General features: G+C 38.0%; 3 protein-coding genes, 2 long non-coding RNA genes and 2 pseudogenes across 5 annotated transcripts; 3 read left to right on the top strand and 4 right to left on the bottom strand.

Annotated features, from left to right (window-relative positions):
- Window positions 1–3,291: 3,291 nt before the first annotated feature.
- Window positions 3,292–4,861, top strand: LOC137717105 (flavonol synthase/flavanone 3-hydroxylase-like; annotated as a pseudogene).
- Window positions 4,862–7,150: 2,289 nt separating this feature from the next.
- Window positions 7,151–11,909, top strand: LOC137717705 (flavonol synthase/flavanone 3-hydroxylase). Its single transcript, XM_068457156.1, has 3 exons — window positions 7,151–7,702; window positions 10,236–10,563; window positions 11,564–11,909. Exons 1-3 carry the CDS (start codon window positions 7,230–7,232, stop codon window positions 11,774–11,776), a joined length of 1,014 nt encoding a protein of 337 aa, XP_068313257.1. The 5' UTR covers window positions 7,151–7,229; the 3' UTR covers window positions 11,777–11,909.
- Window positions 11,910–28,177: 16,268 nt separating this feature from the next.
- Window positions 28,178–30,030, bottom strand: LOC137718769 (uncharacterized). The gene is made up of 3 exons (XR_011065928.1): window positions 29,534–30,030; window positions 28,938–29,338; window positions 28,178–28,611 (listed from the first exon to the last, which is right to left on the bottom strand). It is a non-coding gene; the product is annotated as an uncharacterized lncRNA (long non-coding RNA).
- A 2,192-nt stretch (window positions 30,031–32,222) lies between these two features.
- On the bottom strand, window positions 32,223–33,576 carry LOC137717106 (uncharacterized; annotated as a pseudogene).
- Window positions 33,577–33,630: 54 nt separating this feature from the next.
- Window positions 33,631–36,083, bottom strand: LOC137718711 (uncharacterized). Its single transcript, XR_011065916.1, has 3 exons — window positions 35,966–36,083; window positions 34,990–35,825; window positions 33,631–34,805 (listed from the first exon to the last, which is right to left on the bottom strand). It is a non-coding gene; the product is annotated as an uncharacterized lncRNA (long non-coding RNA).
- A 952-nt stretch (window positions 36,084–37,035) lies between these two features.
- LOC137717107 (uncharacterized) lies at window positions 37,036–37,479 on the top strand. Its single transcript, XM_068456414.1, has one exon. The coding sequence runs from the start codon at window positions 37,036–37,038 to the stop codon at window positions 37,477–37,479; it is 444 nt and encodes a 147-aa protein (XP_068312515.1).
- Window positions 37,480–63,114: 25,635 nt separating this feature from the next.
- LOC137717109 (uncharacterized) lies at window positions 63,115–63,474 on the bottom strand. Its single transcript, XM_068456415.1, has one exon. It carries the CDS (start codon window positions 63,472–63,474, stop codon window positions 63,115–63,117), a length of 360 nt encoding a protein of 119 aa, XP_068312516.1.
- Window positions 63,475–72,089: the final 8,615 nt, after the last annotated feature.

Here is a 72,089-nt window from a genome sequence, read left to right on the forward strand (position 1 = left end):
CACGGCAAGCTCCACTACAATGATCGAACGAGCCAATGCCTCAGCCTTGATCTACATTATTTCTTCTCTCAAGGGTAGCCCATCTTTTCCCAGTGAAGAAGACTAAGCAGCCGACGCCATTCATAGTACTCAAAAGGGATACTTAGAGCAACATGCACCTTCTTCATATCTAGAGAAGAAGAAGAGGAAATATGTGAACAAGATGCATGTTGCTCTAGGTATGAAGCAGCCTAGAGACTAAGCAGTCTACTTATCTGTAATGAAAATCGTTAGTACATGCTGCTAAGGGGAAGAATCAGACTTCCACTCTCCACTTATCTCTAAAATCTCCTTGGCCTAGTCATGATCTCCCTTGCTCAAATGATCGAAGAGCCTATGGCGGGATCGCAGCAGCCCAACTCCTTCAATGTGGCCTATGTTAAAGAAGTACCAAAATTCGTTGATGGTCAAATCCAAGTCGAATAATAGGCTTAGATTGAGGAATCCCACCACCACATATATCGCATTTGGAGAACATTGAGCAGAGGCACACTTCATGGAGCAAGGCACTTCTTGGAAGAAACGCAGTATGGGAAAAATAAATCCCAACATGAAGTAGTAGGGGTGAAACTTGATGGCTCTTCGAGCCCTACTACATGGCTCACAACTGTTACCATCCTTGACACACTTCACACACACCCCAGATGGAATTGCATGCCTATATGCTTCAAGAAAATCTTTGAACGAGTCATCAAAGCTAGTTTTGAAGTGAGCATCCTTGAAGTAGCCCACCTTACTCAAAGACCCGTCTTGATGATATAACGGCAATACACCATCATTAGCCTTGTAGCTTGAAGAAGACATGCTTGAGAAAATTCTACAAAGATGTAAAGAAAATTAGTTAGACGGCTAAAAAAAAAAAAAGAAGCAATCAGGGCATCAAGCCCCATGGACAAAAGAACAAGTCACGGCCCAGACCGCAGGATCCTAGCAGCCACACTAGGCCCCATGGCTTAGTCCATTTTTCCTAGGCTCAAAGGCCTCGAGGCCCAATCCAAACCGTCGGGGGGGGGGGGGGGGGGGCTGTGCCCCCATGCCTCCCTCTCTCTCATCTCTCGTCTCACCAACACTGGCCCAAGCCCAGTGGTCCAAAATCCAGTGCCTCTCAATCTTGGCCCAAGCTGAGAGGTTCTTGACCCAAGCCAAGCCCTAGCTTACCTTCGTGGCCCATGCCGCTGCACCCAGATGTCGGCCCGTATCGAGACACTGCCGCAATAAGCAACCCCATGACAACAGCCATGCCATGGCTCCTTAACTCTTTTTTGACACATTCTCGACCCCTCGTTAAGCCAAATTTCAAGCCCCAAGGCTCCCAAAAATTAAGAAGACAAGGAAAATTAAATTTTTCTTACCTTGGTGCAGCATGAAGATGAAGAAAGCAACGAAAGACGGTCCTTTGCATGGGAAAGTGTAGAAGATTGCTAGGGGAGGGGGAACAAATATCATCTAGCTTTCTCTCTCTTGTAGGGTAGAATAAATTGCTCTCTGAAGTTGATTTGATCATCTATTTAAGGTAGACTTAAATAGACTTTAGAAGTAATTTATTTCCCTTTCCTAGAAGGATCTAATTTTCAATTAATAAGGAAATCTTCATCAAAATAGGAAACAATATTATGTTTCCTAAACCAAGGGAAGATCTTTACACCTACTGCCCTTTCCTGCCAGCAACCCAGCAGGTGTGGGGGAATTTGTGGAGTACAAAATAATCAAGAAAATTACGGAGGTGGCACGTGGACTTTTGGATAAAAAGTACAAAATTATCCTCAAGGCACGCCGGGATTCCCACGCGCATGCAATGGACAATAATGACTGAATCAAGGAAGAGTCAAAGGTGATCAAAATGGTATTTATTCAAATCCCTCTAATCACTCCTCATCAAATCCCCACTCAAAAGGTAACTGCCAATTATCCTAGTTAAATTAGGATTGATTGCCAAGTTAATTGCAAGATATTATTTCACATAATATCTTGCAATTAAACTCATAATTCTACCAATAATCGCCAATCCCTATTTCTCCAAAGTGGGCCAGCCACACCCTTATATATAGCCTTATTCTCCCACTAAAATGCTAATTCATTCTATCCCCAAAAATTCCTAATCACTTTCTCCCTCAAATTCTAAATAAGAAGCCGGAGGAAATTTGCATCCACAATCTAGCTTTAGAGTTTTAGGTTATATTAGGAATGTTGATTAAGATAGTTTTGATTTTCTTTCCTTTTAAAGAGAAGGCACCTATATTTGACCTCTAAATAAAATAAAATAAAATAAAAAAGAAAAGAAAAGAAGGAGGCAGCACCCATAAAAATAAGGGGCTTTTAGATCCAGGTCAAAAAACATAGATGGTTTTTAGGAGTGAGTCCAATTACCTAATTATATGTATTTATTTTTTTAATGCTCATTTTATATTTTCTAAAAATATTAAAAATCAATTAAAATCTTCTAATATTATGAGTTTTCAACCCCAAAAAATATAATTAATATCTTATAACAAAAAAAAAAAAATATTGATATAAATCTATCTGCAAATCATTCTACCCTAACTCAAGTAACCAATATATGAATGTATATCATACCTATAACTAAGATATGAAACTTAACTAAAAGGTATAAAAAACATAATATATCTACAAGCAAGACACATGAATCTTACTTGATTATAAAAAAGAATCTGTAATATAGGTAGATAAATATAATTAACCTGTGATATAGGTTGATTATAAAAATAGAAAATAAAATCTGTAAATGGGACTTAAAATAGGATAAAGAACAAGAAAGAACAAAAATAAATAAATAATCAAAGAGATAATTAGGAAGAAATTTGATTCTTATAAGAAATCTTATCATTTAAGAGATAATTATTGATAATAAAATAATAAGATTTAAGGAATTGGACTTATTTTAATAAATTGGACTATTCCTACTATTGGCTCAAAAAATTGGATCTATATCAAGCTTCCCCTAAAAATAACATCATTTATATTTTTATTTGACCGTGTGAAAGGGGGTAGTGTCTAATTATGCTAGTGAAAGGCAATGAGCCACGTCCCCCACCCGCCCCGCCCGAATCATGCATTTACCACCTTTCTGAAATTCTGCTTGAGAGGTTTGTTGCCATAATTCGCGCTTCGTGGCAAGCTTATGACTTTGTGATCCTGAGAAAAAAAACACCAAAAAAAAAAAAAAAAAAAAAAAAAAAAAAAAAAAAAAAAAAAAACAACAACGGCTTTCAAATTTGTAATTTGTTCAGGCAATCCATCGAAATATATACAAAAATGCATCCGCAGGTTGAGAGAGTGCAAGACATTGCTTCAATATCCAAGGACGAAATCCCGGAGGAGTTCATTAGGTCAGAGAACGGGCAACCAGGAATCACGACTGTTCATGGGAAAACATTGGAGTGCCCTACCATTGATTTTAGCATCCAGGACGAGAAAAGAACCTCAACCAAATCATCGAGGCGAGCCGTGAGTGGGGCATGTACCAGATTGTGAACCATGACATTCCCAATGAGGCCGTAAAAAAGTTGCAAGAAGTGGGGAGGACATTTTTTGAGCTTCCACAAGAGGAAAAAGAGGTTTATGCTAAGCCTCCAGATTCCAAGTCCGTGGAAGGTAACGGGACACAGCTTCAGAAGGAATTGGAAGGTAACAAAGGGTGAGTGGACCATTTGTTTCATAGGGTTTGGCGTCCTTCTGCCATTAACTACCAGTTCTGGCCTAAATTTAAGCAATATTTTAAGCAATGATATTGCATGCTAGGTTTTCTATTTTTATTAAGAAAACGGACGGCATTCAGTTGATGAGTTAAATGAATAAGTATAAAGAAGAATAGGGTGACATGCTACAATGATCTATTTTTAACAAAGGATAATATCTACACTAAGGGGGTGGGGGAGTGGGTTAAGCCTTAAAATGGGCTTGTCACAATAATGTGATTCAGATTTTCCTTTAGCGAGAATCGAATTTAAGACCGCTCACTTACAAATGAAGAGGAATACCACTACCATAGTATTAAGTGGCATTACAATGATCTATTACGTCAAAGTATTAACTATAATTTTTATTTTTATTATAATATAATACACAACGATATTAAATTTTGAGTGATAAATTACAATGTAGGGTTTAGGATACCTACACATGGTCGCATTTATAAATCACATAATTAATTGACTCAGCCAAAACATAAATTTCTCCGTCATATGGACCACAAATAAGGCCCCACTCTAACATTACTGCCATTAAAATATGATAGTACGCAGCCAATCACTCCTCTTTGACATTCTATATATTTCTCATACCACCAATTTTATCATAATTTTAGTCTCTTTATTAACGTTTATCCCATAAATTTAAGCAATATGGCTCCATAGCTTGTATGACTAATTTAAAAGATTAGTTTTACAAAAGGGCACTAATGTGAATTAGAAATAGCTGTCTTAATCAATTTTGATGGGTGTAGGGAGGCCAATAAGGAGTATGCAAATCATCTCCACAAGGTGGTGGACAAGTTGTTCCAGATGCTATCTTTAGGGTTGCGCCTTGAAGAACACGAGTTAAAGAAGGCTGCTGGTGGCGATGACTTGGTTTACCTTCTGAAAATTAATTATTACCCACATGTCCCCGCCATGACCTTGCTCTTTGGGTGGTGGCTCACACTAACATGTCAGCACTCACCATTCTTGTTCCCAATGATGTTCAAGGCCTCCAAGCATGCAGAGATGGGGATTGGTAGGATGTTACGTACATCCCTAATGCCCTTGTTATCCACATTGGTGATCAGATGGAGGTATACATTTCTAGCTTGCCCATCTCTCTCTGATTAAATATTTACCGAAGAAAATTCATCCTGCTTGAGATTTTTATGTGTTATGTTTCCCAACATTCTATAAATGATGATGCATACTTGTGCAAACAATCTACTTAGGTAATGTATTTGTTAAACCTACTTGTCATCAACATTACTGCAAAGTACCACGTGTTATGTCGCTGGACAACAACAGAACCAAATTGAAGGGTTAGATTCGTGTTACTTAATTACTGTTATTTTACACTTATTCCCATTTTACAAAACAATTTGTCAAACTTAGTAAGAAACTGATTAGTGTTACTCTACCAACATGTCCCAGAATTTACGAAACGGAGGGGCTTTTTGGTACTTTTACTTGGGTTTGGACAAGATATTTGTGAAATGTGCTTTAAACCTTAATTGGTGTGCCGAAGGGGCCCACCTTCTGTTTTTGTCTCCCTCGGTTCCCTTCTTCCCCCTGCCACATGGCAGTTTCCCTTCCCCTAAATCTTTCGGATCCCTCTTCTCTCTTCACTCTCTCAGCTCACTCTCATCCCTCTTTCTGCAAACACAAAGAAGCCGTGAACCCTCCCCTCTCTCACTGTCCCGGCAAGCTCCTTCGCCATCATCGTCACAGTCTCACCACTTCCACTGGTTTTACCAACCCAGAAATAAGGAAGGTCCCAACTCCATTCACCCACCTTATTGCACCGAGACCACCCAGCAAACCCTTACGCTGAGTTTGACTTCGAGATTGACATTTCGAGGTAAACTCTTCCTAAATTGGACCTATTTCAGTCTCTCGTTATCTTCCTTAGCTTTTTGGGTTATTTTCGAACCAAGAATCAACAAACTTAACCTTGTCGTTCAATCTTTAGTTTTTCCGGCGAGAACCGTGTTTTTCAAGTCACTTTCCGACCAGCTCCAGCCACGACAAGGGACCACGAAGGTATGATCTTATTCTTTACCTCTCTACCTTCTTTTTGGTGTTTCAAGCTTGGAAAATGGTTGAGGTTTCGAAGTTGACTGGAGCTTGGGAAGCTCTGGCTTTCCTCTCCTTGAAGCTTGGTAGGCGTCCGTCTCCCAGGATTCAATAATCTATAATCCAGAGTTGAAGCACTTCAATCTTCAAACTCTAGTAAACTTTATACATTCCGTACTCTTAAGACACGACTCAGAATTTGACAAACAGAGAACAAGAGAAATAGTACGGAATGTATAAAGTTCCGAGTCCGTCTCCTCTATTTCTCTTGTTCTTCATTTGTCAAATTCCGAGTCGTGTCTTGATAGTACGGAATGTATAAAATTCGCTAGAGTTCGAAGATTGAAGTACTTCAACTCCGGATTATAGATTGTTAAATCTTGTGAGACGGACGCCTACCGAACTACAAGCACAAGAGTCGGAGCGAAATTCTGTTTTTAGGACATTGCATTTATGCAAACCTCAATCTCCAAGTTTGTCAGTCTTTCTTACTTTATCTCTAGTTGTTTATATTAATCTTGCATACTATTGATGTTGTGATTTTCTTTATGATTATTATCATTGAAATTCTTTTATTATTTTCATATTTTCTAATATTGCTCCAACATTCTAAAGATAGAAAATTATTATTTGGAACAATCAGAAATATGAATGTATGCAATTTAATAGGGTAGAGATGCAGCGTTAACCCTATAGAGAGATTCTCTTAAAACTGCGGTAATGATATTTACCTCTCGCTCTTGTCTGGATAGACATGAAGCGGTGCATAGGGTTTGCTTGACTGTGATTTCCTAATGTTATTTGTTTTGTGTTTGATACAAAGAACAAGAGAAACAGAGTGGGAAAACCCTATTTCTCAAGAGTAAGAATTAACTCTAATTTTCTATCATCTAATACCAATGGTTTCATGAGTTTATATAGAACCAAAGTGCTTCTTTCTAAAGAGATGTAACTTTTCATCTATAAGTATACATCATTTATCAAGGGACCACACCTAAACAATATGACCTTTCTACGAAATATAGTTAACATTATTTTTTATTCAATTATTATAATTATATTTTACAATAATTTATATTATAATATATAATTTCCAACAAATATATTGAGCGCAAGGACAAGTTTTAAAGAAACTCAACTTATTGTGTAGAGAGATGATAGCGGTGGAAATGGAGACAACGTCACTCCCCTTTTATGGGTATTGTGAGGGAGGACGGTTGAACTATCTAGCGAAAAGGAATGAGCCACGTCCTCTTCATGAATGCATCTTACCTTCTTCTGCCACATATGTAAGTTTATATATACAACACTTCACGTAAAGGGAGTGTGACCATAATATCAGATACACAGAAGTCCAAAGCCCTTCATATAGATTGTTCACCACCTTTCTTTTTCTGTTTGTTTTTGGAGTTTCAGAAAATGGGAGTGGAGTCTGTGGAGAGAGAACGCGAAAGCAATCAGGGTACAATCCCAGCTGAGTTCATTAGGTCGGAGAACGAGCAACCGGGAATCACAACCGTTCATGGGAAAGTCTTGGAAGTACCAACAATTGATTTCAGTGACCCTGATGAGGAAAAGCTCATCGTCCAAATTACTGAGGCCAGCTCCAACTGGGGCATGTACCAGATAGTGAACCACGACATTCCCAGCGAGGTCATAAGCAAATTGCAGGTTGTTGGGAAGGAGTTTTTTGAGCTTCCACAGGAGGAAAAGGAGGCTTATGCTAAGCCTCCGGACTCCGGCTCAATAGAAGGCTATGGGACAAAGCTCTTCAAGGAAATTTCTGAAGGTGACATTACGAAGAAAGGGTGGGTGGACAATCTGTTCAATAAGATTTGGCCTCCATCTGTTATTAATTACCAGTTCTGGCCTAAGAACCCACCTTCTTACAGGTTAGTCACACTTTGTTTTGAGTGCCAATTACCTCTCCTGAGTTTAGGAGGCTAAATCTCCTAAGCAAATCACATAGGCCGTTGAATTAAAATCCAACGGCTACAAACAAGAATCTTCTCTAAAAATTATAATAATTGTAACATCCAACGTATCCGTGTGATTTGCTCAGAAGACTCTCCTAATTTCAGAAGAGGATCCTGATCCCTATTTAAATGAGGTTTACATATATTTTATTCTTTTAGTTTGGGTTTTATATATTTTTTCTGTGATAATTTTTTCCTCGATGTTCCTTTTTCCAACGTTATTTTTTTTTTTTTTTTTTGACAAATTTTCCAAGGTTATTATATATGAAAACTTATACATATAATTAAAAATAATATTACAAGTGGCCCACTATTATAGTGATGAAAAGTATTGTTTGCTCTTACATTACAGTGCTTGTTCGAATCCTATCAGTTTCTTAATCTAACATTAATCTAATAAATATATCGTTTGACAAAAAAAATAAAGAATAAAATCTTGGTGTCAAATATGTAATATTAGTGTCACTTAGTTCTCCAGTTTAATGATATTTTTCTACACTTGTAAATGAGAGGTCTTACAATTAGCACTCTAAATTCTCATTTGACATTCCAAACATTTTATAATTAAAAAGAAAAATATATTTGTCAGAAGTGTATAATGAGACATTTTTTCCTTTTTTTTCTTTTTTTTTTTTTTTTTGTCAAAGTAGAATGAGATTTTTTATATTCTAATAACAATTCTAATATATATATATATATATATATATATAATATATATATATAATATATATATATAATATAATTTAGGACTCGTTTGAAAATGCTTTTAAAATGATTTAAGCGTTTTCCTTGAAATTGATTTTGGGTTATAAGTGCTTTTTGATAGTATCATCAGATATGTGCTTCTTTCAAGAAGTGCATAAAATTGTTTTTTGGAGATCCACTTGGATTTTTATTAAGGATTGATTTCAAAAATTATTTTCACAAAAAATACTTTAATTATTTTAAAAACACTTTCATACAAACCCTTATTACTATATTTGAATTGTGATTATATAAATTAAGCAACAAGAAACTTTCAATTAAGCAAGAGGTCATTGTTCACTGAAATACACCGTGGTCGTCGTCAAAATAATGTATGTATTGTTAATTGTTAGGATAAATTACATTTTATCCCCTTAAGTTCAAAATTATAATTTCGTACAATATCTTTAAAACATTTCAATTTCATATAATAAAAATTATTTTATTTCAATTTCATATGTCTGTCATAATTTCTGCTAAGTTCTCAGTTATCTGCCCATAGAATTTATCACAAGCATAAAAGTTAAGAAAAAAAAAAAAAAGAAGAAGAAAATAATATGGTAAAAATATTTTTTTAAACTTAAAAAAACGAAAAAAAGCAAAATTTCATCTTCTTGAGCAAGTTTCCGGCGCTCATCCTCACCCTCCTTCTCTCTCCTCTCCCCACTCCCTCCGTCTGTCCCCCTCCCTTCACCTTCACCACCAAAACCACAATTGAGAACCCAACTTGAGTCCAAAAACCCCAATCGAAAAGCTTGCCCGAGGTCGACGAAATTACACAGCCTGCAAATCCAGAGCTCCTCCAAAACCTTGAAACCCACCCCACACAAATCAAAATTCCAAATTTCCAATGGAAATTACGAAATTAAGAAAGAAATATGGTGATTCTGATTTCTGAATTTCTGATTAATGAGTTGATGGCGATTTCTAAGCCGACAAGCGAGTCAACTCAGTGAGCAAAGCGAAGACGCGAGCAAGCCAACTGTGAACGAGTCGACCATCAAAGGCTACGTGCACGTCATGATTAGCAGTAGTAGTAGATCCATCTGTGGCGTCTTCAATTTTTTTTTTCCTTCGAACTCCTGCCTGCCCACATCCCGCTCCAGATCCGTCGATCTCCATCCCAGAAGCCAAAAACTGAAAAATTCCCAAAATTTCCCACACTCAAAACAAAAACAGAGAATCCCACATTTTCTCTCATTTTTCCTCCAACCAAACACGTCATATTATCTTTCCCAAACAATATCTAGAGCCTAATCCACCCATTCCACTTCAAATATAATGTGCATATAGCATCAAAATTATGATATAAAAAAATTTAATCAAATCACTAAAAGGTATAGATGTTTGATCTAAAAAATTCAAAACTGAAGTGCCTACGTCAAAAGATTCCTTAAATATTTTTGTAGTTGTTTGGCCATCTGGTTTAAGTTTGGTAGTCACATCAACACAAATGTGAAATTTATTTTTACTATGTTATCACCTAATGGTTAACTTACTTAACAAAGTTTTTAACAATTGTATGAAATTAAAATGAAATAATAGTATATGTATGATGTTGAAAAATTATAAAGATGTTGTATGAGATTACAATTGCATCCAAACCCGAGATGTCCTTCAATAATTCTAACAAATATTCTTTCAACAGTAATAGAGCAAATGGAAATAATTAATAATTAACTATTTAAAATTTGATGGGGTGCAGGGAAGCTAATGAGGAGTATGCTAAGCATATGCACAAGGTGGTGGAAAAGCTATTTAGGCTGCTATCTTTAGGGTTAGGACTTGAAGGACAAGAGTTAAAGAAGGCTGCCGGTGGTGATAACTTGGAGTACCTTCTCAAAATTAACTACTACCCACCATGTCCTCGCCCTGATCTTGCCCTTGGAGTGGTGGCTCACACCGACATGTCCACCGTCACCATTCTCGTCCCCAACGATGTTCAGGGCCTCCAGGCTTGCAAAGATGGCCGTTGGTACGACGTTAAGTACATCCCTAATGCCCTTGTCATCCACATTGGTGATCAGATGGAGGTACGTATTTATAAACTACTTACGGTAACCCACCTAATCATAATATGCATGTTGCTCATTAATACAAAATAAAAAAAAATAAAAAAAAAGAACCAAACCTTTAATTAACACTTTTAGCGCGTCATTTAATACTACACTTTAGGATTATTCATTCACTTATAAGTAAGATGTTTTAAATTTAAAAGTCGTAAATGACGAGTTTAGTACCGATTTATTCCTCCACTTTTAATGTATAAATATACCTTGTCATCCACATTGGTGATCAGATGGAGGTACGTATTTATAAACTACTTACAGTGACCCACCTAATCATAATATGCACGTTGCTCCTTAATACAAAAAAAAATAAAAATAAAAAAAAAACCAAACCTCTAATGAACACTTTTAGCCCGTCATTTAATACTACACTTTAGGATTATTCATTAACTTATAAGTAAGAGGTCTTAAATTTAAATATCGTAAATAACGAATTTAATACCAATTTATTCCTCCACTTTTAATGTATAAATATATCATTGTATAAAAAATACACCTTCAATCCATAATCTAAAGAAGTTTTAGGCTGTTTCCCCCCCCCCCCCAAAAAAAAAAAAAAAAAAGGTAAGTTTTAGGCTTCTAATTTTAAAACCCAAATAAAATTCATATGCAGAAAACTGCAAGATAAAATATTTAGAGTTCCGCAACACCTTTTATAAATACAAGTTAGAAGACCATCACGTGTTACGGTGCGCCTACATTATTGTAGTTAATGGTCTCAAATTTTTGTCATATCCATACATTTACGAATGACTCATCAAACTTGAGAAATTTTTCTGTGTGTTCAGAAGACGATTTGGTATACCAAATATTATAATATAAATGGTTAGAATTTTTTTTCTTCTAAGTATCGAACCACTTATTTCTTGATATTTTGTATACTGAGCCTTGTTTTCGGTACAATGAATACTCTCCATCTAACCTCCTTTTCTAATCATTAAGTCAATTAATTGTGGTGACGTAGATAATGAGCAATGGAAAGTACAAGAGTGTCCTGCACAGGACCACTGTGAACAAGGATAAGACAAGAATCTCATGGCCTGTGTTCTTTGAGCCGCCGGCAGACCACGTCGTCGGTCCTCATCCACAGCTTGTGAACGCCGTTAATCAACCAAAGTACAAGACCAAGAAGTACGGCGACTATGTTTACTGTAAGATTAATAAGCTTCCCCAATAAACAAACACTTAGCACCAGAATAAATAAATATTATGAAGTGGGTGGTTTTGTTTATTTTTCTTTTCCTTTTTTTTTTTGTTAGTGAAGTTGTGAGTGGTGTGTACCTTTTTAATATGAAATAATTGTTTGAATTTGTGTTCGGGTTCAAATTATTTCTTGACCTTTTAGTGTTAATCAATGTAAGATTTCATTTGTGCTAAAAAAAAAATTATTCGAATCTTGATGAGCGAAATCGTACGTAGTTGTATTTGATTGAGGAAGATGAGATTCGGTTTCAACATTCTTATTCCTCTAATTCAAAATATGTTTTTTTTTATTAAAACCTCATTTGGTGTCTATGATTAGATTAGAATGAATAACCACTATATTGAATAAATGTTTATCAAACAATGAAAAATTTGTATCCAACTTAAAACTAGAAGATGAATTAATTCATTTAGGAAACTTATCCATTCCAATTTCCTCTCAAATGGTTAGATTAGAAGGATAAGTTTCATTAATATCTAATCCCGTTTTAATGTACTCTAAATGAAAAATCATTTACCTCTACCTCTAGTATTTCCTAGGATTATATGAATTCTCCAATCTATTACAGTTCTAGACACAACGAAGGTTACTGACTTTCGATGGACGCGGAGCCAACAAGTTCAATCGAACAGTATAACGAGTTTAACGTTACAAAAACGTTCGCTAACTTTGTCAAACAAGACCTAAGAAATAAAGAACATAAAAAGATTTAAACTCAAAACTTCAAATACAAAAATATATATTTTAATTAATTGAATTACAAGTTGTTTGTAAAATATTTATAGTTTAGAATGCGTAATCTATTAAAAAAAGTTATACTTACAAAAGAAAAGAAAGAAAATGAGGAGACGAGTTTGATTGTACTAGACAATATTGTAGTGGAAGTCATATCCCAGAACCACATTTGGAGGAGGTAATCACGTGGTGGTTGGTTGGGGGAAAAGACTAAATATTTCGACAACCAAACTACTTTTAAGGAAATGGTGTAATTATAAATTTCCGGGTTGATGTGTGGGGCTTTTTTTCTTTTCATTTTTGATACAGACGTTTGAGGGTTATCAAAAAGAGTATTTATCAAATATAACTAAAAATTAACTTTTAATTGAAAAAATGTTACTTTTTATAAAAATTTTCAAATATATCTAAAATTTCACTTAAATAGACACAAATACCCTTAAATTTAGCAATTAAATAAATTAAAGATTTTTTAGCTATTGTTGCCTGAAGCTCCGGTCCAACTTCACCTTCGCTTCTACACTCCACCACCACAACCCTATCCCCTTCGACCCCCTCATCATCGACATTGAGCGCTGTCGCAGTTACTGATGCGTGATTTATACGCACACAAATTAAACCCTCTTTTTGACAATTGTAGTATAAGTATAAGTAGGGATCGTTCTGGACCGGGGATTAGGAGGGATTGTTAATCACTTGGATTTGACTCAAAAACATAAAAACAAAGTTAAAAACGTTCACAAAGACTCAAATGACTCAAAACAAGTTCAACAGACTCAAAACTGCCTAAAAACACTAACTAGGCAGTTTCTGACCTTAAACCCAATGTTGGACGAATTTAAGATTATGGCTTGATTCAAACGTAAAATAACAATATAAAACACTATACTAGACTCAAAGAATGCAAAACTAAACTTTAAAACACTAAAACAAACCAAAAGACTCAAAACAACACAAACACACTCAAATCTGCCTAAAAACCACTTTCTGGGCAGATTTGAGCAGAAACACAAATTTGGACGAATTTGTGTAACAAAATGACTCAAAACTCTTATAAACACAAACTAAGACACTTTCTAACTAAATTGGACATTAAAGTAAAGGGGGATTGAGGTTTATACGAAATTAAATTAAATGAACAAATTAAACTTAAAACAGAATGTAACTATGAAATTGATGAAATGGAATGAATGGATGATAGAATAGCTAAGGGGTTCATCTCCACATATGTTATACTTGCATAATAAAATGATTTCCAATTGCATTTCAATAAATCATTAATTCTCAACACCCCAAGTTAACCGTGATGCACTAATTAACCTTCAAATCTTCCTAACGTTATTGAATTGGATGATTGCATACGACAACCCAAAACATTCCCCACAAGTCCCCTACATGATTGCATAATAGAGATACAAGCAAGAATCATTACGCTCTATGAAAATTATAAGTGTTGACGGGGCATTCGTTACTATGATTGCATGAAACTTATGCCAAGAATTCGTTTAACGCGATTGTTTATAAGCAACCTCCACTACTTGTGAATATAAGTTTGTAACTATTAGGTGAAACTCACTTATATTCTAGCGTCAAATTCATGCATGAAAATTAAGTGTGCACTCTCAATAAACATACATAAATAAGTTATCAATCAAATAGTTAAACAAATTGAATCCACAACTTATGAAACGCAATTAGAAGTAATCAAATCAAAATGCAAGCATAAACATTTATTTCGAATCCCCCCCTAGCCAAGGGGGGTTTAGTTCCTCATAACTTTAAAATCAAAGAAACACCTAAACATTCCAACAACTCAAACTTGAATTGTATGAACGTTTAGGCACTCTTCTCTTCCATTCCTCATACGTACAAAACAAAGAGAATTGAATTTAAACATTGAAATCAAAGAAACACCTAAACATTCCAACAACTCAAACTTGAATTGTATGAACGTTTAGGCACTCTTCTCTTCCTCGTTGTTGTATCACAAGGTCTAAGGTGAGTTTTGGGATAGTGTGAAGTGTTTTGGAGGGATGGGGAGTGGTTGGAGTGGTGTTTGGATTAGTAGGGAAACTCACGGATGATTTCTGGTGGTGTTTTGGATGATTTTCTGAATATGGACGAATTTATGGAAGAGTGTTTGGAATGGGTGAATTTCTGGCACAAAGGCCTTATTTCTGTGGTGAATGGATTGTGTATGAATGAGAATGAATGAATGAGTATTTATAGGTGAAATGGGGGGAACATGACAGCTAGGAACTTGGTGGAAATCTGAAATGGTGATGGGAGATGCATGTGGCTGTTTGTGCATGTGATTAAAGGGTGGAAATGCATGTGTTTTGACAGAAATGAAAGGGAATGCACGGTTTTGGTTGATTTCTGGTGGTTGTGAGGTGGAAATCTAGGTGGAAATGCATGTGGATTAAAGCTATGTGAATGATTAAGGTGAATGTGCATGAGTGCATGTGAAATCTGCCAAGATGCATGTGTTATGAAGTGGATTTTCTGCAAATGCAAGGTGAATATGCATGTGATTAAATTAAAAGATGGAATGCATGTGAATGACAGCTAGATATGTTGATGAATGCATGTGACTTGTTTGTGGTGAGTGAATGCATGTGCAAAGCTTTTTGGGAGAAAGGTGGATGAATGTACATGTGACTTAGGTTGTGAAATCTGATGGAATGATGAAGTGGCTGAAATGATGAAAGAATGAGGGTATGCACGGCACAAGGGAAGTGTTGGGTGATGGATGCATGTGGGTTAATTAATTAAGTGTATGATATGATAAGTGATTGATAAGATAAGTGAATGATATGATAAGTGGTTGATAAGATAAGTGGTGAATGATATGTGGTGAATGATAAGTGATAAGTGATAAGTGATAAGTGATAAGTGATGATGATAAGTGGTTATGATAAGTGATAAGTGGTGATGATAAGTAATGGAAGCATGTGAGGGAATGAATAATGAATGCATTTGATAAGGGAATTGGAAAGGTTTAAATGTCCTAAAACTAAAGGGAACAAGGTTCCAACACTTTGGTCTTCAATTTCGTCCAACATTTTGGCGCCAAGCATAAGCTATCCATCCTTAGCCCAAAAGTGCTCCAAAAGTCTCCAAAATGCATCTTTTTGCTCCTTTAGCCCTTTGGACCTACAAACACACGAAAATAGCTTAAAGGACTAAAATAACTAAAGAAACATAACGTAAATGCACGAGAACAAGCCATTTAAGTCGCATGAATATGCTCCTATCAAATACCCCCACACTTATCTTTTGCTAGTCCTCGAGGAAAACAAAACAACAAAAGAACACGAAACTAGACAAAACGAACAAAACACAACCTACACCTTCCAACAATCGTCTCACGGATTTCCAATGCACATGACAAGTTAAAAATCATTAGTCCCATAGATTTTTGTCATCTTCACACTTAAGTACATTCTTACTCATAGTCACCACATATTATTTCACAATTAAGCATTTAAAACTATGTTTTGAATGTAGTAACATGCTTTAGAGAATTTGCTCAAACCCTTACAAGATATGCACTCGTTTTTCACACAGATTTTCTGACTACACACCCTACACTAGGTATATGTGAGAAGATTGATGTAAACATGTAGACGAACACTCACATATGTTATAACAAGGAAAGCATTTTCTGGAATTATTAACATGTATATATATGATCTCATGAATGGAATGCTACTACTTAGAACGAGAACCAGTGATTCCATAAGCTCATATCAATTCCAAACTCCACATTATTGAACACATAACGATCAAGGTAGAAGTCAAAGGTTGTAACGGGGCTTGGGGAGTTGGCTAACAATGAAAGGATAGGGAAAACAAACGTTCTTTAAGCAATAGTGAGCAAAGTATTGAATCAGGCACTTAGAATTCCCTTTAGAACACAGAAGTCAACTTTGAACACCCAAGGGGAAGTCACACAAAACTTAGGGCCATATTCAAACTTTTTGGGCCCTTTCTTCAACAATCACACTTGTGAGTCCATTCTCACTTATTTTCACTCTTTTTCTTTCTTTTCTTCTTTTTTTTTCTCACATTTTTTTTTCTTTTTCCCGTGCCTCCTTTAAGACTTAGGCACATACATACACACAAAAATCCCTTCCCCCACACTTATTTTCTGCAACAAATTAATCAAAAGGAATTCATTTAAGTCATGCTCACTATACTTCAAGAACAAGGGTATAGGAAAGTCCTACTCTAGGTTAGGTAAGGGGTGATGTGGTTAGCAAAGAAAATAGGCTAAACGAGGCTCAACGGGGTTAAAACTAATATATACGAAATATGGGAAGTAAGGCTATTTGGCTATGGTGGCAACAACTTCATCTTGATATATATTATGCAATTCAATGTCATGCTTTGAATGAAACGGATATAAGTTCTAGCATTTAGTTCTATCATGATACAATTGCATTCTAAGTAGTAATCAAGCAAGGAATAATGAGATCATGCAACAACTTTAGAAAACAAAGAATCACAGAAAATAACTCTCCAAAGAAAGTAATGGCTCGAGTCTCACAGGGATGTAGCGTTATTATGAGTTTCTTCCTTCAAGCATGTTACAAAAACGAATTTTTCTTTTATGATTGCATGTGAAGTCATATATTATAACCATAACCAAGCATATACCAAGAGTAAATCAAACTTTTCTCCATGTTTATAACTCTTTTTAACAGTCATGCAATTACAAACCAAATCCTTATCATTGTGTTGGAAGGTACCCTAAGACACAAACACACAAAAACGACTCAAAACACTCTTTTTAGGCTTTTCAAAACATGTTTTTTCAAATTTTTATGTGATTTTCGGAGTTATAAAACAAAACACACTAAAAACACTCTAAAACAACTTAAAAACATCTTAAAACAGCAAGGAACAACATTTGAAGTAATGGGTGATAAAATCCCACGAATTTGCATTAACAACATTAGTTACCCCCCCCACACTTAAATCAAACATTGTCCTCAATGTTTTAAGCATAGATTTAAACAAAGCATAAGTAAACACACAAAAAGCATTTAAACATACTAAACATGGCAGAATGTAATTAACAAAGAGAAGAGTTTAGGGACGCAAATCTGGTTATGGAGTGTAATTCCCTCTTCTCCTTGGTAATTGCATTGAGGCTTTGATCATAGTGACTCCACAGGCTTACTCTTGAACTGGTTTCCGCCCATCATTGATTTTCCTTTGTGCTACTGTTGAACTGGGCAACAGGATTCTTTTGGTCTCCTCCACTTGTTGATTTTCCTTTGTGCTACTGGGTTGGAGGATTCTTTTGGTCTTTCCCGAAGGTCTGAGCTTACCCCTTTGGTCTGTTTCTTTGTTCAATCTTTCCAATTCGTATTGAAAAGGGTTGGAGGATAACTCAGCCTAAGTTTGTCTCCACATGCTTCAATGTATCATTTTCACTTGCCTTACTCGCTCCCCTTTGCAGAAGTGGTCCCTTCTCTGGAAGTGTATCAACCGTTGAAGATGACTACTCGAGAGCAACGCTAGGTAAGCAATCAGGAATAGATTCCAGGCAGTTGGCTCCAGATCGGAAGACTGACTCCAACTGCCGGCTGATTGCTTCTTTTACTTTGCCATGCGAGTAAGAACAAGGACAAAGAAAAAGACAGGGAAAGAGCATGATATGAGATACTTTTGCTTTTGACCTTGATGATATGAGATACCTTTGTTTTTGAAGAAGCGGTGAATGAATCAGCATACTTCAATCCGCCGTTTCCTCCTGGGTCATCTGTACTCCAGGCATCTGGTATCATCTTTGGGGAAGAAGAAAGAATTGAGTATTTCGAAAGGCTTTGCTGGTAGTGCGCCCTCAGAGGTGAGAGAGAGTTGGGCATGGTTCTTCAGGTTTGCCTTGCCATAAAAGACGAAGGTCGACATATATAGAGATAATATCAAATGGTGGTACTATTCTTTTACCCTTGTCGACAAATGTCTCTTCGATATCAGAACGACGCCTCTTCGATTTCTGAGCAGGCGCCCCTTCGATTTCTGAACGACGCCCCTTTGCTTTCTGAACGACACGTGGTAGTGCGGATGCGGCTCCTTTTAACAAAGCTGCACGCGTTTTCTGAAAAGCAGAGAAAGCGTCGCCGAACTTTGCGCTTGTCGGCTAAAGACGTGTAGTTGCGATGATGGCCTCCACGTGTTTTCAGCTTTGTCAGAAATCTTTTGACAAAGTTGAACGCGTTTTCTGAAAAGCCGAGAAAGCGTCGCCTAAATTACGCCGGAAATTCCGGCTTTTTGAATTGGTGGACGCGTCGCCTTGGCTTTTTTATTGAGCTATCGATCACCACAACAAAAACACTCTGAAGATTTCCCATTCTTAAAAATCGACTCCGGCCCTTTGAAATTTAACTCCATCCCTTCTCTTTGAACACTTTTGAAAAATGGCAAACTCATCGAACCTTAGCTTGGAATTGAGCCTTAGCAGTGATACGGGCGCGCCGCGTCAAGGTAACGTATGGCGCCCTTCTTTCTTATCTTCTAACGGTCCTCTCACAGGTGAAGACTCCGTGATGCAGGACGCCACAACAGCTACAATAGTAGCTAGGAACCTCCTCACTCCAAAAGATAGTAGGCTGCTGTCAGGACGGTCCGATGAGTTGGCCGTTCAAGAGTCCCTCGCACTTAGTGTTCAGTGTGCGAGCTCTGTGTCCAACATGGGCCAACGCCTGCTTGCCCGCTCCCGTCAGGTGGAATCATTGATGGCAGAAGTGGAAAGTCTTAAGCAAGAGATCCAGCAGCTTAAGTACGAGAATAGAAGTTTGCATGTGCTTGCAAATAACTATTCGACGGGCATGAAGAGGAAGCTTAATGAGCTGCAAGAGTCTGAAGGTCGGATTCACAGTGACCGTCAAAGGTTTTCGTCTTTCCTCCAGAGGCACCTTTTTCCTGGCTCATCCAGCGCTTGGCCAAGTATTGAGGCCTGGAATGCTCTAGCTCCGATGCCTCCCGCTCCGATGCCTTCCGCTCCGATGCCTTCCGCTTCGATGCCTTCCGCTTCGATGCCTTCCGCTTCGATGCCTTCCGCTTCGACGCCTTCCGCTTCGACGCCTCGTAGTGGGGCTTCACGTAAACAACCTTTGTGAAGCTCCACCTTTCTCCATGTTTAGTATCCTTTTTTTTTTTTTTTTTTTTTTTATTTATTTATTTTTTTTTTATGAACATGCTTTGTTTTATTCAGCGCATTGGGTTGCCTCCCAAGTAGCGCTTTCTTTTACGTCTTGCAGCCGGACGAAGAACCCAATCACTCCAGGATATGTTCACAAATCGGATGAGAACTCCGAGTCATGAACTAGTACCTAAAACAAGAAACAAAACAAAATTAAGAATCTGGAAAAATAAAAACAAACAAAAATAAAACAATCCAAGGGATTAGCAAATTTTCTAATCCCCGGCAACGGCGCCAAAATTTGATGCGTGATTTATACGCACACAAATTAAACCCTCTTTTTGACAATTGTAGTATAAGTATAAGTAGGGATCGTTCTGGACCGGGGATTAGGAGGGATTGTTAATCACTTGGATTTGACTCAAAAACATAAAAACAAGGTTAAAAACGTTCACAAAGACTCAAATGACTCAAAACAAGTTCAACAGACTCAAAACTGCCTAAAAACACTAACTAGGCAGTTTCTGACCTTAAACCCAATGTTGGACGAATTTAAGATTATGGCTTGATTCAAACGTAAAATAACAATATAAAACACTATACTAGACTCAAAGAATGCAAAACTAAACTTTAAAACACTAAAACAAACCAAAAGACTCAAAACAACACAAACACACTCAAATCTGCCTAAAAACCACTTTCTGGGCAGATTTGAGCAGAAACACAAATTTGGACGAATTTGTGTAACAAAATGACTCAAAACTCTTATAAACACAAACTAAGACACTTTCTAACTAAATTGGACATTAAAGTAAAGGGGGATTGAGGTTTATACGAAATTAAATTAAATGAACAAATTAAACTTAAAACAGAATGTAACTATGAAATTGATGAAATGGAATGAATGGATGATAGAATAGCTAAGGGGTTCATCTCCACATATGTTATACTTGCATAATAAAATGATTTCCAATTGCATTTCAATAAATCATTAATTCTCAACACCCCAAGTTAACCGTGATGCACTAATTAACCTTCAAATCTTCCTAACGTTATTGAATTGGATGATTGCATACGACAACCCAAAACATTCCCCACAAGTCCCCTACATGATTGCATAATAGAGATACAAGCAAGAATCATTACGCTCTATGAAAATTATAAGTGTTGACGGGGCATTCGTTACTATGATTGCATGAAACTTATGCCAAGAATTCGTTTAACGCGATTGTTTATAAGCAACCTCCACTACTTGTGAATATAAGTTTGTAACTATTAGGTGAAACTCACTTATATTCTAGCGTCAAATTCATGCATGAAAATTAAGTGTGCACTCTCAATAAACATACATAAATAAGTTATCAATCAAATAGTTAAACAAATTGAATCCACAACTTATGAAACGCAATTAGAAGTAATCAAATCAAAATGCAAGCATAAACATTTATTTCGAATCCCCCCCTAGCCAAGGGGGGTTTAGTTCCTCATAACTTTAAAATCAAAGAAACACCTAAACATTCCAACAACTCAAACTTGAATTGTATGAACGTTTAGGCACTCTTCTCTTCCATTCCTCATACGTACAAAACAAAGAGAATTGAATTTAAACATTGAAATCAAAGAAACACCTAAACATTCCAACAACTCAAACTTGAATTGTATGAACGTTTAGGCACTCTTCTCTTCCTCGTTGTTGTATCACAAGGTCTAAGGTGAGTTTTGGGATAGTGTGAAGTGTTTTGGAGGGATGGGGAGTGGTTGGAGTGGTGTTTGGATTAGTAGGGAAACTCACGGATGATTTCTGGTGGTGTTTTGGATGATTTTCTGAATATGGACGAATTTATGGAAGAGTGTTTGGAATGGGTGAATTTCTGGCACAAAGGCCTTATTTCTGTGGTGAATGGATTGTGTATGAATGAGAATGAATGAATGAGTATTTATAGGTGAAATGGGGGGAACATGACAGCTAGGAACTTGGTGGAAATCTGAAATGGTGATGGGAGATGCATGTGGCTGTTTGTGCATGTGATTAAAGGGTGGAAATGCATGTGTTTTGACAGAAATGAAAGGGAATGCACGGTTTTGGTTGATTTCTGGTGGTTGTGAGGTGGAAATCTAGGTGGAAATGCATGTGGATTAAAGCTATGTGAATGATTAAGGTGAATGTGCATGAGTGCATGTGAAATCTGCCAAGATGCATGTGTTATGAAGTGGATTTTCTGCAAATGCAAGGTGAATGTGCATGTGATTAAATTAAAAGATGGAATGCATGTGAATGACAGCTAGATATGTTGATGAATGCATGTGACTTGTTTGTGGTGAGTGAATGCATGTGCAAAGCTTTTTGGGAGAAAGGTGGATGAATGTACATGTGACTTAGGTTGTGAAATCTGATGGAATGATGAAGTGGCTGAAATGATGAAAGAATGAGGGTATGCACGGCACAAGGGAAGTGTTGGGTGATGGATGCATGTGGGTTAATTAATTAAGTGTATGATATGATAAGTGATTGATAAGATAAGTGAATGATATGATAAGTGGTTGATAAGATAAGTGGTGAATGATATGTGGTGAATGATAAGTGATAAGTGATAAGTGATAAGTGATAAGTGATGATGATAAGTGGTTATGATAAGTGATAAGTGGTGATGATAAGTAATGGAAGCATGTGAGGGAATGAATAATGAATGCATTTGATAAGGGAATTGGAAAGGTTTAAATGTCCTAAAACTAAAGGGAACAAGGTTCCAACACTTTGGTCTTCAATTTCGTCCAACATTTTGGCGCCAAGCATAAGCTATCCATCCTTAGCCCAAAAGTGCTCCAAAAGTCTCCAAAATGCATCTTTTTGCTCCTTTAGCCCTTTGGACCTACAAACACACGAAAATAGCTTAAAGGACTAAAATAACTAAAGAAACATAACGTAAATGCACGAGAACAAGCCATTTAAGTCGCATGAATATGCTCCTATCAGTTACCGCAAGTGAGAGCAGCAGAATTTCAATCATGCCTTCAACGCTTTTTTTTCTTACTAATATCATTTTTAGTTTTAAATATAAAAATAGTTTTTAAAGTTAATCCACATGTCCTTATATGATTGTATTTGTGAGACCCACGTGGCACCACATCATCACACTAACAGAGCAATTGACATATTTTTCACGAAAAAACTAAAATGATCAAGATGAACAATGACACACCCCGATCGAGATCAGGGCATGCTGGCCGTCATGTGGAAGTGACGTAACCATGTGCACAGTGCGGAAGCTAATAAAATAATAATGTAAATAGTACGAATAAATAAAAACTAGTCTTACATAAAGTAATAACAACAAGTGCAAACGTAAGTGCGACGCTAAGTTCAGAGCATAAAAGCCTAATGCAGCCCAGGAGAAAACAACGCAACAAAAGTACACCCGAAGGTGGTCTTACACTGGTGATCGTTTGTCAAATATGTCGGGGAAATCCTCAGGGAAACCACCAAACGTGCTAGCCAACTAGAACCTGGAGGGGTGCAAAACAAAAGCGTGAGTGGGCAAAAACAAAGCTTTTCGAAAACCATTTAATAAATAAGTTCTAACCCCTCGCTGTAAAACCTGTATACTTCCCAGAAAATAGAGTATATATATATATCATGCTCAAGAATATGCTATGCCAAAACCTCAAAGTAAAATGCAAGTGCTCAGGTAATCACACATCAATAACATATAATCTGTCAGCCGGAGTCACCTAACGTGACCTGTACGGCTGAATCTAGAGCTCAAATCTCCATCTCACTAACTAGACCTGCACACGAGTCGGAACCACCTAAAGTGGTATGTACGACAGGCCTGGGTGTAACATATATATACGCTCAAGTGCTACAATCACGTGATACAATCACGTGAAGGCTGTGCGAATAATCGCGGGTCACCTACGAGTCGGAACCACCTAAAGTGGTCTGTACGACAAGACTGTGCACCTAACTTGGATCCAAACTGAGCGTGTGGTGCGGGGGGTGAACATCACGTGAGGACTGTGCCCAACTCTGGGCGGGAGCACTAACACCGGGGGTACAGGTTATGAGCTCTCTATGCATCTAAAATCACTACTGGATGTAAACATAAATCACAACTCACCTGGCACTTACCAGTGCGTCTGCAGCACCAAACATACATATATATAAACAATTAACAATGCATAAATAACGGCAAAACTATAGGCATGGCATATAACGAATAAACGTTCTAATTAAATTTCTCGGAAAATATAAGTATATAGGTATATACGAAAAACCAAAAGCCCACTCACTGGTAAGTGGAAGGGTCGTAACCCCCCTGCCTCGAGTGACCACGCTCGTCCTCGGGATAGGATTCACCTATATGCGAAACAACTATAACATCGTTAATTTTAAAGCACATAACCAAACTTAAGAAATAACTTCTCATACAATGCTCAAATGGGGTGTATGAATACACCAACGTGATCTACTCAACCTCAGGAACATCCCCATATTTTTAAAATAATTTTTCACCGTCGCACGCGCCCCCACGCGCCGGCCACGCGTAAGCATGTGCCTGGCACGCTGACGGCGTCAGTTAACACCGTCAGGAATATTCCGTTAACTTTAATGGATTCTGTCAACGGCGTTAGGAGTATTCCGTCCAAATTGACGGAATATTCCGTCGTCTTCTCCAGCGAGGCTCCGGCACCGGAAAATCGGGAAAAATTCAAATCGTCCTATCTTCTTTGTTTTTTTACCAAATTTCACAAAATTGGTACCAAAATGAAGCTTACAACGAGAGGAACAAGATCATACCACTTCCAAGTGCTAAAATCCACAAAATCTCGCCTGGAAAATACCCCCAACTCCGGCCAACCTTGAAACTCATGATCCCGACGTCCAAAACCTTCAAACGAACTACCCCGAGCCTCCTAAGGACCTCACCAAGCTTCCTACAAGCTTGAAATTCCCAAAAACATAAGAATTTACATGTGCATGAACAATACCAAAAATCGGGTATCCCGAGTTTGACGTGAAAACGAAGGTATCCTTACCTGAAATGGGTATGGTTAGACTCCAATGGACCTCACGAGCATGGATATGTACTTTGTTTCTTCGATCTGTGAAGATTTGGGTGGTTTTGGAGTGTGTCCGTACGAAATGGATGGAAATGAGAGGGAAAGGGAGCTCGGGACAGGGTGCAGGGTAGGGGAGAAGGGTGTGGGGTGTGGGAGAGTGTGTGTGTGGCCCAAAATATGCCAACAAAAACCCAAAAACAACCACACAACGTAAAAATCACACTAGGGGCAAAATTGTCTTTTCACGCGTACGTTTTAAAATTTTCGGAACGGGCTGTCACAAACAAATTCAAATAATGACAAAAATGATTCATGATAGATAAATTCAAGAACATTACTATTGATTATCGTTAATTGTTAAGGACCAGATTAAGGAGTTATGTTAATGTCACAAATCATTTTGGCTAAAAAACCTTTAATTTATTTGATTGTTAAAATTGAGGGTATTTTTGTCTATTTAGGTTGAATTTTGGATATATTTGAAAGATTTTATAAAAAAATGACATTTTTGAAATTAAGGGTTCATTTTCTGTTATATTTGATAAATACTCGATTAAAGAGTCTAACTTTTTTTTACTATTTAATATTACAGTCTAGTTATATTTTTATATATTTATTATTGAGGGTTCTAATCTCGCAAATGAATAGTTCAAACTAAATAACTACGGTTGTATTTCTTTTCACTTGTAAAAGAAGTCATATGCCTAAATCTCATGAATGAATATTTTAAACTAATTATTACCATTGACTTATTATATGACTTAACTTTATCTTCATCCTCTTTATTGAAAATATATCATTGTAATTTTTTCTTTGAAAAAACTCATGTTTCTTTATTTACAAATCACAATTTGAATATAATATGGCAGCAAGTGCAACTATTGTCATAATTTATCTTTGCTTATAATGGATGAATTCTTATCTCAATTCGTTGAAAGATTACAAAAAATTATGAAGCTTTCAAGAAATGTAAAATATAGTAGAGTACAATAAGAACCCGGCCGGTGTTCAACCTAGCATTAGTCGCAGCCCGGTCTGGAGATACTTCTGCGAGACGACAGAAACTTACATGAAACTGGGTGCATACCCCATGTATCTGTCTCATCGCTTAAGGGCAAAGACAGATACATGAAAAATATTTTGTGTAAGTATCTCTTGCATGTCCTGTGACACACCCCAACCTAAATCAAGGCATGCTAGCCATCACGTGAGGGTGACGTAGCCATGTGGGCAGTGCAGAAGTGATAGTGATACGAATATGTGAGTAAATAAAAACCAAACTAGCTACTTTACACTAGGTAAGTATATAAGTACAAGTGAAGATGTTTAAAGTATAAATTCACATACTCAGAGCACAGGTAACCTAAGTGCAGCCCAACAAGCTAAATATTAATTATACAGAATATGAGAGGAAGTTCCTACATTATTTGATGTCTGTTAGAACCACCGTAGAGTCCTTGTGAGCCACCAACATGAACTTCTACCTAAAACCTGGAGGGGCGCAAAACATAAAGTGTGAGTGGGCAAAAACAAAGCTTTTCAAAACCATTTCTCTTTACAAAAGTAACATCCCCTCACCATAAAACCCTTATAATTTCCCAGAAAATAGTAATACATATGTATTTATAGAAATCAAGCTCGAGAGTAACGAAAACCAAGTATATACCATGTTATTATCTCAGCAGTAAATATGTAAGCAAGGTGATATAAATCAATGTAAAAGTGATCTGCCAGCCGGAGTCACCTAATGTGACTGACCTGTACGACACTAAACTTGCACACGAGTCGGAACCACCAAATGTGGTCTGTATGACAAGCTGGGTGTAAATAAGTATGCTCAAGTGCTACGATCACGTGAAGGCTGTGCGACGAATCGCATGTCACCTGCGAGTCAGAACCAAATGTGGTCTGTATGACAAGCTGGCACCTGACTTGGATCCAAGTTGAGCGTGCGGTGCGGGAGGTGAATGATGACGTGAAGGCTAGGCCCTGGCCACGGGCGGAGCACTAACATCGGGGTGCAGGACAAGGAGCTCTATGTGCATCAACTCATAATCAACTACCATGCAACCATATCGTCAATATATACTTACCTGAACTTACTTGGGCCTCTGCAGCATCATGCAATATTATGCAAAGCTATACTAATGCATATGCTAAAATGTAAAGCAAACATGACATGGCATTTTAAACCAAATTCCGTTTAAAAACAATTTCTGGGAAATGCATATATATATGTGTGTGTGTGTGTGTGTGTGTGTGTGTGTGTGTGTAAACCAAAAGTCCACTCATTGGTATGTAGGAGGGTCATAACCCCCGAGTCTCTCCTGGCTACGCTCGTCCTCCGGGAACGTCTCATCTATATGTGAAACAACTAATTCAACGTTAGTTTTAAATACATACCCAAAACCATGTAATAACTTCTCATATGTTGCTCAATTGAGGTGTTTGAATATACCATCGTGGCCTACTCAACACCACGAGCATCCCCATATTTTTAGAATAATTTTTCGATGCCCCACGCACCCTCACACGCCGGCCAAGGCATGGCCACACGCATCGGTCACGCGCAGGCACGTGCCTGGCACACTGACGGAATCCCTAACGGCGTTAGGGAATATTTCGTTAAATAATAGAATATTCTGTCTAAAAACTAACTGTGTTACCTGACGTCGTCAATATATTCCGTCAAAGTTGACGGAATATTCTCCTCCTTCTCCGGTGGCTTCGCCGGAATTCATTGCTGGCCGTCATCTGTGTTGCTGGTTTCTAGAAATTCTTAAAACCTTAGTTTCTACTTTGTTTCAACACCAAAATTCACAAATTTTATATAGAATTGAAGCTTTCAACTAGGAGAACATACCATACCTTTTTGAGGTCCTAAAATCGACGGAAACTGGTCGGAAAATCCTTCAATATTCCGGCTAAGTCTGCAACTCGATAAACCCGAGTCTCCTGACGTCCAAAACACTCCAAAATTGTTCCATGATGCTAAGGGAGTTGTATGGGGACTACCACGAGTCTTAAATCCTTAGGTAAATCCCATGATCACGTCAAAGTAGTTTAGCTCCTTGCTGGAGTTTATGGAGTCTGGGTTTTCAAAGTCAAATCACCAAACAAAAGGTATCACCAGAGTCTAGAGTCGAGAGGAGTAGGAATCTGAAAACATTGAGCTCGATCCGTAGAATTTTGGTTTAGTTTGAAGGTAAGTGTTCTCGGTTGTGCGGACGAAAGGAATTTTCGAGAAGAGAGGAAAGAAAAAGGTTGCGTGTGTGTGTGTGTGTGTGTGGGTTACGGGATTGGCAGAAAGAAGAAAGAAAATAAAACCTGATTGGGCGCAAGGAGGTAGGAGCCCAAATAATTGGTTGTAACTTACCTATTTACATGCATTACCGATCATAATTTCCTCGTTACGACTCTAATTCGACCCTAATTCACGTCAACATGCTTGTGACGTCGAGTACAATTTAATTATGTCAGCGAGAAAAATAATTTAAAACTATATACGTACATCCACGTCACTAAGCCAACAAGGGTATAATCGTCATTTTACATACATTCGGGGAGAAAATATATTTTTATTCGGGACGGGTCGTCACATCCTGTGCTTCAGTCAGATTGAAATCAGCATGGTACTACTCGTATCCCTTTGTCCAAACAGGTACACAATATATCAGGATCCCCAAACCAAACGAGGTGCATATCGTAGCCATGGCGTAAGCGTATGCTCTCCAAGGGTATTTGCGTTCTCTTATCACATTGAACTCAGCAATGAAGGTAGAAACAGTACTCAGGCAACCCAGAAATCCGAATTGTATGCCTGTTGCAACAATTTTTCGCAAGTCTCAACTTTCACCTGCGCAAACAGTAAAAGTTCTGAAAGTTAAATTTCGTTAAATTTTCTATTAAACAACCATGTGCATGGATCAAGACAATGCAGGACAAAGGTAACACACAAAATATTGCAGTAGAAACGATTACACTTCAAGACACTTATAAAACCTCGACGACAAAAAAAAAAAAAAAAAAAAAAAAACAAACTAACAAGCTTGCCAGTTAATAATGTGACAAATATATGTGAAATATAAGCTTCCCGAACACGAGGCCATAACACACGAAAAGTAATGGTGAGGATCAAGTCATCAAGTGGATAAGGACAGAGATCATGTCACAAGAGCTTACCACTCTCTTCACAGTAGACAGGGCAGCCATGACACAAGCTGCAGAAATATTGGCAATTAGAGTACCATATGGAACCCATTTTAAGCATCCTGTCGTCCCTAATCCACGTCCATTAAGCCGGGCTAAGAACCACCGGATCCACACACCAAAAGGTCCAACTATGCAACCCAACCACAGTTGCGCCTCGCTGCTGTCGCTGTTAAATTCCTCTCTCAACAATATTCCACTCGCACCTCATAGAGAACCTAGCATCAGCAACAACACTGCGAAAGCTACCAAGTGATGCTTGTAGCTGTCAACCCTCCAGCTTTTTCTAGAGCTAGTGATACCACATACTGAGTTCTTCTCAAGAAGCTGCCTAAAACCCTTTGCTGTCTCTACCCCGAAAATGATGGAGTAGGCTGCAAGAAACAAACCTGATATAATCAATCGCATAAAGGAGAAGCTCAGATTAGTCTAGATTATGAGCTACATTGGGTTTGTGATTAATCCATGGATAATAAGCATTAAAGCTGAAACCATCTATAGATTCAAATGAAATTCAAACACCATGCTTGCCACAGCCAGCCGCATGTCTAAAGAATATGACATCTTACCTACTAGAAAACCGAGCAGCGCAAACACCCAATGGCCTTCAACACTGAGTTCAATCATTTTCTGCTTCCAACCTCTGAAAGTTGTCAGGCTTCCTAAGTAACCGGATGACAATCCAATGGCCAAATAATTGGACGTATTTGGAGATATCTCTTTTGAAAACAACACCCAACCACCCCGTCAAGAAAGAACCAACCTACAAAAATGCATTAGGAATAAAGTCTGCATTGGAAGATCATCCACCATTTTCCATATTACTACAAGAAATATGACTTTGGAAATGAAAAGATGTAGAGAAAAAACTATGAAAACAGAGGTACTAAGGAACTTGATTAAACTTCAGTAATTATGATACCATGTGTAGTACAAGTTCCTCCTAACACTCACGATTAACAACTTTACAAACATGTTATCAATAAAACACTGCCAAATAATGGGGACTAATACATTTGTCCATATTCTGTGAGTGAGTAAATGTGTTAGAGAGAGAGAGAGAGAGAGAGAGAGAGAGAGAGAGAGGGGGGGGGGGGGGAGGGAGGGAGGGAGAGAGAGAGAGAGAGCATATTAGAAGGAAGATCAAGGTAGAGAATGATTTGGTTGCTTGTTACACCACCAACTCCAGGGCCAAAAAACTTTTGCAGCAGATATCTCGTTAAGACCTGCACAATGATGCGTGTCAAATAATCTACCTGACAAGTACATTTCCTGATATGAAAGAAATATCTAACAAGAGCATGATCAAAGATGTTCGAGAACAAATATTTTTGTTGTTCTCAAGTGTTCCACAATATAAAGTTAACGGATACGATTTGATCACTATAAGCATCTTCATCTAGACAGATTTCCACAAAAAAATATTTCTAGCAAGGAAATTTTTTGTAATGCATGATAAAATCTAGTTATCTCAATTGTAAAGACAAGAATATGGCTAGTGTATTCTTCCACATTTGAAGATCCAAATTTTGTCAAACAAATAAGCCCATGCAAGTTCCCTCCTCTTATTAGTGTGGAACTCATTCTCAACACACCGTATGACGTGTGGTGAATTTCAAGTCTAACACGTGGACAACACAACGGGATGACGTGAAGCACATGTGGCCATTTGGCTTCACATGTGAGACAACCTGTTCTGATATCATGAAGAAAGTTGAGGTTTCACCATAAAACCAATTGGCAACATGGAGAGTAGCCCAACCTCTTATAAGCACATGCAAGGACCATCATCCCGTCAATGTGGGACTTATTCTCAACACAAACGCAATAACGTTATGTTACTAGCATAATGCAACCAAAAAGGGGGAAAAAATCAAACATTTTTTACTTTGTTCCTTTCCTGATCAATGAAAATGCAAACCAAATCTCCTGTACATGGTAAGGGATCTCTAACAAAGATTACATACAATAAGAAAAGTATCGACCGAAAGCTCACTTGCTTTTTGTCGTCGTGTATGATCGCATCAGTGGAAAGAGGAGATATGATTTCCTCTGGCAAGGGAGAGACGGGAAATTGCTTTGTGGATGTAACAGGGTTACCACCCCAGAACCCATAGGATTGGAGTTGAATGTCCTCTGAAGGAAACAAGCAGATGCCGCCACTCTCACTGTGCCTGTTGCTGTGAAGAGCCCGATCCCCAATATCTCCTGCCGCTGACACACATTCACTTTCATTGCCGTCATCTATTTGAGAAGGTTGAACACGTGAAAAACTTAAAGGCCGCCTGCTTAATGAAGAAGTGGCACTGCTTGTTCGACCATTTACATCTACCTCTAATATTCCTATAAGTTTATGAGTTATCCAATCCATCAAAATTCTAGATACCAAACGATGCCTAAGAAACAAAGAACACCTGAAGATTAAACTCAGGACCTCAGACACAAAAGTATATATTCATAATCACTTGAACTACAAGTCGTTTATGAAACTTTTGTAGTTTATATTTACAGAAGAAAAGAAAGGAAAAGATGAGACAAGTTTGATTGTACTAAATAAATTGTAATGTCAGAGTCACATCCCAAAGCCAATTTTGGAGGAGGGTTTCGTTGTTTGTAAGTTAAAACCTTTTACCCTCCTAAACGAGTTCAAGAACGTCCAAGTAGTTAGTACAATAATGTAGCCTCCGAAACAAGTTGATGTTAGCTGTGTAAAATCACGTGGTGGTTGGTTTGGGGGAAAATAATAAATATTTCGACAAGCAAACTACTTTTAAGGAATGATGTAATTATAAGTTTCCAATTGGAATTGACAAGCAAACAACTTACTATTAGTTGTATTTCTCAACGTTTATCATTGAGGGTTTGAATCTCGTGAATGAATAATCCGAACTAATTTATTACGGTTGTATTCCTTTCCACTTGTCAAAGAAGCCTTATGTTTTGATCTCGCGAATGAATAATCCGAACTAAATTATTATGACTGATTTATTGTGGGGCTTAACCATATCTTCATCCTCTTTAGTGTAAGTATATCGTTGTAATTTTTTCTTTAAAACAAAGTCATTATTCTTTATTTACAAATCACAGTTTGAATGTAATGATATGGTAATAAGTGCAAATAGTGTCATAAATACTTAATCTCTATTCTGTTGAAAGATTTACAATAATTACGAAGATACCGAGTGAAATGTAAAATATAGTAGAGTATATTTATGAATTACTCTAGTTTTCTGATGTTATGCCAACTCACCTGCAGTACAATAAGAACTTGGCCGGTGTTCAAGCTAGCATTGGTCGCAACCCGGTCTGGAGATACTTATGTAAGATCGACAGAAACTAACATGAAACCGGGTGAATACCCCCATGCTCGTCGCCCGAGGGAAGAGACAGATACGAGAAAAATATTTCGTGTAAGTATCTCCTGCAAGGTTCTGTGACACTCAAGAAGCACGTTCTTCGGTCAGATTGAAGCCAGCGAGGGTGAAGAAGATCTCGAGGTATAACCACAGATTAACTACTTGATTCCCCTTGTCCAAACAGGTGCACAAAATATCAGGATCTCCAAACCAAACGAGTTGCACATCGTAGCCATGGCGTAAGCGTATGCTCTCCAAGGGTATTTGCTTTCTCTCATTGCATTGAACTCAGCAATGAAGGTGGAAGCAGTACTCAGTCAACCTAGAAATCCAAATTGTATGCCTATTGCAACAATGTCGCAAGTCTTAGTGTTCATCTGCGCAAACAGAAAAAATTCTGCACGTTAGATTTCGTTGATTTTTCTATTAAAAAACCATGAGCATGGATCAAAACCATGCAGGTCAAAGGTAACACACAAAATATTGTAAAAGACACGAGTACACTTCGAAGAAACTTTTAAAACCCTGACGAGAAAAAAAAAAACCACCACCCAAACTAACAGGCTTGGCAGTTCATAACGTGACAAACTAATATACGTGAACTGTAAGCTTTCCGAACACAACACCATAACACACGAAAAGTGATGGTGAGGATCAAGTCATCGAGTGGATGGACAGAGATCATACCACAAGTGCTTACCACTTTCTTCACAGTAGACAGGGCAGCCATGACACAAAATGCAGAAACACTGGCAATTAGAGTACCAAATGGAACCCATTTCAACAACCCTACTTCCCTAATACACGTCCATTGAGCCAGGCTAAGAACCACCAGATCGACGCATCAAGAGGTCCAACAATACAACCCAACCACAGTTGCACCTCACTGCTGTCACTTTTAAACTCCTCTCTCAACATTATTCACTCACGCTCCATGGAGAACCTAGCATCAGCAGCAACACAGCTAAAGCTACCAAGTGACACTTGTGGCTGTCAACCCCCAGCTCCTTCTAGAGCTAGTGACACCACATACTGAGTTCCCATCAAGAAGCTGCCTAAAACCCTCTTCTGTCTCTACGCCAAAGTTGATGGAGCAGGCCACAAGAAACAAGTCTAATATAATCCATCACATGAAAGAGAAGCACAGATTAGTCCAGCAATTTGAGCTACATTGGGCTTGTGATTAATCCACGGATAATAGGCATCAAAGCTGAAACCAGCTAGATTCAATGAAATTGAAACATCATGCCTGGCATAGCCAGCTACATGTCTACTGCAGCAATTCTTTAGAATACGACATATTACCTATTAGAAAACCGAGCAGAGCAAACATCCAATGGCCTTCAGCACTGAGTTCAAGCATTTTCTGCTTCCAACAGCTGAAAGTTGTAAGGCTTCCTAAGTAACCGGTTGACAATCCAATGGCAAATAATCAGACGTATAGGATATATCTCCTTCGAAAACAACACCCAACCACCCCATCAAGAAAGAACCAATCTACAAAAATGCATTAGGAATAAAGTTTCCACTGGAAGATCTTCCCACATTTTCTATATTACTACCGAAGAACTATGACTTTAGAAATGAAAAGATGAAGAGAAAAAATTATGAAAACATAGGTACTACGGAACTTGATTAAACTTCAATAATCATCATACCATGTGTAGTACAACTCCCTCCTAACATTCATGACTAATTTTACAGAAACACGTTTATCAATAAATCACTGCCAAATAAAGGGGACTAGTACATTTGTGCGTGTGTGTGTGTGTGTGTGTGTGAGAGAGAGAGAGAGAGAGAGAGAGAGAGAGAGAGAGAGAGAGAGAGAGAGAGAGCATATTAAAAGGAAGATCAAGGTAGAGAATGGGTTGGTTGCTTGTTCATCAACAACTCCAGGACCAAACAACTTTTGCGGCAGATATCTCGTTAAGACCTGCACAATGCTGTGTGTCAAATACTCTACTTGACAAGTACGTTTCTTGATATGAAAGAAATATCTAACACGATGTGTTACAATGACATTCAGTTTTGTCAAGAAGACAAACAGAAATCCCAACCTGAAACAGCATGATCAAAGAGTTTAGAGAACAAGTATTTTTGTTGTTCTCGAGTGTTTCACAATATAAAGATAGAATGGATGCAAGTTGATCATTATAAAGCATCTTCATCTAGAGAGGTTTCCACAAAAAAATTTATATTTTTAGCAAGGAAATTTTTTGTAATGGATGATAAGATCTAGTTATCTCAATTGTAAAGACCAGAATATGGCTAGTGTATTCTTCCACAAGCATCTGAGGATCCAAATCTTGTCAAACAAAGGCAACAACAGCTACAAACTCCATATATATTGCGATTCAAATAAAATGCACTTTGGTATACACTGAGAAACAAAGTTAAGTGTGTTACCCTGGAGACTGCCAAACACAAATAAATGAACCATGCATGAACCGTACTCCAAGAATTTTGGCAACCTTATCGTATTGTCCTGCATGTACAAGCACAATAACTTAATGTTACTAGCATGATCCAGCCAAAAGCGGGGAAGACTCAAACATGTTTGACTTTGTTATGTTCGTGATTAATGAAAATGTAAACCAAATCTCCTGTACATGGTCAAGGATCTCTAACGAAGATTATATACAATAAGAAAGTATCAACCTAAAGCTCACTTTCTTTTTGTCCTCATGTATGATAGCTTCACTGGAAAGAGGAGATATGATTTCCTCTAGCAAGGAAGAAACAGGGGAAATTGCTTTGGACGCAACAGGGTCACGACCCCAGAACCCATAGGATTGGAGCTGAATGCCCTCTGAAGGAAACAAGTGGATGCTGCGACTCTAACTGTGCCTGTTTCTATAAAGAGCCCGATCCCGAATATCTCCTGCCTCTGACACACATTCACTTTCATTGCCATCATCTAATTTGCTCAACCTTTTCAGTAACCCCACACGGTTTAACAATACCAACAAAAAGCCAATGCAAGGGCCTACGAACTAATGAAATCATAGAGTAAATCTCAGTACCAAATAAATCACAAAATGCTCTTTAAACCGACCTAAATCCAGTACACCCAATAATTGTTTCTATCCAATAATCAGTATTGAAACCAATTTCCATTCACTTTTATCAATTTAACATAATTTCTGTTCAAACTTATAGCATCAAACCTCGTGAATTTCAGTTCATATACAGAAGACAAATCCTCACGCAACATATCTACAACTAGGATACTAGTCTTGCAGTATTCCAACCCAATCAATCATTGTCGTGTGTTTCAACTATCCCACATAACATCGCTTGATGGGTTTGGAATACTAACACAGTGGCGTTCCTGTTATAACATATAGGAAACGCATAGTGTCTCAAGAAATGCCAAGATAACATTTTAGAAACGCGAAGTGTCCAAAATAATACTAATGACAAAAATCAGAATCATCTATCCATAGTCTCGGCGTTCTTTAATCTTGGGACACCTGCCACTTTGGGTCTTTATGCTTTTGAGGCTCTGAAAAAAGAAAACAAACAAAAAACACTTATAAAGTTCGGGGGAGAGAGAGAGAGAAGGGTGGCTTATCCAAAGGCTGGAACTTGGGACTAAAAGATGCGAGTCTTCTTTCTTAGTTTTATGCAGTTAATAGGTATTACCTCTTTTCAAATAAGAATTTCACCCCAATCTGATAATGAGCAAGAAAGTTGTATAAATTGGTGACATGCTTCGGGAACATCGAAGAGAGCATTAGTTCCACTTCTTCCTCCTGCAAAAAGTTTTGATAGAACAAGGGTTGTAAAATCAATTATATCAAACAAATTAACAGTCTAAGAGCGGTTCCAGCGTGGGAACCCTCCCCCTAGGCAATACACTATGCTATACATCCGATGAACAGTAACTGCCCTTAATGAATAGTAATCGCCTTTTGGATCTCCACCGTTGCACTTCAATAGCCTTGGCAATAGGCAATAAAATATTAGTGTATTTTTTTATTTATAAAATAATACAAAATAATTTTATTTCTAATTTCGGATAAGATTTTTAATCGTTCTCGTTGCGCCACGTGTCATTATCTGAAAAGTTATAAAATAATACAAAATAATTTTATTTGAAATTTCGGATAAGATTTTTAATCGTTCTTGTTGCACCACTAGTCATAAAATCCGAAAAGACAATTATTGGTGATGGATTTTTGATAAGATTTTTAATCGTACTCGTTGCACCTCGTGTCATTATTCGAAAATACAATTATTGGTGATGGATTTCCGATAAGATTATTAACCAATTACGTCGCGCCACGAGTCATAATCTGTTTACAATCTTTGAGGATAGATTTCCATCAGATTTTTAACGAATGATAGCATACCATGTGACATTATCTACAGCCTAATCCTTTATGAATCCTCCATATAATACACCATCCATCCTCACAAATCTCACACCAATTTTCTCAAGATGTCTATCATTATTCATAGTTTTTGCTTCCTTCTTCACCAAAATCTCTATCATTATTCATAGTTTCTGCTTCTTTCTTACAATGTCTTATTCTTCCTCAAGGATGATGTGGGAAATCAATCAGCAAGAGGAAGAGTTGTTTAACCAATCAGAAGGAATGTTCAATCTTCAGGTGGCCCAAAATGAGAGGGAAGAGGATGAGGAGCGTAGAAGGAGAGATGACGAAGCAAGAATGGCAAGAACTTCACATTCCCGTCGAGTCATTTAATCTATGGGTCAGATCTGCAGGCCTAGTTGTTCCGGAAACCTTGATATAAGCAGGCAACAACAAGGTACGGAACTCTTGGACGATTATTTTGTCCGTAATAGTGCATTCCCTAATACGTACTTTAGACGTCGCTTTAGAATGGAACACTATTTGTTCAACAAAATCATGATTGCTGTTTGCAACCATGATTCTTACTTTGTGCAAAAGAAGGATGCTTTTGGTGCTATGGGTTTACTTCCACAGCAAAAAATTACTGCTGTCTTGCGGATGCTTTCATATGGAGCATCCGCAGACCAAGTGGATGAGATAACGAGGATGGGGAAATCAACCATTCTTGAGTCCTTGATGAGGTTTTGCGGAGCAATCGAATCTATTTACACCGCAGATTACCTCCGAAAATCTACTGACATGGACTTGCAAAGGCTTCTGAAGAAGGGTGAGATATGAGGTTTTCCTAGGATGATTGGAAGCATCGATTGTATGCACTGGACGTGGAAAAATTGTCCAAGTGCATGGCAAAATGCTTATGGGGACAGAAAAAGAGCAAAAAGTATTATTTTGGTGGCGGTGGCATCTTTTGATACATGGATTTGGCACACCTTTTTCGGGGTTCCGGGAGCTCAAAATGACCTCAACGTCCTTGCCCAATCCCCAGTGTTCAACGATGTCCTGCAAGGAAAGGGACCAAAAGTCACGTATTGCGTCAACGGACATATGTACGAAGAGCCATACTACTTAGCAGACGACATTTATCCAAGGTGGTCAACATTTGTCAAAACAGTGTCACGTCCGCGAAGTGCAAACGAACAACACTTTGTAAGCTGTCAAGAGGGGTGCAGGAAGGATGTGGAGCGTTGTTTTGGTATCCTCTAAGCTCGCTGAGCGATCGTCAGGGGTGCTATCAGATTGTTTGATGTAGAGTCGTTTCAATCCATCATGATGACGTGCATTATTTTTCACAGCATGATTGTGGAAGATGAGTACGATTATGATGCCGTTGATGAATATGAGCCAGACACGATGAACAATTCAAGAACATGTATATTTGTGCTCATGACGCCACCGAAGAACCTGTACAACATGAGCCATTAGAAGGGGATGGACGTTACAATGAATTGATCATTCAATGATATACTACACTTCAAAGGCCATATGTGCACAATACCCGACAAATTGATTTGATAGAGCACCAGTGGGAATTGAAACAAGCGCAAGATACTTAGGTTCATTTAGTGTGTTTGTTTGTTTTTTTGTTTTTTTGTTTTTTTTTTTTGTGTGTTTATTTAATTTTATTTGGTGTGTTTCTTTTAGTTCATTTTGTCACATCCCGGCCCGGGGCGGATCACTTCCCGGGCCCGCTCCACCACCGTAGCACGATATTGTCCGCTTTGGGCTTACCATTACCTCACGGTTTTGTTTTTGGGAACTCACGAGCAACTTCCCAGTGGGTCACCCATCATGGGATTGCTCTAGCCCTCTTCTCGCTTAACTTCGGAGTTCCTATGGAACCCGAAGCCAGTGAGCTCCCAAAAGGCCTCGCGCTAGGTAGGGATGGGAATATACATTTAAGGATCACTCCCCTAGGCGATGTGGGATGTCACAATCCACCCCCCTTAGGGGCCCGACGTCCTCGTCGGCACACACGCGACCAGGGTTAGGCTCTGATACCAAATTGTCACATCCCGGCCCGGGGCGGATCACTTCCCGGGCCCGCTCCACCACCGTAGCACGATATTGTCCACTTTGGGCTTACCATTCCCTCACGGTTTTGTTTTTGGGAACTCACGAGCAACTTCCCAGTGGGTCACCCATCATGGGATTGCTCTAGCCCTCTTCTCGCTTAACTTCGGAGTTCCCATGGAACCCGAAGCCAGTGAGCTCCCAAAAGGCCTCGCGCTAGGTAGGGATGGGAATATACATTTAAGGATCACTCCCCTGGGCGATGTGGGATGTCACAATTTAGTGAGTTTTTGTTATTTGGTATGTTTATATAATTTTATTTGGTGTGTTTAAATGTCTTTTGAATAATTATTCTCTTAGTATAAATACATTACCAAATTAAATAAAGTACTAAAATCAATAAATTGGAAACAAAATAAAGTACTCTATTCAATAAATAAGAAATTACAACCCAAAGTGATTGGAAAATTATGGGCTCCGATTACATAAAGTACTCTATTCATCATCACTTAACCAATTTGTGGTGCTAGGATGATCTTCTCTTGTCGTGCTAGGACCATCTCCTTTTGCTCTCGCTTCTCTTGCACGCCTCCTTCGCACCACATCCGCTTTCTCCGACTTCCAAAAATATTTAGAATTTGGAGACTTCCCTTCTAAAGGCGTGTTCATAATGTCACGATCTCATTGAGCCATTCTTCCTTCTTTAACCTGTTCCCTTTCTTGCCTAAGTAGCTCTCTTTCTCTCTCATTAGCTTGAAATGCTCTCTCAACAGCTGTAGCATTTGCCTCCTCTCTAGTCTTATCAGCCTCAAATTTCGCCATTTCCCGTGCCAAAGTCAATTCACCTTTGCGAGCAAGTTGTTCCATATACTTTGCATAATCATTCTTCGAAGCACTCCCTTTTCTCTTTGAAGCCTTCTTACCTTCAGGCCTAATTGGATAACGGGTCGATCCCGACGCTTGTTCAGGAGAGGCATTTTAGGCACTTTTTCTGCTTCATCTTCATGAACATGCGAGCCATGATCAGGTGTAGAGTGTAGAGGGGTGTTGTTCATGAAAACTTTTGGACCGACATGCACAACTTTGAATTTAGGACAAACTTTGACAATATTCCAACATTCCCACTGATTGAATGATTTATTTTTGGTTTTGGCACCATACCAAGCTTGTGCTTGAAGTTGCTACACAATGCGGGATAAGAAATAATTATAATGAAAGTAGGTAACAAATAAATAATATATTGTTAGCTGATCCGCGTAATTTTCCTCACTTCGAATATTATTACTGGCTTGTGCCAAGGCATCTCTCCACGTAGTAAACGATTGGCTAAGTAATTTCCAACGACTGGACATCGATTCTTTGGTTCTTTTCCCACCCATTTTCTTAAGATAATTGGTATGAATAAGACTCCACATTTCTCGTAACTGCATCTCATTACTCGTAAGCGAACTATGATTAACTTCAACCCAGCTAGCACACAACACAATATCTTCAAGAAGCGTGCAATTCATACCTGCATCAGTAGTCATTTTGTTGAAAAAAAATTGGATCAAAACTTTGAGAGAAAGATAGGAATATGGTTGAAAGTAGTTAAGAAAATATGAAATTGTGGTGTAAGGTAGATGATAATGAGAAAGTATTTATAGAAAAGTAAAAAAAATTTTGAACAATTTTTTAAAAAGAAATTCAAAATTTTTTTTGGATTTTTATTCATTTTTTACAATTGTTTTATTTTTTAATTCAACTAATTAATGTCTACCGTTAGATTTAAAAAAAATTGAATTCCAACACTCCAGATTATGCCACATGGCACAACAGTAACATTTTTGAATTTTAAAACTATTTTTTCTTTTCTTTTTTTTTTTTAATAAAGGAGAATAATATCAACCGTTGATCTCAGATCCAACGGTTGATATTAAATAAGATTCTTTTATTTTTTTACCGTTGAAAATCGGACGGTCCACATTATATAGCTGTTGAGATCTAACGGACCATGGGAAGCCACATGGCTTCCCAACAATAACTTTTTGAAACTGCGCCGTGGGCCCCAGGCCCTGAAACCATGTTGGGTGACGAGCCTCCACGCGCGGGTGAGGTGCATGCGGCTGACAGAAAAAAAAAATATTGGGTTGACGCCTGGATGACATCATCCCTGCGTCAGATCCACTTCGGGCTCGCGGGTTGGCAATTCCTCACAGGCCTAGTGCTCAAGCTTGGCCTGTCCATCGGGCTCCCCACGCTGGAGCATTGAAGCCGGGCTCTCAGGCCCTTTTTCCTGGCTTGTTCCCTGAGCAAACTCCCACGGTGGAGTTGCTCTAAGCATGTTTATGTTAAAAGTAACCTGCATACCATTCTTTTTTTTCACCCACTTCCCCTAGGCATTCATTTATATGTATCACACCATTTTTGGCAAATTTTAAAACCCTAAAATAATTTTTCTCATACCGCTCGTTCGGATCCTCACTCTTGTCCTTAAAATAAGTGTCTCCTTCATAGTAGAAGACATCCTCAAATCCCTTAATCCCTTTTACTACATCCTCGATTAATACCACATCTTATAAATTTCTCTATACTTTCCCTCCAATCCTGATGATGCTTACGATGAAATCTTTTCTCCAGGTATAATGGACCCTCCGCCATCATATACAATCGCTCATTTGGACACTGGATAAGGGGGTGCGTCCAGAGTAATTCAAATGACATTTTACTTCACAAAGGAAAAAGAAGGAACATTGTTACTTGATTCAAAACAATTAAAATAATAGAAGAACAAAAAATGCATTTAGAAGGTCACTTACCGTTCATCAATCCAGTCGTAGAAGGACAACAACTCATGTTTGTCACTTGTATCAGGCCCTAGTACCTCAATTATCAATTCCTTGAATTTTTGCTTATATTCAGGGAATGGTCCTATCTTAGGACAACTAGGACCTCAGCTTGTCCTTGTACGAGAGCTATGTTAGCGCTACTTAAATAGCCACATTTACGACTTTCAACCTCCACCTAGTACAAATACGTCAACAACATCCCTTTCGTGGGAAAGAAAAAGAAAAAAGAGAAAGGTCACAATTAACATCATTTCAGAAAAAACAAATAAATAACGATGATATTTTAACCATTAATGAATACGAACCTAATATGTAAACGGATCTTTTGGACGACACGATTGTTGCACCAACGATTAGAAACTTGAGTTGAATCCACTGGTTTCTTCAATGTTAGAATGTGATGGGAAGGTAATGAAGATCCTACCATGGCTCGTTTAGTAGCCACAATAAAGTCACTTCTTTGTGCACTAAATTCAAGTGACTGGCGAGATTGTCCTAGGAGGGGACATTGTTGAACCGACTTTGGAATTGGAATAGAGAACTTCGGATCAGCTCAAATATCTCTAAGGATCACAACCTTTTGCTTTGATTTTGATTTCATTTTGTTGATGACAAAGAGCCTTCAAATCATAGATTCAAGACAAAAGTAAAAGAAACCAATTTAAAAGAAGCAATGGGTTGCTTTCGCTTACTTGACATATTCTTTAATCCATGGCAAACAATAGAGTACACAACTAAAACAATGAGTACCATGATACAAACTAACAACTAAGAAACCAGAAAAACAGGGACCAAAGGAAACAAACAAACAATGAATACTATGATAAAAAAAGGTTTGAAATCGTTCCGTGTAAGGGATAAACATAAGGGAAACAATACAAAAACAAGAAGAAAAATACCAAGAATGCCCAGAAATTATCTTTCTGTTTAAACAAATTCAAAAACCCAGATTGCACCATCAAAACCCAGTGATTAAAAGAAAAACTTAATCGTATATTCAACAGAACAGTATAGTTACACTACAAAATCTTGTTTAACCATAATAATCAACACAGTGTTTTACATGAGCATGAGAACAGACAAAAATTGAGAACCAATGAACACAACGAACAGATAAAATAGAAAAAAGAACAAATCAAAATAGTGCTTTACAGGAGCATAAGAAGCAAAACTCAGAAAGATATTCAATGCTGAGAATGCTTATAACCCAATAAGCTTTTCCTAAACTATGTACACACACACACACACACACACACACACACACACACACACACACACACACACACACACACACACACACACACACACACACACACAAACAACAACAACAACAAAGCCTTTTCCCACTAAGTGGGGTCGGCTGATATATGTACACACACACACACACACACACACACATATATTTTGTGATTACTTTGCACTTAGTATTCCATAGAGCAGTAGATATCTCCATCAAAGTCCAAATTATATAATCAGGTAGTGATTACCTTAGCATTTGCAGGATAATCCCTCTGCTTGACCATGATTTAGATTACCCAGCAGCCAAAACAGCACCAATAGGCTACTGACATAAGGGATAAACAGAAACAATACAAAAACAAGAAGAAAATACCTAGAAATGACCTTTCAGTTTAAACTAATTCAAAAAACACAGATTGTACCATCAAAACCCAGCAACAAAAAACCCAGTAATTATAAGAAAATTTTAATCTTTGGACAGTGAGAAAAAGGAGAAATAAATCAAAACTAGCAGAAGTGCCCACGCAATGTTGCGGGTGTTTAAAGTGCTTTGGAAATATATACATACAACAGACAGAGGTTATATAGAGTAGATTTATATAATTAAGTTCATAGTTATCAAAAGATTGGCAGTGCTCAATAAAAGATAGATTTGCTATGAAAACTAGATTTATATTCATATGTAAACAAGTTTTAATGGAAGAAAAATTAAAATCAAATGAGTTCCAATTCATTCACGTACAGAAATAATCATCAATGTAGACATGCAACTTGTAATTGAAGAAAAAGAAGAATCTTACTAGTATAAGGCCGCTTTTCTTGTCGAGATCACACTTGCCTCTGCCAATTTCAACAAACTGCACACAAATTATCATTAAGATTCTTTGATAAAGTTTGTTTGTTTAGGTGTTTTGGTTAGTTTGTTTAGGATTAGCTTCTTTGGTTGAACTTGATAGAGAATAGAGAGGACTTTTGGAGTGTGTTTTATAGCTTCAAGGCTGTGCAAAATGCAGCAGCTTTAATTTCATTAAGTAAAGGAAATGTAATAGGGTGTGGTGCATTGCCATGACCTATACTTGTTTAAGAAAGTGATTGACAAGAGATCTAAACAACTATTTTAGCATTACTACTCCAGATTAAATCTTAGCCCTTCATTTGGGTTTTAAGTGATCTAATTTGGAGTGTACACTTGTCACTCACACACTCACACATACATTTTAAACAAAAACCAGCCGTTGGAGGCTTTAACCTTTCATTTCTTCTTTCTTCTTCAATGCAGACAGCAGTTATGCTTGGAAGCTCCTTGCTGCCTTTGATCCCTCAACTCAAGAAGCTGTTTAGCTTCCAACACTCCCTTCTAAGCTGCTTCTGGGAGTTATCCCAAGCAATCCCCTCAGGTAATTGAATCTCTGCTTTGGTAATGCTTTTGTGAAAATGTCTGGAATCTGATCTTCTGTGTTACAATAAATTAGTTTAATTGTGTTGTCTTGCAATGCCTCTTTGATGAAATGATATCTTCTTTTGATGTGGTTTTTTCTCTGATGAAATATTGGGTTTTTGGTCATGGCGATTGTAGATGTGTTGTCTCACAGAAGTGGTGGAGCATTAACCTGCAATTCCCCAAAGTCTTTAAGTATGAACCTTAGCCAAATAGCTTGAGCTGTAGCTTTTGATGCACTCACATACTCTGCCTCGGCTGTGGATAGTGCAATACTTTGTTGCTTTACAGAGGCCCAAGAGAAAATCCCTAAACCAAAAGTGAAAGCAATGTGCTTCTGTTATCACCTTCACAGCCATCCCATCCACTGTCACAAAATCCAATTAGGATAGTTGACTTCCTCTTTGCTGTCCTCATGTGTATCTTGCTAGGAATCTGCATAAACCTAGAAAGTAGGCTTGCTGAGAACATTAGATCCGACCTTATTGCAGTTAGGTACAATAGACTGCCAACAATACTTTTGTAGAGACTAGCATCTGCATGTTCATTTCCATTATCCTTCTTAAGCTTATCATTGCAATTAGAGGTGTAGAGACCGGTTTGTATCCCTTCAATCCAAACTTTTCAAGCAAAGTTTCAGCATACTTCCTTTGATAAATGAAGATGCTACTTGCTTCTTGAATTACCCCAATGCCAAGAAAATGATGCAAGAGGCCTAGATCAATCATCTCATACCTCTTCATCATCTCTTATTTGAACTCTTCAATCATTACAGCATCATTTCCAGTGTAGACAACATCATCCATATAGATTGAGACAATGAGTGTCTTGTTGTTGTTTTCTATCTTGGTGTATAATGTAGCTTCACTAAGACTTTTCTAAAATCCTTTCTCAGTGAAATATGAATCAATCTCACTGTACCAAGCTCTTGGAGCTTGCTTTAGGCCATATAGTGCATTCCTTAGCTTGTACACCTTCTTTGGAAACTCTTGACTTGTGAGCCTTTGAGGTTGTTCCTCAAACACCTCCTCCTCTAGCACTCTATTTAGAAATGCAGATTTGACATCCAATTGATGCAACTTCCAACCCTTCTTGGCTGCTAGGGCTATCAAGGTCCTTATGGTGTCTAACCTTACTACTGGAGGAAAGATTTCATTGAAGTCTACACTAGGCTTCTGTGAGTAACCTTTAGCTACCAATCTGGCCTTGTTCTTCTGCACATAACCATCTAGGTTGAGCTTCACTTTGTACACCCATTTCACACCAATCACAGGCTTGTCACTTGGTCGATTTACAAGTTCCCAAGTGTCTTTCTTCTCAATCATTTCAAGTTCTTCCTTCATTGCTTTTTTCCAAGCTTTGTCTTTCTCAGCTTCTTTATATGATTTTGGTTCCACTACACAATAGTTACATGTAGCATAGATCTCATCTAAGTTTCTCAACCTCACTAGAGTTGAACTTGGAGTTGTTATCTATGATTGACTCGGTTGTGGACTCATGCTTGCTTGATGTGGATTCCTTTGTATGTCACCATTCTCTATGACTTCTTCTTGAGCTAAGGTCTCCATAGGCTCCCTTGTTTGCCTTTTGTTGAGGTTAAGTTGTAGAGATACAATGTCCTTCTCTTCTACCCTTGTTTCCCAATTCCATGTTGAGTCTTCATCAAAGATAACATCCCTTGATAGGATTATCTTCTGAGTTGACAGATTGTAAACTCTGTACCCATTCTCACTGGTTCTATAACACACAAAAACACCCTTGTTGCTTGATTTCTCCAACTTGTGCCTTAGTTGTTGAGGAATGTGAGTATAGCATACTAAGCCAAACACTTTCAGATGCTTCATAGAAGGCTTCCTTCCATTGAACACTTCAAATGGTGTTTTCTTATCTAGTACTTTAGTAGGGCACCTATTCAATAGGTACACTAAGGTGGTCACAGCTTCACCCCAAAATGTATAGGGCATGTTCTTCTCATGTATCATAGACTTAGCCATTTCAACTATAGGCCTATTTTTTCTTTCTGTAATCCCATTATGTTGTGGTGAATATGCCACAGTGAGTTGCTTCTCCAACCCCACATCTTCACAGAATGCATTGAACTCAAAAGAGGTGTACTCTCATCCCTTATCACTTCTTAGTTTGTTGATTTGGTATCCACTTTACAATTCCACCATTGCCTTGAACTTCTTGAATATTGTGAATACTTCAGACTTGAACCTCATGAAATACACCCAATACATCCGTGAGTAATCATCAATGAAGGTTAGGAAATACCTGTTTCCACTAATTGTTGTTGTTTGCATTGGTCCACACATATCCATGTGAATTAATTAGAGTGGCATTGTTGCCTTCCAAGCCTTGCCAGCTTGAAAAGGATCTCTGTGACGCTTTCTAAACACACACCATTCACAGGTTTCATTGCATTAGTCCATCTTTGGTATCCCTTGCACCATTTCATGCTTTTGCAGATTGTGTAAGCTTGTCATGTTTAAATGACCAAGCCTCTTGTGCCATAGCTTCATAGAACCTGTCACACTTGCTTTTCTTACCATTTCCTCTAGGTACTTCAACATAAGTAGAAAGCTTCTGTTTTTCACTTCCACTCTAGTCACTACGTTTGATAAGGACCTGTCATTATAGATCTCGACCATAGTTCCCCCAAAGAGTGGGAAATAGCCATGCTCCATCATTTGACCCACACTAAGTAGATTCTCATCCAATCCAGGCACTAGCATGACTTCCCTTATGCATCTTCTTCCCTTCTTGGTGTTGATAACCAGAGTTCATCTTCCAGTGGCCTTGACAATGTTTCCATCTCCCATTTTCACTTTTCCAGTGAAGTTTGTGTCAATATCAATGAGTAATGACTCGTGTGCAGTCATGTGGTTGCTGCAGCCATTGTCAATGTACCACACTTCATTGTTTTTCTCCACTTTTGCACTGAAAGCACATAACACATTTGCTTCTTCCTCCACTTGATTTCACATTTCACTTGCTATACATTCTTTGATCTGCAATCCTTCATGATGTGCCTGAACCTGTTGCATTTGTGGCACCTAGGCTTGTCCTTGAACCAACACTCTCTAAGATGGAATTTGTCACAGTGTTTGCATTACTGCTTGATTCTTGGACCTTCATTTGAGTAGCTGCCTTGGTTAGGTCTAGGGTTTTGATACCCATTTCTTGTTCTTGCCTTTCCACTGTAGTTTTTGTTTACTTGCACTAGCTTGTCTACTAGATCCAACATTGAGTGATTGAAAAGCTTTCTTAGGTGCAAAATTAGCATGCCTCTCGAGCCTTTTGTCAAAAGCTCTTAAGGATTCCATCACATCTTGCACACTAAGAGTTTCAGTGTCTTTGGTTTCTTCAATGACACTCACTATTGAATCACAGGGTTTAATCAAACTAATCAATAGTTTCTAGACAATTCTTTCATTAGGCAGTTCCACACCATATGTTTTCATCTTGTTTACAACATCAAATATCCTAGTAAATTAGTCTTTTAATAGCTCATTCTCCCTTATTCTTGTATACTCGAAATCTCTTCTAAGGGATTGAAGTTTTACCTTGCTAACTTTGGTGTCTCCTCTATACTCTTGTTGTAAAACTTCCCAAGCTCCCTTTGCACTCTCTTCATTTGCTATCCTTGGGAAAATGGTGTCCGAGACAGCACCTTGGATGATTCCAAGTGCTCTAGCATCATCTATCTGGTTCTGCTTCAGTGTTTTGAGTTGTGTTTCTATGAGATCCTCCTTTAGAGCATCGACCTCTATCTTAGGTAGTTCATACCTATATTGAACCATATCCCATAAATCATAGGACTTGAAAATGGTTGTCATTCTTATTCTCCAAAAGTCATAATTCTCCCCATCAAAGACGTGAGCTTTTAGCTCACTGCTACTGCTGGATCCCTTCATTTGCAAGGTTGTTTGTTTGGTTGTTGTTGTTGAGGACACTACGTAGGTGCTCCCAAAGATCTCAACTTGCATAGATTATGCCCAGAAAGTTGTAAGATCATAAACTAAGCTCTGATACCAAGATAAAGTTTGTTTGTTTAGGTGTTTTGGTTAGTTTGTTTTGAATTAGTTTCTTAGGTTGAACTTGACAGAGAATAGAGAGGAATGAGTGTTTTATGGCTTCAAGGCTATGCAAAATGCAGCAGCTCTAATTTAATTAAGTAAGGGAAATGTAGTAGGCTATGGTGCATTGCCATGACCCATACTTGATTAAGAGAGTGATTGACAAGAGACCTAAACAACTATTTTAGCCTTACTACTCCAGATTAAATCCTAGCCCTTCATTTGGGTTTTAAGTGATCTAATCTGGAGTGTACACTTGTCACTCACACATACATTTTAAACAAAAACTAGTCGTTGGAGGCTTTAACCCTTAATTTCTTCTTTCTTCTTTGATCCAGACAGCAGCCATGCTTGGAAGCTCCTTGCTGCCTTCTATCCCTTGACTCTAGGAGCAGTTTAGCTTCCAACATTCTTATGTCTGTGGTGTAACAAAATCTTGAGAAAAATATATAACTGTTAATTAGTTATTTTTAACAAAATCTTGAGTATGCCATTTTCTATCAATTCAAATGCAACAAAAATATTAAAGGATCTATAGGTCATTATGCGTAGTACGCAAAAGTGCTATTATTTCAAATTTCCAACATGCTAAGCACATCTCTAACTTTCCAGAAATATTTAAACCCTCATGAACTATGCATATTGCATGAAAGGGTCAACTCCAAAATTCGACACCATAATCTATAAACCCTAAATTTATATTTTACCGTTGATTGTCGTCTACACTCTATTCTTTTCACCATATTTCGTTTTTCAAATCCTCTTTTTGGAAAACATAATTTTTTAGCGGGCCCAGAAAAATGAAAGCTTTGGATCATTGAATCACATTCCGATCTTTATGGTTAAATAAAATATGAGACGATGTTATATAGTTTCTAGAGACTTTATAAACTCAGAGCAATATTTTCATTAACAGTACAAATCTAAACTTGACATCAACGACAATCCACGGTTCAATTTAAATCTATGGTTTATGGAATTATGGTGGCAAATTTCAGAGTTGACCTCTTCAAAAAATTGTAAAGTTTGTCATTACAAGTGTTTGTAAATTTTTACTTCATTTTTCACACTTCTACATTAATTAAAAAACTTTACTACAACAATAGCCATAGGATTTAATCTCACTTATGTGAGACTAAATACTTACCGTTGGATTCTTTGATCTCGCTTACGTTTTCAATATTACATTTTTTATTTGATTATTGATTAATTTAAAATATACTTTCTTTAACGGGTAAAGAGTCAAGTCATGTTTTGTTAGTTAATATTAATAGGTCGAGTTAGGGTTGGGTCATATTACCCGTTTACATTAACGGGTGTTACACAACACGACACATTAAGATATTGAGTATATCACGAAAATGATACGAACATAGGAAACATAACACGAATGATAAGTTGTCATAAAGAATGTACAAGTCATTAAATGTATCAATTTCAAAGTCACAAAATAACTCCAGGTAAAAGAACTACTAATTCATTGTGACTCGATGCTCATAGTTAATCAGGCCAAAAGGGACTTCACTACCCACCATCTTATCATGGGGTTTATTGGAACCAAATTTGCGCACCTCCGTAAACGGTGGTTGAGCACAAATCTGTATAGTTTGGAATAAGCTGCAAAACAGTAAACAACCGTAAGCAAACCCTTGGGAAGGGGTTGTGCCAGCCAAAGGCTCTCCGACGGTCAAGTTAATGAATGATTTGAGACTCAAGCAGTGGGTAAGAGAATTCAAGTGTATAGATTGCATTACCATAGATGAACCCTAGATGGTTGCATTTATATCTTGGGAGAAAGACCTTTTTAGGATAGAATCATCATTCGCAGCTGGGAGAATCTGAAAAGATATCTAGTAAGTAGATATTGCATCATCTTAGGAGTGTGATTACTTGCGGTGTATGCCTATCCATAGGTTGTAGGGACTCCAAGACTTATAAGATTTGATTGTGTCCATATCCAGATCAAATTGCGTGTCTTGCGAAACAAGCAAGGTCATCTATCGGAGTCGTTTAGACTCCGCCTATTGCCCCAGAGCAGAATGATGGTGGCATCTTGCTCCGTCTAAGTTCTGCCGGAGTTGATGAGTCTATGACCGGACTTCTGAGGTAACAATATTTAGGATCAACCTTACTCCGAGCTTGGAAAATTATGGTCCCACAATTGTCCCTAATTATCCGTCTGAGAAGCAACTTGTTCCCCTTAATGATGGATTGTTTCCAAAGACCATGTCTTTCAGAGTAAGCTGGAATATGTACCATTTGGTCTTCAAATTATTACAATCACATCAGGATCATCATTTAGAGCTAGGTAGTCAAGTAGCTTCGATTTCATTGCATAATCTTTGGAATTGCAAAAAAAGATCCATTGTCGTGATGAGGAACGTCTCCGTTTTATGTGGTAGCTTTTTCCACGTGTTTTATTAATTATCCTCTATCTTTGTGTACTGTCGACCCTGATATACACGTCTTTTCACTTCCGTGAGATCTTCTGGTGATTTCTCTTTATATAGCCTCATCAAGCAACGGTTTCCTTCAAACCTTTCCAATTTTCTGCCAGGATGCAAGTGTCTTCCTTGCCTAACTCTAATCTTTTTCTAAGTCTTTTGTTGAGAAAGAATGAAGTCCCAGAAAACCGCATCGCCTTCCATAAACCTTCAAAAAATTCTTCATTTCTTCCTACAACTCATTATGTACTATCCATGTGTCTTGCAACTCATCATATACCATCTATCCCTCCTGGCCCTTATCAAAGGGTTGGATATGCACAAAGCGTGAGGACCCGACGAATGGCCCCTTCATCGTTACTTTGTTCCCCATCTGATGCTTGCTGATGGTGATGGTGGTGGTACTTTATTCAAACATTTGCAATGTGTTACTCATGTGGTTTGAGTGTTTAGAATCTCACCGGGATGCCCCATCACCCATTAACTTCACGTCGGACACCCTTTGCATAACATTTACTGGTGCCTGTTCCTTTTTAGCTGATGCGGTTTCCTTGTGAATTCTTCATCTCCAGGCTTTTCCATCTTCTCCATGCACGGACAACGATGGTGGTGAATCTCCATTAGAATATTTGCCCTCAATGTAGTATCATCTGTGGTATGCAACTAGATGGGCTTAGCAGATCACTGATCCGGTAACAAAAACTGCTGATGTTGATCAAAAGAGTCTTATGCTTATGTAAAGATTTGCCTATCTTGTACATTTTCTTATTGAAAAATTCTTAATCCGATAAATGTTTCTAAAGTAAACAAACTTTGAAGAATGGACTAAGCAACAACGCGGAATGTGAGTAAGTTTGTAGGTTCAGGACAAACTTTTTAGCGAAAAACCCCTTTGGTAATATTGATTCGGAGAAATATTACCTCACAAACTTATCATCCCTAAAAGATTCTCATCACGATAGCCAGAGTACCACCTTACTCCAGTACCAGAAATGTAAGCATTTAAACCCATAAGGAATCCTTTGTTCCAAGCTTACCTATTCATTTATTGGATTTGAGACGGTGGCTTGGCTCTTGAGATGCAAAATATAAGACAAGAAAAAGATGACTTTTTCCATGATTTGCCCTGTTAAAATCTTCAATATACGCAATGTAGTCCGGGAGTGATTTTCTCGTACTAGATTGCATGTCCACTCGCAGTGAATCTTAAGCAAAAGTTCTTTGTGTGAGACCCTGAATTTTTAAAGTACTCAGAAACTATTGTTATGAATTTTGAAGTGTCTTCGAATTTTTACAATTTATGATTCATTTTAAATGGGTGATAATTGTACATGAAAGCAAGGATTATTTTGAGGTGATAGGTTGAAAGTAGGTGAGACCACGAGTTTGTAGCATTTGTCGATTTATTTTTGGGACCTCAAATGAATTTTTTTAATGGGATTTTAAGCCGAATGAATGTTGGAATCCCACATGCCAGCCAAGGTATGGCTGACTTGCCACATGAGCAGTAGCTGGAATTGACAGCAAGGAAGGGGCTGATGGCGATGTCAATACATCATGGCAACACATATTATGTGACACGCCCTGACCCTGATATTGCCCGAATACCAGGATAGACACGTGCTGGCCGACACCCGAGGGTGACGAAAGCCATTAATTGATACAAAAGCTAAGAATAAGAAATAAATAAGGGTTATGAATTGAAATACAATGAATTAACAATTTAGGAACGTGTTCAGAGCATACAGCTAATTAGAACACTAAAAGAAATAACATAAAATTGAATGAATAAAGGAGTGGGTCTTACACCGAGACGGCTTAAAGATGCCGATGTTCAAGTGCCTTGACGCCGAGATTATATGCCTCGATTCTAAGACCTGAATAGAGGCGCAAAACAAAGGTGAGTGGACCAAGTTTATATACATACATAATATGAAAACACTTGTGAACATACTAACCCCCAAGCTTTAATAATGAAAACTACTAGCATAATAAGTGATAGGTTTACTGAAAACCCTAGCATGCCAAAAACATCTCAAAAGACATATCGCAAAAAAACATCGTGGAAATCAAAATATCAATCGTCTCCCAGATCATTTCGTAAGCGCGGTGTGCTGCTAGTAAAATCACTAAATAAATATAACTCCCGGCCCTATGCCAGCACCGTGGTCTCTACGCCCGTAGCCAGAGATTACCAACTCCCGGCCCAATGCCTGCTCCGTGTCCCTCAGCCCGTAGCTAGGGATTATTTCTCCCGGCCTAACTGCCAACACCAGATCCTTCCCCCAGGCGGCATAGTGTCCACTAGGTACGCACAAATAGTTACGCCTCTCAAAAATAACCACTTCATAGTATAAAGTCATCCATCGTCTATACTATAAAGATGGGGTTTCTAAAACATTTTCTAGCATCCTATCATCATCCATTAGATAGTCTACCAGTTCATGGTTTTTATAGAAAATACGATATATCAAACTATAGCTCAATATAGGCCAACAATTAATTCCTTACAAAATAACGAGACGATAATCAACATTTCAATAAACATGCTTAACATAAAATCAATTCATAAACTCGTAAGGCATGCTTTTCATTTATGCAATTAAACTATGAAATCATGTAATTTTAGAAGGGGTCCACTCACAATACTCAGCTGCCGAAGAGCCATGCAATTAGCGAAGACGGAAACGCCACAATTAATTGCTCCTAAGCACATAAAAGGTACATTTAGTCAAACTCAACTCAAACGACTTATTTTGGGAAAATGGACATCGGAAACGGGTTCAGGACGTCGAAATTAGCCTAGGGAGTCTCGGACGAAAACCCGAAAAAGTCAACGTTGACCGGTCAAAGTCAAAGTCAATGCTAACCGTTGACCGAGTCAACGGGTCAAATAGTCAAACCGAGTCAAAGGGTCTTGGGCTTAGGGTTTGGATCTGGATTAGGGCTTAGGTCTTAAAGCCCAAGGGTTTAGGGTTTTGCTACATGGGCCGAAGACCCTAGTTTTTCCAAGGCCCGAAAACCTGTTTTGAAAAGGTTTAGGAGGATCGGGCTCAAGCCCTTAACAAAAAATGGCCCAAAAGGCCCTATTTGGTTTAAAACAATTTTACTAAAATTAAAATAAAAAGGAAATGGGTTTGGATTGGGCTCGACAAGAAAGGCCCAAAGGCCTTGGGTTTGGTGGGTCGCCGGATTCCAAGGAAGGAGAAGGCTGGATTTCAGCCGGAGAATTCCCAAGCTCCGATGGAGCTCAAAACTTAACCAAAACATGTCATTCAATATATCAAATTGAAGCCCCGAAAGTAAGGAATCGAGATATACCCTTGGTTCCCATCATCGTGGCCGAAGTTGGCCGACAAATAGCCTAGAAGCCATGGGTACCCGCCAGAATCTTGGTTTAACACACCCGAACTGATTTCAAGTCCAACCTTCACCAAAACAGGTATACATACTCAGAAATTCGTAGCAACATTCAAATTAAGATAGGGTAAGATGATTATGAGCCTCACCTACTCGCAAATGGTGGAGTTTAACGAAGTTCGCCATTGCACCCTCTCGGTGCTTGCCGTGGCAGAAGGAAGAGAGAGACTTCGACATGTTGAAGATCCTGACGAGGGAGTCTTAAGGGTGATAGGTTCATCGAGGCTACAAAATTCATAAGTTTCAATCCGGGAATCCGATTGATAAACCATTTGCGCCTATATGCTTAGTGATTCAAACCCAACGTTTGAAGGTAAATTTTGAGGATTATTACTTAAGTTTGAATAATTCGTTCATATTGGGGTTTATGGCTAATTAGACTCAAATTTTCGATTTCAAGCTTGTTCTGGCACGATTTGAGGGATTTGAAGTCTATGTTATGATTGGAGAACATTTTCTGAAACATTAAGGTAAAGATTTACATATGATCAGATTGCTGTGATATTGTACAAGTTTCATATGAATGAGATTTAGAGAAATATGATGTTTGATTCAAAATACATCGAATTTGGACTTTAAAGGACGTTTGCATGGAAGAAATGAGTTTTACTATTGACGGATTGTGTTTTGGCATGAAAATGTATGTTAAAAATTCTAGGAAAACAGACCTGAAACCTGCTAGTTTCATACTAGGGATTAACCTGCAATTGTGTGAATTACTAAAAGTTCAAAGGCCAAAGTGCAATTATCAAAAGTTCAAGGACCTATTTGAAATGTTAAAAAGTTTAAAGACAGAATTATTATTTTGGTTAACTGAAGGTCCCTATTGGATATAGTTGTGGGGAATAAAATTCAGTTACTACTAGCAATAATTGTCCTCGTAATGTTGCGGGTTTTAAAATTGTATGGCAATAATTCCTATCTACCAAGTCCTTGTACAACTAAAGAAGTTAGGAACATTAATTATCACCTACAAGAAGAATTTATTTGGTGCTTTGATTTAAAGACGGCTGAAATCTTCGAGTTTTCTTATGATTCGAAATGTGTTTAAACGACCTGGTGTTTTCAAAATATCTACCACCTAAGTTTCATTTTCATTGACATCAAGCCCAATAAATACATGGAAAATGCAAATTTATTGTCAATTAATGGATGAAATATTTATTTTAATATTTCCCAGCCTCAAGCTGATGTTCTATTTGCAACTATGATTGTTTCATTCTTTTAACTCTGATGTAAGATACTTCCTATGACATTTTTTATAAAATGAAAAGAAAAATAGGCAATCAAAGTTGAAAAAAAAAAAATATATATATATATATATATATATATATGTGTGTGTGTGTGTGCGCGCGCGCGCGCGGGGGCACGCGCACGCGTAAGATATGAAAAAAAATTCCAACATATGAATAAAGCACATATAATTAAATTATCAGGAAATTTCTGTTGGCATCTTAGAAACTTTTTGGTTGAACCTGGATACAAAACAGAATTTCAAATTGAAATAGTCAGTCTTTTTTAAAAGCTGATATTGAAGAATTACAAAATAAATTTAGTGGAATCATAATTGAACCTCGTGATTTTTTTGATTAATCAAAGATTCTTCCTTTTTTGCAGCAATGATGTTTTGGAATGAGAAAATGAAGAACATCTATTTTATCCAAAATTCCCACACCACAGTTTCCTAAACTTGAAAACTAAATCAAATCAGATATCCACACACAGTATCCAAAAGTACATAGAAAACCCCCAAAATTAGAAAGGCAAATTTTAAACACATATTCCCAAAATTACAAGTGCAAAAATTAAAAACAAAATTCATCCATAAATTGAAAACCATCAATAAAAAATAAAAAAAAAATCAAATGCACTGACAAAGCTAAAAGATATGGTCAGTATCAAACTTACCTAAAGTATGTGTGTAGCATGTCACATATCCTATCCAAACAAAATATGGAAAAATATATACATAAATATGCTATCTATTGTAGCCTATTTTATCTGACAAAGGGAATAGGGTCGGCGGCAAGGAAAGAGAAATTGAGAGAGATGTGTTTGTAGAATGATAGGGGAATGTGTGTGTTATCCCTCCTGCATAAGGCCTTTATTTATAGTAGTAAAAGGAAATAAGATATTCCTTCATCCCCAAGGAATACATGATGTAATAGTAAAGGATAACTAGAATCAAATCTAATCTAGGATTTACACAACCACACTTAAACTAGGAATGTTTACAACACTCCCCCTTGAGTGTGTAAATACTCAAGGTAGATTTAGCATCATGCAAAAGTTGAGGAAGTCGACTCGTCAGCACTGATTCTAAGGAACAACGCTTATTCTCAATAAGGTAGGAACTTGCATAAGTAAATGAGTCTCACTAAAAAACCCTAAGGCTATGGCAAAAACCTGAGTAGGAATAAAATCCATAGTCTAAGGGAAAATGCATGAGAAATGCAAAGTCAAAAGAAAAGTCTACGAGACGTCATCAGGGATATGACCAGCCCAATGTGGGTACCTCGTTAAAACCTAGTTAGGTAGCAAAAACCCAATGGGAAAAATGCTCATAATCATAGGAAAAAACAATACATTAAGATCAAGCAAGTATCTTCAGGATACTTCCCCTGAGTTTGACATAATTCCAAAGAGAAATAGCAATGTTACAACTCAGAATGTTTACGCATACCAATTCCATGAACAAGCTTCTGAAATGTCGTCTTCGGCAGTGATTTGGTGAAGAGGTTAGCCAGATTGTCTTGTGATCAAATTTCCGTGACTTCAATCTTCTGATGGTCTTGTTGTTAATGTGAAAAGAAGAACTTCGACGCAATGTGCTTGGTGTTGTCTCATTTGATGTAACCCTTCTTAAGTTGTTCGATGCATGCTGCTTTGTCTTCAAAGATCATCGTTGGGACATCAACGACGGGATAAAGATCGCATAAGCTTCGAATATGGCCCACAACTACTCTCAAAAGCATTCCCGAGTTGCTTCATGCAAGACGAGAATTTCAGCATGGTTAGACGAAGTGACAACTAAGGCCTATTTAGTTGACCTCCAAGAGATTGTGGTGCCTTCAACGGTAAAGACATAACCTGTTTGAGAACGCGCCTTGTGTAGATCAGATAAGTATCTTGCGTCGGCATAACTAACAAGGCAAGAATCGACTTTAGAAGTAAAGGGTACTGCATCACTTGAGAATCCATAGGGATATAACAAGCCTAAATCTGTAATACCCTTAAGGTAACGGAAGATGTCTTTCACGCCAGTCCAGTGTCTGTGTGTTGGTGCATTACTGTATCTTGCCAAAATATTAACAGCGAAGGAGATGTCAGGTCTAGTGCATTGAGAAAAGTACAATAAAGTGCCTATCGCACTTAGATAAGGAACTTTAGGCTCCAAAATCTCTTCATCATCCTCATTCGGACAGAAGGGATCTCATTTTGCATCTAGCAATCGAACGACCGTAGACGTACTCGAAGGCTTCGTTTTATCCTCATTAAAGCGGCGCAACACCTTCTAGGTGTAATTCGATTGATGTACTAGGATTCCATCCAAACAATGCTTTATCTCGAGACTGAGACAATATCGAGTCTTACCTAGATCTTTCATCTCAAATTCCGACTTTAGGTGCATGGCAGTTCTCGCGAGCTCTTCAGGAGTTCTGATGAGATTCATGTCATTGACATATACTACAACAATCGTAAATCCAGAATGTGTCTTCTTAATGAACACACAATGGCATAGTTCGTTGTTCATATATTCCAGACTAGTCAAATACTCACTTAGATGGTTATACCAGATTCTTCCAAATTGTGTCAAACCGTAGAGTAAACTCCTCAGTCGAATTGAGGGCGTGTTCTAGTGTTTAGAAATATTTGAACCAGTCAATGTAAGTCATTCGGGAACTTTCATATAAATTTCCATATCAAGATCCCCATAGAGATACGTGGTTACTACATCCATCAGCTGCATACTTAGTTTTTCGGAAACTACCAAACTGATAAAGTAGCGAAAAGTAATCACATCCATAACGGGTGAATAAGTTTCATTTAAGTCAATCTCGGGGCATTGTGAGAAGCAACAAGACGGGCTTTGTAACGCATAATTTCATTCTTCTCATTACGTTTCCGAACGAAAACCCACTTGTAGCCAACGAGCTTCACATGTGGATGAGTATGAGCTACAGGTCTAAACACCTTACATTTCGCAAGCGAATCGAGTTCAACTTGGATTTCTTATTTCCACTTTGACTAATCCGTTCTACGTTGACATTCATCAACGAAATGCGATTCAATGTCATCGCTCAACATGATCTCAGTAGCTACTGCATATGCTAATGCATCATCGACAATCATCTCATTTCTATGCCACACATCATCTAAGCTAGCATAATAGACTGAAATCTCACGATTCTCAGGAGGTGGATTCGTGTCTTCAAGGATGCTTCCATAATCTAGAATTTTTCTCATGAGTTGGATAGAATGAGTAAGCGATAGTTTGATTCACGGTAGACTTTTCAGGACCTTATGTCATGGGTTTCCTTTTTCAGGGGTGTGAATCATTTGAACTAAGAGGTCTGCCACGCTTTTGTGTAGGGGCAAATGATTAGCTAGCTGCTAATGTATGTAGATCACCAAGATTGGCACCCTAAGGTTCTAGGAGGAAAGTCTGTCCTACATTTGGTACATCCATCTTCGTAGGCATATTCGTAGCTAGAATGTGTGATCTTGTCACGTGTGTTAGATTGGTGAAAGCATTAGATATGCTCTGAGCTATGCTCTAGAAATCTAATATGCGCTGCACTTCAGTTTTAGACTGAGCGATGCAGGGATCTAAATGAGATAAAGTGGGGACCATCCACGATAATTCACATCGTTCTTCAGGAACGTCAATGTTCTTATCTCCCTTTAATGATGGGAAGACTGTCTTATAGAAGTGACAATCCGTAAAACGAGCAGTAAACAGCTCGCTTGTCAAAGGTTCCAAATAACGAATAATTGAAGGAGAATCATATCCGACATAGATTCCCATCCTTCATTAAGGCCCTATTTTTGTACGTAAGGGCGGCAAGATCGACACATATACCACACAACCAAAAACGCTCAAATGCGATATGTCGGGTTTATATCCGATAACCAACTAAAGGGCACTAAATTGTTATGTCGCAACAGGCCTCAGGTTGACCAACTTTGCTACGTGCAATATTACATGGCCCCAAGCAGCGATCGGGAACTTGGTACGTATGACCAACGATCGAGCAATCATTTGTAAACGCTTAATGAAAACTTCAGCCAGGCCGTTCTGGGTGTGAACATAGGGTATGGGATATTCAACTTCAACCCCAACTGAGATGCAATAGTTCTCAAAAGTTTTAGATGTGAATTCTCCAGCATTATCTAATCAAATAGATTTGATCGAATAATTAAAGTGGTAAACCCTGAGCTTGATAACCTAAGCTAACAGTTTGGAGAATGCAGTGTTCCTTGTGGACAATAAGCACACGTGTGACCAACGTGTGGAAACGTCAACCAAAACCATAAAGTATCTAAATGGTCCACAAGGAGGGTGAATTGATCCACAAATGTCCCCCTAAATCCGTTGTAGAATAATGGGAAGATTCGAGCGAATCTTGTCATAAGAAGGCTTCGTAATAAGCTTTCCCATAGAACATGTTTGACATGCAATTCCTTAGATTGAACCTAAACTTCGGGTTAGTGGATGCTCGTGTGATGATTTGAGGATACGGCACATCACTATTCGTCCAGGATGTCCCAAACGATCATGCCAAAGTGTAATTTCGTGCGTGGTCCTAATAGTAGGGCTGGCCACATAGTGGCATTCTATGAGGCTTATGGTCGTAGTATACAAACCACTCAGGATATGCTTCATCTTCTTTAGAATACGCTTATGGCCATATTTGTAGGAAGTTATGCATAGAATTCGACTCCGCTTTCTACGTGGGTTTCATTGTGGTAATTGTTATCTCTAATGTCCTTGAAAGACAACAATGCTCTTCCCGAACGTGGAGAATAGAGTGCCTCAGGAATGGTCAAGATTGTACCATTGGACAACATTATACGTGCCTTACCGTATCATTCTATCAGGTTGGATGGGCCTAAGAGGGTTGTTAGAGGTGCATTCTTAGGTATGAAGTTAGTGAAATAGATGTGTTCACGCAAAATTATGTGCGTGGTTACACTATCTGCCAAACAACTAACTTCGCCACTAGTCATACCTAGAATGAAAAATTAATTTGAATCGGTCACATGCATAAAAGTTCTAAAAAACAAATATCAATTCAAAATAATTTCATTTATTCAAGGATGGTAATTAATTAAAACTTAATATCCAAAAACAAATCACCAACAAAGGAAAATTGTTCAAAAATCAACCAAAAAACAATTTTTTTTTGGGGAGGGGGGGGGTGTTCGGCCACTAGGTGGAATTCGGCCCCAATGTGCAATTTTAACTAACTAAAATTGTTTATGTCTAAGATTCTAATCTTCCATTGGTGTGGTATCCTCTTGAAAGTGAGAAATCTCCATCTTTGTAGTCTCCGGTTCGTCCACTTACACGAAGTTTGATTCAAACTACTTACAACGAGAATGAAATTCAACTACAACCTTCTAGGGAGCTTGGCAAACACGGGACCAATGTTCTTTTAAACTACAGCGATAACACATATCTGCATCCATGGTTTCAGGTGCTTTGCCCTTATTCTTGAAGTTTGGGGCCTTGGGAGCGAGGTTTGGGCACTTCTAAGCTTTGTTTCCTCCCTTGGATGGGCCTTGACTCTGTTGACCTTCGCAGGCTTCTGGCCGCCCCTAGCACGTCTCTTTTGGCATTTTGGGCGTTGGTTTGTGCTATAATGTGCTTCAGGCACAACAGTCACCCCAGTAGGTCTAGTTTGATGATTCTTCATCAACAGCTGGTTCTGTTTTTCAGCGATAAGTAAAACAGAGATCAAATCTGAGAACTTAGTGAACTTCTAAGCTCTATATTGTTGCTGCAGGACAATATCAGAAGCAGAGAAGGTCGAATAGGTCAAGGTCGAATATGTCTTCTCCAAGAGATCCTCTACGGTCAAGGTTTCGTTACAGAACTTGAAAAGTGATCGAATTCGACAAACATCGTAATTGATAGGAGCATATTTAGGCGACTTAGTTAGCTTGTTTTCGTACATTTATGTTGTTAGTTCATAGTTATTTTAGTAGTTTAAGCCATTTTCGTGTGTTTTTAGGTTCATATGGCTAAGGAAGCAAAAATGTGCATTTTGGAGCATTTTGAAGCAGTTTTGGGCATGGATTGGATAGCTTAACTATGGAGCAATGTGGATGGACGAAATTGAAGTCAAGAGATGCTAGGAAAGGCTAAAAATCTGGAGAAAGAAGTCCAAATGCAAAGAAGATAAGGAAAGAGCAAGAAATAAGGAACCTTATCCAAATTTCCTTGTCTTATCCAAGCCTTATCCAACCTTATCTTATCCTATCCTATCCTAATCTTTTCCTACCTTAATTCCAACTTCAAAGATGACTCCTTTTCACATTAAATCACCTAAATATCAAGTTCTAGAAGCCCTATTTTCGTGCATTAAGTTTATGCCACATGTAACCCTTCTAGAAGTTCTAGAATCTGCCACAAGGACCATTCCTTGTCCTCCTTGGAATCTAATTGAAAGTATCCTTGTTCTTTGGTGATTTGGAGTCCTAATTCCTCTCCTTTTCAGCCCAAATTCGTGCCTCCCCTTCACCCTATAAATACTTGATGCCACAACACTCAAAAACCACCACCCTCTACCATAAATTCACACCACACCATCCACCACACCTCAAGAGCCTAAATTCACACATATCCCTATTGTTGGCAGCAAGGAAGGAAGGAGGAGCCACCTGGAGTGTTTCTAGGTGTATTCTATCTTTGTTTTCAATGTTTAATTTATATTCTCTTTGTTTTGTTGTAAACATGAGGAGCTAAACTTGTTTTAGCTAGGGGAGACTTTGAAACCATGATTATATTTGCAATATGAATTGATTAATTCCAGTTGTTATTTCATAAATTGTGAATGCAATTTACTTAACCGTTTGATGGATAACTTATTCTTGTTTGTTGATTAAGGGTGCACACTTAATTTGCATGTTTGAATTTGGTGCTAGAATAGAAGGGAGTTTCACATAATCGTTACAAACTTATGTTCACAAGTAGTTAAGGTTGTTTTCACAATCATGTTAAGTAAATTCCTAGTATGAGTATCATGATGTCATAGTTACAAGTGCTTTGTCAATGCTTATGATTTTCATTGAACGTAATGATCTTTGATTGTATCTCTATTATGATGTCATGTAGGGAACTTTTGAAGAATGCTTTGGGTTGTCGTATGATGTCATCCAATCCAATAACTTAAGGAAAATCTGAGGGTTAATTAGTGATGTCACGGTTAATCTGGGGTGTTGAGGTTCATGGTTTATCGAAAAGCAACTAGAAATCAATTTGTATGCAAGTGTGTCATGTGTGGAGAAGGACCCTCTAGCTAGCTAATCACCCATCCATATCCCCAAATTCATCCAAAGTTTATTTAAGTCTTTTAGCTACTTGTTTTTATCTTAAATTCGTCAAAAACCCAATCCCCTTTATTTAGTTGTGTCAAATCTGTCCTAATTAGTGTTTTTGAGTGTTTTGAGTCAAAACCAATTCTATTTTCGTCCAAATTGAGTCATTGAGTCTAGTTTGAGTCTTTTGGATTGTTTTGTGTTGTTTTGAGTCTTTTAAGTTTGTTTTGAGTCATATAAGTTTAGTTAAGAGTCTTTTGAGTTTATTTAAGTGTTTTTAAGTTTAGTTTTATGTTTTTGAGTCAGTTTAGAGTAGATTAGCAATCCCTCCTAATCCCCGGCCTAGAACGATCCCTACTTTCATATACTACAATCATAGGGTTTTAATTTGAGTGTTAGAATATTTCACATCAGTAATTATATTCATGCACAAACTTAAAGTCTTGGAAGCGCAAATGCTGCCAATCATGTCTTGCTTCAAGCAAGAATATGTCCTTTTGGTGATCAAAACGATCAGCCAAAGTGAACCATAGTGCACGTGGATCTTCCTCAGCAAGATATTCAGTTTGCAGAGCGTCATGGATATGTCTTCGGATAAAGATCATAGCATTGGCTTTTTTAGCTTCGCTAACAGGGTTGTCCGTCTCTTCTTCAATGGCAAGACGCAAGTTCTTTGCAGTGAGGTGGAGCTTCACATCTTGGACCCACTTGAGGTAGTTTCTTCTAAAGACCTCCAAAGCAATGAAGTCGAGTGTGTTCAAATTCGACATGTTCCTATCACAAAATAGGTGGGCAAGATGTGGTTAGTGTAATGGAGAAAAAATCAATCCATTCACATAGGAGTAGAACATACAGGTTCTAATAAACATGTATTGGTTTAATTTTGCATGAAAAAAAACTTCAGCTTTTCATGGGTGATGTTTTTACAGAAAACTTCAGGTTTTCCAACAGGCATGTTTAGAAGAAACTTCAGGTTTCAAAATAATTATGAACTTTAGGTTCATATATGTGTGCAGGCAAACACAAATATATACACCAAAATATGCAAATAGGACTTCAGGTCTATAATTATAACTTGATTAATTATTTAGACTTCGAGCCAAATTTAAAGTGTGGGTGAAAAATATAAAACCCAAATTATTTAAAAATATTAAATAATCAAAGCTCGAGGCCCAAAATTGGACCAAAGCCCATGGGTGGGCTGACCAAAAATGGTATGTGTGGCCCATGCCCAAAAATTGGGTTGGGGTGCCCCGGGTGCAGGCTGCAGGCCCACCGGGGGAGACAGAACTATGGTATGAGCCACTGCAGGTGAGCCCAAGGGCCAATTTTTTTTTAATTTTTTTCACACGAGCCAGAGAAAACGATTGGGCCCAAAAAGGGTGGCCCAGACAGGGGCTGGATCATGTGTGACGCGGTGCATGAAGATGCGGCAAGAGCCCAAATGGGCTCAACTGGATCTCAGGCCAAGTTGTCACCAAAGCCCAAAGGGCTGGTGAAGTGGATTGAAAAGCTCGGCATAAGCAAGCCCAAAGAACATGGGTGCTGTGCAAATGGACCAAGTGGAGATCGAGGCCTATTAGGGCACGAGTGGGATTTCCAGGCCACCCCAGCAACGCTGTGGTGAGGATCCGCCGAATTCAGTCGACGACGTCATTTCAGGTGATGTTTCCAAGATTGGGGCAAGCGATGGTTCATTGGAGAACCAAGTGTTTGTTGACGGATATGAGATCTCAACGTCAAGGGAGAGAGAACCAAATGAATTCAAACTAAAAACCCATGAAATTCTTTTGGAATTTCAAGAAATCGTTGGTGAGAACCATGGGGTTGTCCAAATTACACGATTGCCGGTCGTGTTTCATCGAAAAAAATCAACGGGAATGACTTGGGCTTCTGGCCGTGGGTTGGGACAAGGTGCTTCAAATGCACCATTTTCGGTTTAGGCTTGAGACCGGGGTTCGATATTGGGCTGGGCTTGCATGGTGTGGCCCATTGCCATGGATGGGTGTAGGTCACGGGTTCGAAGAACCCTAGGTTTCCCGATCTATATTTTTTTCAATTCAATTCAATTTTGATACATGTGTAATTCAATAATTTTTAATGCATGTACATATATTTGATGCAATTCATGGCAAATATCAAATTCACATAATTCAACAATTATGAATATAATGCATACACAATTTATGTAGAATCTGAAATTTAAAAAACGTAAAGTTGGGTCATGCATTATGGTGAATGTTCATGCTATTAGGGCTGCAAAAATATCGAGATAAAAATCGTTGTTTTGAAAGAACCTGGTTGCATGACGATATGGATGAACTGGTTTGATGTAGAAAAATTCTTCAACGTCAGATTCCTAAGCGTAGCGGTAGGAGCATGCTGATAACGTGTTGTAGCCTATTTTATTTGATAAGAGGAATAGGGTTGGCGGCAAGGATAGAGAAATTGAGAGAGATGTGTTTGTAGAATTGTAGGGGAATGTGTGTGTTATCCCTCCTATATAGTGCCTTTATTATGGTAGTAAGAGGAGAGAAGATATTCCTTTATCCCTAACGAATACAAGATGTAATAGGAAATGATAACTATAATCAAATCAAATCTAGGATTTACACAATTACACTTAAACTAGGAATGTTTACAACACTATCAAATTAGTTCATTAAATAGAAAGCTAACATCTCATTACAACTTTCCAATCCACTATTTCATTATGTAAGTCTCACCTCAAGTGTTTTAAAATTGCAAAAGTTGTTCAAGATGTTCTCATCCCAGTGCAAACACAACTTGCAAAACAAACTAATCAACAAAACAAAATAATAATAAATGGTAAAAATAAAAAACCCTAGCACACAAAATCCCAAGAACGGGATAAAAATTAGCAAAAAACATATACTTTGTGCACTAAGCCTCTTGACACCAATGAGAACCCCAATCCCAAACAAAACCCCATATCAATTTAAAAAAAAATTATTCCAAATGAGCTCAGCCCATCCCTCTCTCATATTCTCCTACCCCTAATCCTAAATCTCTCGTCCATCCCTTCTCTCTCGTTATTCTCTCACCCTAAGTCCTATCTGCAAAACCTGAACTCCTCTCCTAGTAAATTTCAAACACCCTCTAACTCGATCATATTGCCTTGTGATATCCACCCTCCAACCCGATCTCCTTCCAAATCTATCAGAACAAATTGCATGCTCGGATAAGTATGCTACAAAACTCTCAAACCCACAACATAATCCAATTAAATATTTCACCTAGAAAAACTCCCCAACTTTCTCATTAAATCAAAACTGCCAAACCCAATTCAATGCTTGATCACAACACATAACATACTCTAATTAAGTATTTCATCCAATTTTTTTTTTCAATTTTTAACATTTAAAATTGAACAAAACCAAATCCATAGGTTTGGGAAAAAATAAATAATTAAATAAAGAAGAAGAAGAAGAAGAAGAAAAAACCTCCTAGATGCAAGATTCGAACAACTCACTGGAAAACGATCAAGTTTGAAAGACAACTGAAACTAACAAAGAAGAGCGAGAGAGAGAAAAAGGACGGCAAAACCACATAATCGAAAATAGTGGAAAGACAATTAGAGAGAAAAGAGTAAAAAGCAATTGAAGAAGCCAAAAGATGCATTGATGACAGACACCTAGAGAGGAAGGAGGGCATAAGCATTATTTTACTATGGAAAAGTTGAAACAAAGCGTAGCCAAAAAAAAGTTGGAGGACATTTTAGTATATGGATAATATATATAGTGACCTATTTTAGTTGTTGGACTAGGACTCCAATTACACGCGACGCTAGTGTTTAATCGAGGTGTTGGTGAGGAATATTGCTTGCTTGCCTTGGAGACCAGGTGGGGGGATCCTCACTTACCCTAGTTATGGAATTTTGTGAATGTATGTATATGTAAATATCCAAATGCCTGGAAAAGTTGCATACATTTTGTTGTGATAGAACCATGAGGAAAATGGTTTTGTTTTATATCATGCTATACATGTTTTTATGCTACAAATTAAATTGATGACTTGGGAGTGAAGGAGGCATAGCGACCACCTTGGGTTTCGATCCCCTAGACCTCCGGAGGGGCTACTATGAAATGATTAGTACCGTTACCTTTCTAGGAGAGGTACTAGCATATCTAAAGGTAGGGAATTAAAGACACTTTTGCTACACCTTACGATAAGTATATTCGTTCGGAATTGGTGTAGGTAAGGGAGTAGTTGGTCATTGGACCGGTCATCAGGCATGTAGTGATTATTTGGGATCTTTGTATTCTTTTTAAAAGGAAATTGTGTGAGCATTCAATCTATTTTCAAGACTAAATAAACCTTTTGTTGTGCATCATTTTCCTATAGTATATATAGCATCATATACTATTTTCAAACCTAGCTAGGGCGGATTCCTTGAGGGGGAGTGATGAACGTTTGTGGTGCTCACCTTTACTTTCTTACAGGACTGGTGCACCCACAAATAAACGATCTAGACTTAAGCCAGGACAAGCATTGTTTGTTACTTGTTAACTTCTCAATCGTTTATTGACTTTTTTTCACAGGTTTTTGTCTGTACACATTTCTTATTCCCTTACCGTCTTGAAGGGATTTTTTGTAGCCAAGCTCAACGCTTTGTATTTTCCTAATCGTACTAAAGAGTTGGTTTAGTATGTTGATTACCTTAAAATTTTCGGTTTTGTTGAAAGTTGTGAACTTCGTCTTTGATGTGAAAATGTTATTCAAATCTCGTTGCCCTTTTATTCTTTGATTTACCAAAATGATTTTCGCTTCTATACTACTTAAAAATAACTATTTTACTTTATTCCACTCAAGTAGCCTTACATTTTATTAGTAATGTAGTGTTTTAGTGTTGGTTTTTAATACTACAACGTTGCAATATCAATAGGGCGTGGCACAGTTACGTGTTTGCTTTTCGAGCATGACACTTTGGGAGCGTGATTGTCAGCATATGGATCGGAAACATTTTTTGAATCCTTTTATCAGGCCTTATGCTTCTGATCTGAGCGTTTCCCATCGATCTACCTAAGTTGACTTGACCAAAGTATTTCTGCATATCGAAGCTCCATTGGAATAAATTCCTCTTAGGGATTACCTAGTTTGGATGCCCCCTTCAAACTTGGTAATCACTTGGTGTTGCAGAGCTTACTTATCGGATCTCCGTTGGAATAAATTCTGCTTATGGGACCATGATTTTCCAGGGCCAGAATAAGGCTGATCCAAATACTTTTACTTAGAAGTTCGTTCATAGACTCACCAGCTCCGGGAGGAACTGTATTATACAGTGTAGAGTGCCACCATCACTCTACACCGGGGCAACAGACAGAGTCCTAGGAACTCCACTGGATGACCATGCTTGTTCCGCAAGACACACGATTTAATCTAGATATGGACATAGTCAAATCTTATAAGTCTTGGAGTCCCTACAATCTAAAGATAGGCGTGCGCCGCAAGTAATCACAACTCCTAAGAGGATATAATATCTACTTACTAGATATCCTCTCGGATTCTCCTAGCTTAGAATGAGGATTCTATCCTAAAAAGGTCTATCTCTCTCTCTCTCTCACGGTATAAGTGCACCCATCCAGGGTTCATCTATAGTAATGCAATCTCTTCACTTGAATTCTTTTACCCACTGCTGGAGTCTCAATTCATTCACTAACTTAACCGTCGGAAAACCTTTGGCCGACACACCCCTCTCTCCTCCTAAGGTTTACTTATTGTTGTTTCATTGTTTTGCAGGTTGCTCAAGATTACACAGATTTGTGCTCAACCACCACTCATGGAAGTGCGCAGATTTGGTTCCAATAATTGGTGTTTTCATTAAGAGGGAACCCATATTCCTCTTAACCATTCAAGCAACAAACATGTCAACCAAAGAAAGTTTAGTCAACGCCAATGTTACCAAGGGGGGTCTTTACTAAAAACTTTGTCTCGGGCCCACAAACTTACTTGCATTCTGCTCCGTTGTTTATTCTATTCTTTAAACTCTATTCTGGTAATTTGAAATGAAGAAGATGTATGAGATGGGAAAATCTTTACACAAGCACATAACTATTATCAAAGTCTCAAAAGAAATCAACTCAGTACCACAGTTTAGGGGAGACAAGCCCTCACCCCTGGCGCTGAAATATTTGAAAATGACTATATAAGACTCTTGATTAACGTCATCAAATGTTGCTGCCAGATCAATGATCTGCTACACCCACCTAGTTACATACCGCACATGATACAACGTTGAAGGTGAGTATTTTGATGAAAATGCCCCACCATCATTGTCCGTATGAAAAGAAGATGGAGAAACTTGGAGATAAAGAATTCACAAGAACACCTCATCATCTTGAAAGGATCGGGTACCAGTACACATTATGCATAAGGTGTTGGTGAGAAAAGAATGGGTGATGGGGGCATCCCAGTGCGATTTTAAACATTCAAGCCATATGAGTGCTATATGTGCGAGTGTTTGAATGAAGGACCACCGCCGTTGCCGTCAATAAGCATCAAATAAGAAAGAAAATGGGGATAAAGGAACCCTAGATCTCCATACTTCGTATAGATTCAACCTTTACATAAAGCCCACACTGAAGCCTTACAAATTGTGGAAAATTATAGAGTGAATTGCAAGAAGAATGAAAACATTTTTGGAGATTTACGGTAGGCAATGCTATTTTTTGGAATTGAATCATTTCTCAGCAAAAGACTCAAAAAATAATTAAAGTTAAGCAAGGAAGACACATGCGGCATGGCGGAAAATGAGAAGGGTTTGAAGAAAACTGTGACTTAGTAAGGCTATTGAAAGTGAAGGGTTGCGCATCTCGAGATTGACATACATGAAGATTGAGGTTAATTAATAAAACACATGGAAAAGGCAATCACATAAAACGAAGGCATTCTTCATCATGGGAGTTGATATTTTTTCGCGATTCTAAATATTAGGCTATGAAAATCGAAGGGACTTGACTACCCAGCTTTAATAACGATCTAGACCTAATTGCAAAGAATTTGAAGGCTACATAACTTAAATAACGAGCCAGACCAGGTTGTCTTTCAGAAGGATAGCTAAAGGCAATTATAGGACCATGATTTTCTAGGGCCAAAGTAAGGTTGATCAGAATACTGTTACCTCAGAAGTCTAGTCATGGACTCACCAGCTCTAGGTGGAGCTGTGCCACCATCACTCTACTCTGGGGCAATCCAAACTCTATGCCATTTGAGTGGATAGTCGAAAAGGTGATTCGAAAATCATCCAAATGTGGCTTTGAACTCCGACCCTAAGTATGACTACTTCCATGTTGAACCAGCATATTAAGCCAAGTATGCTCTACAGCACCGTGTACTAACAGATTTGAATTGGGTATCCAGACTAGGTAATCCCTAAGAGGAATTTTATTCCAACAGAGCTTTGATATGCGGAAATGCTTTGGGCAAGTTAATCCAAGTAATCCGATCAGAAGTGCTTAGGTCTGATGCATAAGGTCTGACAAAAGGATTAAAAGTGTTTTCGACCCATATGCGAACAGCTATGAGACCCATAATTGCCACTCCATCACTTAACGGTCAAATTGACAGTTTGGCTAACAAATGTATGAAATTATCTATTCTAAAGTTGATGAGGGATTTGATTATAGCATAGCTACAGTCAAAATTTTGTTCCTTGATTTTGCCTAATTTACATCTGTGGCTGGGTTGGGGTTTGGGCTCCCCCTGTTTTTTTTCATGGGCTTCGTTGGTTTTCAGTAAAATCCTGGCCCTTGGTCATTTAAGCGAATTGCAGGGTAGGTTTGCCTTCGTTGTCATTTGATGATGGTTTCGTGGATAGAGGTTCTGATATAGGAAGGGAGACAGACAGATAGACAGATCGCAATGGATAAGGAGCGAGGGGGAGGAGTAAGGATCTCAGCGCCGTTACTGCAGATGGATTTAACAAGTGGGAGAGGGGGGACAATCAAAGAAACCCATAGGGGCGACTAGGAATTGAGGGAGAAGGGTAGGGGATGTGAACAAAGGCAACTGAGGGTGATGTGTGCCAGATCTTGCGCTGCATATCTGGATTTCCTAAGATAAATTCATTTTTTTTTAATTCGATTCTTTACTGTTAGCTTAAATTGTCATCATTTCTACTTTTTTTTTATATGGTTGCATGTAGTGATTAAAAGGCTATGAATTATTTTCGAATTTTTTAGTACTGTTAAGTCAAGTTTTGGGGGACAGCTATTTCTCTATTTATTTGTTTCATTCTCTCTGTTAAGTCAAGTTTTGGGTATTCTTCTCTCTGTTCTATGTATTTGTTCTTTGCTTTAAGGTCAGTTGCCCTTTTTTGTGGGTTTTCAATTCGTTAATTTGTGACTCTGTGTTTAGATTTTTTTTTTCTTTCGCATATGATTAAATCGGCATTGGGTTTTGGTTGTTGAAAATATGATTTTTTTATTTTTTCTGCTAAAGCTTCTTGCTCATTTTTCCAAGATTTTTAGGCTTTCAGTTGCAAGGGCAACAAAGAACCCTAAAATCCCAGAAATCAGTATTGGCATTTATATTAATGAACTTCCATTTTCTCTCCCAAAACAATTTGTTATTTGAAAATTGTTTTCGTTCAGCAGAAGGTGGTGCTGAAATTGGATTTACATCACGACAAAACAGTAAAAGGCCTTGAAAGTAGTCTCTAGCCTTACAGGTATCAATTATTTTTTTTAAGCATGTTGGTTTAATTTGGCTCCGTGAAAAATTTAGAAAAGAATAAAAATAAAAAAAATTCTGAGTTATTTCATTCATCAGCTCCTACTGAGTTCTTTGTATTGGTTGAGAAGTTCTCACTGAAGAGAATGGATTGGAGAGCTTGGTTTTTAGCCATGGTTTCAGCCACATTCATCAGAATAGAACTAAATGGGAATGAAAATTTGTCCTGTTTTTATTTTTTATATCAGTCTAATTAAGCACTCTCCAAACAATAGGTATATATTTGGAACTAAAATGACCAGACTCTTTTAGACCAGTGGCTAAGGTTTTATGTAGAATTATTCCAAACATTCTCCTATTAGAATCCTTTTGTAACTCAAACAAGAAATACATATTATAGCTGGAGTGAATTAGAGTCACAGTACCAAGTTCAATCCTCCATATATTGGATTACTTTCCATACTCATAATCCTACAAGAAATAGAATTCCTTAAGCTTATTGACAAGACTTCTCCATAGCAAGATTCACACAATAAATCCGGCCCCAATGTTATCTTCGTACTCATATTCTAACAGTACTTTCATTACAAATTAAATGGGAACTTTAAATATCAACACAAAAATTAATTAGGCATTCGACTTCGATAATACTATATGTGCATCTTAAAGTTATAGGAATATATTTTACATTTCA

The sequence above is a fragment of the Pyrus communis genome, chromosome 15, assembly GCF_963583255.1.
Source record: "Pyrus communis chromosome 15, drPyrComm1.1, whole genome shotgun sequence".
NCBI lineage: Eukaryota > Viridiplantae > Streptophyta > Magnoliopsida > Rosales > Rosaceae > Pyrus > Pyrus communis.

Coding starts and splice junctions, on each gene's coding strand:
- LOC137717705 (XM_068457156.1), top strand. CDS start 7,230: ATGGGAGTGGAGTCTGTGGAGAGAGAACGCGAAAGCAATCAGGGTACA. Junction 7,703..10,235: donor AAGAACCCACCTTCTTACAG/GTTAGTCACACT, acceptor GATGGGGTGCAG/GGAAGCTAATGAGGAGTATG. Junction 10,564..11,563: donor ACATTGGTGATCAGATGGAG/GTACGTATTTAT, acceptor GTGGTGACGTAG/ATAATGAGCAATGGAAAGTA.
- LOC137717107 (XM_068456414.1), top strand. CDS start 37,036: ATGGGTCAGATCTGCAGGCCTAGTTGTTCCGGAAACCTTGATATAAGC.
- LOC137717109 (XM_068456415.1), bottom strand. CDS start 63,474: ATGTCGAATTTGAACACACTCGACTTCATTGCTTTGGAGGTCTTTAGA.